This window comes from Eschscholzia californica, unplaced genomic scaffold (assembly GCF_041429995.1).
Source record: "Eschscholzia californica isolate CP2 unplaced genomic scaffold, dmEscCali1.0.p SCAF_4, whole genome shotgun sequence".
In the NCBI taxonomy this organism is placed as follows: Eukaryota; Viridiplantae; Streptophyta; class Magnoliopsida; order Ranunculales; family Papaveraceae; genus Eschscholzia; species Eschscholzia californica.
In genome coordinates, this window is record NW_028238461.1 from 18,779,026 (window position 1) to 18,834,699 (window position 55,674).

The 55,674-nt window shown below is 35.7% G+C and overlaps 2 protein-coding genes and 1 long non-coding RNA gene across 6 annotated transcripts; 2 read left to right on the top strand and 1 right to left on the bottom strand.

Moving 5' to 3' along the window:
- The first annotated feature begins 2,873 nt into the window (after positions 1–2,873).
- LOC147543410 (beta-amyrin synthase-like) lies at positions 2,874–37,067 on the top strand. 3 transcript variants are annotated; one of them, XM_086636706.1, is made up of 19 exons: positions 2,874–2,977; positions 3,353–3,564; positions 9,564–9,755; positions 10,751–10,840; positions 13,958–14,155; positions 14,471–14,555; positions 14,632–14,798; positions 14,974–15,162; positions 19,847–19,960; positions 21,466–21,585; positions 21,679–21,801; positions 22,286–22,384; positions 22,471–22,527; positions 25,290–25,336; positions 25,442–25,585; positions 26,774–26,951; positions 30,199–30,279; positions 34,424–34,507; positions 36,761–37,067. In XM_086636706.1, exons 2-19 carry the CDS (start codon positions 3,358–3,360, stop codon positions 36,887–36,889), a joined length of 2,304 nt encoding a protein of 767 aa, XP_086492832.1. In that variant the 5' UTR covers positions 2,874–2,977; positions 3,353–3,357; the 3' UTR covers positions 36,890–37,067. The 3 variants fall into 3 exon arrangements, with proteins under 3 accessions (XP_086492832.1, XP_086492833.1, XP_086492834.1); XM_086636707.1 differs by having other exon boundaries at positions 2,875–2,977; positions 3,316–3,564; XM_086636708.1 differs by having other exon boundaries at positions 2,880–2,977; positions 3,439–3,564.
- LOC147543411 (uncharacterized) lies at positions 28,077–29,455 on the bottom strand. 2 transcript variants are annotated; one of them, XR_015223792.1, is made up of 3 exons: positions 29,376–29,455; positions 29,091–29,168; positions 28,077–28,138 (listed from the first exon to the last, which is right to left on the bottom strand). It is a non-coding gene; the product is annotated as an uncharacterized LOC147543411 (long non-coding RNA). The 2 variants fall into 2 exon arrangements; XR_015223793.1 differs by lacking the exon at positions 28,077–28,138 and adding an exon at positions 28,588–28,695.
- An 8,467-nt stretch (positions 37,068–45,534) lies between the features above and the next one.
- On the top strand, positions 45,535–48,681 carry LOC147543412 (desmethyl-deoxy-podophyllotoxin synthase-like). Its single transcript, XM_086637670.1, has 2 exons — positions 45,535–46,559; positions 47,759–48,681. The coding sequence occupies exons 1-2, from the start codon at positions 45,639–45,641 to the stop codon at positions 48,380–48,382; spliced, it is 1,545 nt and encodes a 514-aa protein (XP_086493796.1). The 5' UTR covers positions 45,535–45,638; the 3' UTR covers positions 48,383–48,681.
- The last annotated feature ends 6,993 nt before the right edge of the window (positions 48,682–55,674 follow it).

Sequence of the window (55,674 nt, forward strand, 5' to 3'; positions counted from 1 at the left end):
GAAAGGGAAGTTCCCTACTTCAACCCAGACTCTTTCTTAATCAAGACAAGACAAAGATAAAGTGAACTCGGCTCATAACTAATGGGAACAACAATCTTAAGACATTTTATAACGATTTGGTTTATTGTCTGTGTTTTTCAGAAAATGGCAATTGCGAAGAAAACTTTACGAGTTTTTTCGGCTAACACCATATTTAAGGAAAAACCAGAGAAGTTCATGGAAACTGAAACCGAAGCTTCGTTACTAAATGACACCAAAAATCGGAATATTTATATTACGACTACCGAAACCGAAAAAATGTCTGAGAAACTTGAGAAGATGAACCTTTGCACAGTGATAGTGAAATAATATACAAATCAGATATTTCAACTAACTCTAGAGGTGTTAGTAGATAAAAACATACCTGGTGACAGTACATGTAGCGGAGAGTCTCCTTTATATATTCCGCTTCAAACATTGTATGAAGTGTACCAGTAATATATAGTGCAAAAACCTATTATTGGATAATACGATGAGAAAAAAGACCTATCATTTGTAAGTAGGAAAATTTGGCCAAAACTCCCTAAAAAACTTGAGTTTTGGTTAAAAAGATTTATCAACTTTTTATAGGCTTCAGTTCCCTATGGCATTTTTGTAAATAATCTAATATAGGGAAAAGACGAAACTGACCTTATTGCAAACCAGTTTGCAAACGAGAGTGCAAACTAGTTTGCAAACGAGATTGCAAACCAGTTTGCAAAGCTTTGCAAGACAAATCAAATTGCAAAGTAGTGCAAACTAGTTGTCAAAGCTCTGCAAACCAGATTGCAAAGTGTGTGCAAAGTCATTGCAAGGCAAACCAGATTGCAAAGCAATGCAAACGGGATTGCAAAGCTCTGCAAACCAGTTTGCAAAGCTCTGTAAATCAGATTGCAAACTAGTGCAAACCAGTTTGCAAAGCTCTGTAAATCAGATTGCAAACTAGTGCAAACCAGTTTGCAAAGCTCTGTAAACCAGATTGCAAAGCACTGCAAACCAGTTTGCAAAGCTTCGCAAGCTAAGATTCCAAGGGCAATTTCGGCATTAGAAATGGGAGTGCTTTTAAAATTGTCCTTCAAGCCTATTTCCAAACTATATATGGGGCCTAAAAGGACAAAAAGATTACTTGTCTTTTTGACAAAAAAAAAACATAAAATTGAGCCTCCGACCCAATTTCCCCGGGAAATTTGGCCAAAACTCCCTAAAAAATTTGAGTTTTGGTTAAAAACGATTTATCAACTTTTTATAGGCTTCAACTCCCTATGACATTTTTGTAAATAATCTAATATAGGGAAAAGACGAAACTGACCTTATTGCAAACCAGTTTGCAAACGAGAGTGCAAACTAGTTTGCAAACGAGATTGCAAACCAGTTTGCAAAGCTTTGCAAGACAAATCAAAATTGCAAAGTAGTGCAAACTAGTTTGCAAAGCTCTGCAAACCAGATTGCAAAGTGTGTGCAAAGTCATTGCAAGGCAAACCAGAATGCAAAGCAATGCAAACGGGATTGCAAAGCTCTGCAAACCAGTTTGCAAAGCTCTGTAAATCAGATTGCAAACCAGTTTGCAAAGCTCTGTAAACCAGATTGCAAAGCACTGCAAACCAGTTTGCAAAGCTTCGTAAGCTAAGATTCCAAGGGCAATTTCGGCATTAGAAATGGGAGTGCTTTTAGAATTGTCCTTCAAGCCTATTTCCAAACTATATATGAGGCCTAAAAGGACAAAAAGATAACTTGTCTTTTTGACAAAAAAAAAAACATAAAATTGGGCCTCCGACCCAATTTCCCCTTGTTAGTATTGCTAACTTTCAAGTTTAAAAATGAATTAATTACCATTTCTCTTGCAAGTTAATTATCGTTGTAAATTGAACTACAAATATAATCAAATGAGTCGACAACCGAGTAGCATTATCCTTATTATAATAGTCACATACCAAATACATCTTATTTTTTTTAATGCATAACTTATTTGAGTGTTCAACAAAAAAAAAAACTTATTTGAGTTGAAGAGCTAAGTCTAATTACGAATTAGAAAGGGCATCTGCAACTTACTTTTATGTTCAGGTTAAGCTAAGAAAGGGCAGTACGTACTCCCGTCAATCAAATTCGACCAACAAACTCTAATAGCACCTTAATACAATCTTTCTGCCGTCAGATTGTCTTGTTCAAGATCGTAAGCATGCTCCCAAACTTGTGATCAGTCCGAGCATGCTTACGTCCGAGAACTTGCTTACGATATCAAGACGTCCAGTTCGAGACTTACTCTCTCTGACTGACCCATTCTGAAGGCTGAAGTTGTTCAGAAAATTGATTGAACTCGTTTCCTGTCTAATGGTACTATTAAAAATCATCACAAACTCACTTAAAAGTAAGTGAAAACTGATGGTATATGTTCTTCCAAGGGTTTACCACTTAAAATGAATCAATCAAACACTTGGTTAATATATAAACTAATCAAATATATCAAGGCATTTAGAACCAATCTATCACAAAAAATAAAGTCTTTTGCCACCTTTCTTTGAACAACAAACTACAAATGGTAGTCATATCAATACACGTGGTTCTATATATAACGGAAATTTGAAGGTCGCCGGTCAAATTTAGCTGGCCGACGACCTTTGTCGGAGAAGATGATGAAGTGGCGAGAAGATGAGGTGGCAGAGAGAAGTTATGAGATGGAGGAGAGAGAAATGATGACTAGTTAACGGTGTTATAACGGAATCTCAAAAAGGGGGTCATCTGGGTAGTTTTGGCAAAGTAGGAGGCTAGGCAGGAAGCTGGTCACAAAGTTGGGGGTCATTTGGGAAATAACCCTTCTAGCAAACCCAATAAAAGAAACTCTTCCTTGACATTTTACTAGGGCGGAGCACTCGTGATACAAACCTGCAAGCGTTTTGTCATAATAGATTATAGTGAGCATCTGATTCTGATTCAGATATTATTCAAACTCAAAGGAAGTCTTGTTAAGTCTTTTATACTTTCTAAGTTTCTCTCTCTCTCTCTCTCTTTCTTTATGAGCTCAATAGCTAGCTTCCTCAAACTTCTTCCATTTTGAGATTTTGAGTACAAAATAATAATACTCCATAGGTTGTAAGTAGAAGTTTTCTTGGTCGTAATATTAGGTTAGCCCCGGCTCTATTGAAATTCTGGTTCCATCCTGGTTGCATGTGGATCCTGCATATGTTTAATTTATGCATCAACTAGCTAGATAGCCATACTTTATTGAGTTAACTATTGAATTAGCATGATTAGTTGCTAATCCATTTTCCGAATAACGTTAAAATTTATATTGACATTTAGGGAGATATTTAATTATGAAAAGGGGGTAATTTGCTAGTGAAAATGTGGAAGCTTAAGACGTCCGATGATGGAGGTCCCTTTAGCCAATGGCTATTCAGTACTAACAATTTCACGGGACGGCAGAGATGGGAGTTCGATCACAGTGCAGGAACTCCTGAACAACAAGCTGAAGTTGAAAAAGCAAAATATGAGTTCTATGCCAACCGATTTCACGTGAAAGTTTGTAGTGACGTTTTATTGCGCATTCAGGTAAACCACTACCGATTATTCCGCGTCGTATAGAGAAAACTATAGAGCTCTACTGTTTTTCTTCAATTGCTTTGTTAAATATCAAAATTATGCACTTGAAGTAGTGGTTGGTAACAGGTCGTGTCGATCAGAAAATGGACTGATACAGGTCATTTAGGAGATGAGTATGTCGGGGCGTCGTGGATCTCTGATTTTGAGCTCCCTAACCCATTATCCTCGACCCATTAGGACCGGAGATGTACTCCCCCACAGTTTGCTAATCCGCTAGGCCTTGCTAAGTTTGTATTTGGTTGGGGTTATACAAACTCAACCGCTATGTACATCATCCAAGGAAATTTTCTTAAGGAAAACTATATTCATTTTTAAAGTGTTTGTCAAACCTAGATGGTAAAACGCACAATATATTTTTTACTAGACAAATTGAAAAATGCTTAGTATAAACTACCATATTTGTCAAGGAAATTTTGGGTTTAAGGCCCAAAAAATGGGTTTGATAACATTATAAGCCCAATGTTAACACAAAATACATTAAAACCCCAAAATTTTAAAAATATTTGGATTTTCCAAACAAATAATCTTTGCACGACTAATTATGGGATTCACCAAACAAATCATTTTTTTTTACGTAACATTCATCATTTTTGTATGAAAAAAACATTAATAACCCCAGACTTTTTATTGTTTAATTTCATGCAACTGTAATGCGTAAAAACAAACCTGCTCATACGTACACTACACATTTTCAAAACAATTAACACATTAGCGATGTATTTGTGCATTTGCATGAGAATGCAACAGAGATTACAAGAAATGGACTTATCAACATTTTTTCGTGACAAAAAAAAACATTTTTTTCGTCAAGTTTGGGCCTTAGACGAGAGGCGGCCCCACGTTGGGGCCTGTGGGACGTTCCCCCACAAGACATAAACTAAAGATACCTATTGGATTTAATTGTAACACGATGTAAAGTGTCGTGATAAATTGTTGGCAAAACAATCTATTATATTAAAACAGCTCAGTCGGTTATCCAGGGGATAAGTCTGGCCGTTCATTTTATTACCTTTGATTAGATCGAATGACTGATATAAAATATACTTAGTGTAATTTGACTTAAACCACAAGGGTATTAGTGTAAACAATTAATTATTTTTGATTATTTGGTTACATTCTCCCACTTTTATCTCTCACGATTGCGCAATTAATTATTTTTCTCCCACTTTTGATTGTTGGGTTACAATATTCAAAAGAAAACTACCTAATACCTGCGGCCAAAACTACCCACCTTTGCACTTTTCTAATTTCAAACTAAAAAGTTCCTTAATTTTCTCATGAAATCAAAACTACTTTATTGCACTCCCTAAATAGGGTTCTTTAAGTAATTACACTTCCCCTCATCGTGGACATTCCGTTTTAATCCTATCTTTAAAACCTCCAAATTTGTTTTTAACTCTACCTAACAAATCTCCTTAATTATAGCTGGCATAATACTCTCCACCTTCTTTCACTCTTAAATCCAAAATATCAAAACTCATTTAATTATCTCAAAGAAATGTTTTTAATTATCTGAGAGAAATCGTGTCTTCTCGGTTTAACCTACAATTTATTTTTGTTCTCCTCGAAGGCGTTAGCTAAGAGTGATCTTCCCCGTCCGTAGGACGGGGAGGGAACCTAGTATTTTATAGAAACAAAACTTACATAGTTGTTTGAAGGCAAGGGTTCCAGTCCCTACCATGTCAATTCTCTTGTACTTTTTGTTTCTTTACAAATAAATTTGTTCTTACCCCTTAAGATTTAGCTATAATTTGTGTCCTAATTTTTTTAGTTTTTTTTCTTTGTAAATTTTAGTTTACCATGTTTTATCAGAATTACATCCAAATTCATATGCCCTCTTTTTCTTAACTTATTCTCACTGTTTTTTTCCAAAATTAATATGCTTTCTCTTTTCTTAAGTTCTTTAAGAACGTAATTTGTAGTGACTTTTTTTTTCAAGACGTAAATTAGCTATCAATTTTTTGACATATTCATTTTATGTAATTCATATTTGTATAAAATTAATTGTCTACATTGAAACGACAGCAACGCGATTCACAAGCGCGTCGTCTAAAAATGTCATCATAAAATGCGTAAATCACTCGGTTGAATGTGACATCAATACTTTCTAACAATGTACAATTGTATAATATAACTAAGGGTATGTTTGTTACATAGGAAAAGAAACTTGGAAAATTGTTTTCAGCTGTTTGATTGGGCCCAGAAAATGTCAAAAATGATTTCTTGTGAAAAAAGACGAGTACAAAAAGTTGGATTATTTTACTACAAAAAGGTGAAAAATCTCGTTTCTCACACGCTAAGAGCATCTCCAATGCAAGACTCGATCTTAAAATCTTAAGTGCCACCTAGGATTTTAGAGATTTTTTTTGAGAAAAAACTTCTCTAATGCAAAACTCAATTGAGATCTTAAGATGATGTGGAAGCACTAAGTTTTAAGATGTCTCAACTAGAAACTCTATTTTTGAGATCTCTTTAGAGAGTCTTAAGTGTTCCTAGTCATTAAATTTAATTTTTGGACCAATAGAAAGTCTTTATTTCTCAACACATAAGCCAATTAGAGATTTTTTTTAGTTTTGCATTGGAGATGCTCTAACTCTCTCTCTCTCTCTCTTAATCGGTTTGGGAAAGAAGAAACCAAGTGTTGTTCCCTCTCTTGATCCAATTTAGAAAGAGAGTGACTAAGATTATAGGCCCCCCAAAAGTCCAGTGCATATTGCTTTTTAAAGGCACCTCCCAACTCTCCTACAAATCTACAAAACACTTAAATGCTCAATTTCATATGTGAAAAAGTGACTTTCTTTTCCATCAAAAGTTTTTTTAATCTGTAAACATCGTATTTTTTATAGATCAAAGTTTATAAAATGAGAAGAAGAGTTACAACATCAGAGTTAAAAAAAAGTATAACTCTAAGCACAACCTCCAACTTGTAACTATCACAACTGTAATGAAAGCTGCAACGTCAATCTTCTCGAAATTGACGGTCTCCCAGCCAACCTGAGACCATTTCCACAATCGCTCGAAACGAGTACACCTGTCAATTGGTGAGCAGACACCATAACACAACCTTAACCAAGACCACCACTTTAAGACCTGCAATTGTTCAAACCACACCGGAAGCAGATGAAAAAAATAAGTACAAAGCTTCGTAAAAGTCATGTAATTTCTTGAAGACGGAACCGGAAGATTCCAGATTACCCCACCCGAATTTAGTGGTGGCCAACGGGCAACGCTGTGGCGGCACGACCCGTTTGACAGTCGTGGCGTGTTAGACACGACACGGGCACGCCAGGCACGACTTTGAGCCGTACCGTGTCGTTCCCAGACCACAAAGTCTGGGCAGAAAAATGGCCCATGGCAACGACCCAGCCGTTGCCGTGTCGTTTCTGTGGTGGTTCCGGCCGTTGCTGTGCCGAGTCGTGGCTAATGGGCCAGTTGTTTCCAAATGTAACAAAATGAACCACTAAATAATTTTCAAGTCAAACGTTGTGATCTTTGTTTAAACTTTAGAATCTATATTTATTTTATTACTTAATAATATTATTAACTATTGATTTTATTAATTAATAATTATTTTCAACAAAATAATAATAATGTTTTGTAAATTAAGTACCTGTTTCTAACGGGTTAGCGTGTCGTGGCGGGTTAGGAACGCCATGGGTCGTGGCGGGTCGTGTTTCCGTTCCTGACGTGCCGTGGTTGACGGGTCTGAGAGCTTAAAATCTCAGACCCGCCACGGCCCGCTTGACCCGTGACGGGTCGGTACGGCACGCGACGTTCCGTGCCGTGTTGCCTTATAAGAGGGTCGTGTCGTGCCGTTTCCGGGCCGACACGACCCGTTGGCCACCACTACCAGAATTCTCTCAAGAGAGAAAGTATGCCCCACCACAGTCTAAAAAGATCGTAATGAGACACCTGGGAATATGGGTTACTGACGAAGCCTAAACGAGAAAGCTCGACTAAGGTAGTTAGAAAGCACAGATAAACTGCAAATGGTGAGTGGCGAGGCAGAGAACCAGAATCGGTAGAAAGTATGATCGTGGTCGAGGCCGAAATAGTAATGCTAACCAACTTCAGAGCCCATAACATTTTCGAAAGGGTCAAAAAAGTTTTACCAAGATTAAAAGGTCGTCCCAGTAGAAATGGAATCGAGCGCCCCTGAATTCTCCTGGTCAAAGAGAGTGTCCCTAAGGTAAGAGGTCTGGGCCCAACAATATAAAATGTAATTGATGCCTGAAACAAAAGGTTGGGTCCAGAGAAGTAGATAGCCAGAATATGTGCCCACTAATTTGGCTAACTCATGAGAAGGGAGGGAGAAACTTAAAGTCAACACTTGTTAAGAAAATGAAGGCATGAAGAACAAGTGTCTCTCTTCTTAGACTTGAGTTGATCATGTAAGAGTCAAGAAGAAGATGGCCAGCGAGATGTGCGAGTTTTCCGGCAGAGAGTTCCGGTCGGAAGATATACCTAAGGAGGTGTTCCGTGTGATATGTGTAGGATGAAGAGTGGCCTCCTGGATCAAACGGCCAAGTAAAAGGTCGTATAGACCATAGCCAACCTAATAGAGGAATAACCCCATGACTAAAGGTGTTAAAGCAAGAAAGACCGTCAACAGTTGGTAGCCCAAGTGGTTCCAAGGTGTTGACATAAACTCCAGAAATCCCTGGAGGTCCCAGGTTCGAATCCCAGAGAAGGTGGAATCTTTGGTTATTTGAATTGGGGTTATTAAGGTGTAAATAATGTTGTTGGCCTTTAGGCCATGTCTTGTTGGGCTATAGGCCCCGTTCTGTTAGTGTTTGAGTGGGCGGTTATCGAGCTTATAAAAAAATAAAAAAATAAAAAAAATAAAAAATAAAAAAAAAGCAAGAAGGACCAGTATGTGACTTTTCCATGGAGGGAGATGGATTAACTTAGAACTAGAAAACTCAAAGTAAAAGAAACTAAATCAAAGCTATTGAGATCTCAAAAGAGGGGTGTTTATGATTAACCCTAAAGCACCAAACAAAAAAAAACTATTTATGGATCTGATTTGTAAAAGAAGATGTTGAAATAAGAGATAGAAAAACCCTAAAAGAACAGATTAGAGACTTACAAAGCTACAAACATTATGAACTAACTCTTGAAATGACCCTGCTATGGCTGGGGGAGCCAAGTACATTTGCCTAAATTTTCACATTTTACAATCTCTCACGGAGCAAAAAGACTTTAAATGTGCCCCCACAATAAGATTTCTAAAGGATTATGAAATATGTATGAGGAGTTCTTCTTCTCTTTTGTCTATTTATCTTCAATTGTTTGTTTCTAAATATTTTATTTGTCTATGTATTATCATCGTACTTTGTCCAACTTTCAATTAATTTCTATGTTCTCAAGTAATATGGTTTTAATGAAATTTGTAGTTCACTAGTTCACGTTGTGTTTTGTGGTCAACTACTTTCAATTAATCTCTATATATTCAGTTATAAATTTTAGCTTTCTAAACTATTTGTCGCAAGTTATGTTCTGTTTTACCTCATCAATGTCATTAATGCCTATTATAGAAACGTCCGGAAAAACTTCTTCAGGTGCAGATTGAGGGATTTTGTCTTCTTCATCCATCTAGGGTTTGATAAAAAAAATGGTAGAAACTACAGTTTAGTTTTAGTAGAAGTGAAGAAAGAAGAATAAGACTAAGAAGAGATTTTGTCTTCTTCATCCATCTAGGGTTTGATAAAAAGAAAATGGTAGAAACTATAGTTTACTTTTAGTAGAAGTGAAGAAAGAAGAATAAGACTAAGAAGAAGGAAGAAGATGAAGAAGAAGACAGTTTAAGTTTTCAATCTTAAACCTGTGTCTTTGAGCCTTCAAACACTAGAAGATATTTTCGTTTATACTTCCCGAAGTAAATGCTTGCTTAAGGTTGAAAGTGATGTATGTATTGTGTTTTTTTTACTATTCTCACAAAAAAAAAGCAATTGGAAGACAATGGGGATAAATTCAATCTAAGCCTTCCGGCAGTGAAGATAGATAGTGATGAAGAGGTGACACAGCAAGCAGTGACAACTACGTTGAGAAGAGGCATTCAATTCTTTTCGGCTTTGCAGTCAGGTGAAGGTCATTGGCCAGGCGAGTTCGGCGGACCTTTGTACTTCATGCCACCTTTGGTAAGCTTTCTCATCCTATAACTAGACTAATGTCATTTTTGTTGCACCTCAATAAAATTGGATTACAAAACACATAAACAATGACATTTTATAATTAAACAATCTACATAGAGAATAAGTCAATAACAACCATATTCCCCGCTGAACCGAATAGTATAACAACATATTACGATTGTAAGGAAAATATATGAGAGTTATTTTCGATAGTTATTATATTTGGTGCAAGTCAAACATGATCTTAAGTAATATAAACAACTAGTTCAAAATTTGGAGCAGCATAACCTAAAACTTGTCCCGAGGAAGGCTCAAAATTTAAAATTAATATACATTAATAACTTTATATTAGCCAACAAGTGATAGATCAATTGGTAGTGCATGTATTCCTAAATTTTGGAGGTCAGTGTTGTGATTCCAGCGGAGCTAAAATCCATAGTTTATTGAACTTGGATTATCAAAAGTATAAAAAGATTAGTTAGACCATTAGTGCAGTTGGGCTTTAGGCATGTTCGGTAAGATTTTAAATCCGGCGGGTGTCGTGCTTATCACATCTTATTGATGTATGCTTACGATCTTGAACAAGACAATCTGACGGCAGAAAGATTGTATTAAGGCGCTATTAGAGTTTGTTGGTCGAATTTGATTGACGGGACTACGTACTGCCCATTCTTAGCTTAACCTGAACATAAAAGTGTAGTTGCAGATGCCCTTTCTAATTCGTAATTAGACTTGGCTCTTCAACTCAAATAAGTTTTTTTTTTGTTGAACACTCAAATAAGTTATGCATTAAAAAAAAAAAGATGTATTTGGTATGTGACTAAACCATTATAATAAGGATAATGCTACTCGGTTGTTGACTCATTTGATTATATTTGTAGTTCAATTTACAACGATAATTAACTTGCAAGAGAAATGGTAATTAATTAATTTTTAAACTTGAAAGTTATCAATACTTACAAATGATAGGTCTTTTTTTTCTTCGTATTATCCAATAATAGGTTTTTGCACTATATATTACTGGAACTCTTCATACAATGTTTGGAGCGGAACATATAAAGGAGACTCTCCGCTACATGTACTGTCATCAGGTATGTTTTTATCTACTAACACCTCTAGAATTAGTTGAAATATCTGATTTGTATATTATTTCACTATTACTGTACAAAGGTTCATCTTCTCAAGTTTCTCAGACATTTTTTCGGTTTCAGTAGTCATGATACAAATATTCCGATTTTTGGTGTCATTTAGTAACGAAGCTTCGGTTTAAGTTTCCATGAACTTCTCTGGTTTTTCCTTGAATATGGTGTTAGCCGAAAAAACTCGTAAAGTTTTCTTAGCAATTGCCATTTTCTGAGAAACACAGACAATAAACCAAATCGTTATAAAATGTCTTAAGATTGTTGTTCCTTTGGTTGTGAGTCGAGTTCACTTTATCTCTGTCTTGTCTTGATTAAGACAGAGTCTAGGTTGAAGTAGGGAACTTCCCTTTCTAAGTTATAGAGAGATGGACAATAAGCGAATACTGACTTGTTAGTAATCCTCTTTCCTTAAGAAGAATAATTTATGGAGTCGAGGAGAGAATAAATTTTCTTTCCTTAAGACATTTTACACCCCCGTAACAGTACTAACAATTAGGGTGTATGCCTTCGGGATGCAACAACTATCCTTTCAGAATTTGAGATGGTACTTCTATATACTGAAAGCGGCCGAACCTTTGTAAATAATATCAACTCTTGGACTGATGTGAATGGATCTTCTACACACTTGAATCTTTTAACTTCACTCTGGTACTTTTTTTTTTTCAGAATTACACACACTAGAATATTTCTTAAATCAGATATATTCGAGACACACTTGAAAACTGATTTCAAAAGAGAAGTAAGGAATCGTCGGAATTCACTCAGAGATTTGTTTTTTCAGAATTCTAGATATACTCAAATATTTCTCAAATCTGAATTATATTTTAGACACACCAGAATACTGATTTCTGAAGAGAAGAAGAAAATGAATTAGATGGAAAAAGAAGTGGGATTGGGTTGTTTAAATAAGAATCTAATAGGCACAAGTTCCTTTTGAGGTTAATGGACATATCCTTTCAAAATGGCGGACTTAACTTGAAATACCTGCCCCATATTAGAGTTGATGGTAGTCTGGAGCGTCGGATTCGACTCAATAGCTCTGGTGGAACGCCTACCCTTACATCTATACCGAATAGAGCCCAACCGATGAAGGAACCAACTGTTAGATTGAAATCTAACGAAATCCCACTCCTATCTCGACTCGGAGGTGACGCTGATCGTTGGATCCATGCTAATCCAACGCTTCGCGTTGTCCCGATTAAATCCCGAAGCTATCATAGCGCGACCTTTAGATCTTGTCAAATCCCGCGAAATGAACGCGAGCCGTCCAAATCTGAACGTGTTCGCTTCGCTCAAATGGCCCTCAATCTTACTTGTCCTGTTTGACGCTTTAGTCCCTAACTTGACCAATCTTCCTCCAAACTTTAAACTTGAATCTCTCATTCTTCCCGAATCGAAATCAAGTGATTCTTGGCTTGAAGTTGAAGAGCTCGACAAGACGAACGCAATGACGCACTTTATTTCTGAGTTTGATGAGTCAGATCGAGCCAAATTCGTGCTTGATTCCAACAATACCATAGAAGAGTTAGGTTTTGGGCGAAAGATTACCGTACCCTATTTATATTTATATATTCAAGAATTTATGCACATTTAGGGACACTACAAGATAAACATAAAAAAATATCTTAATTTACATTATGGCAACTATCCTAAATCCATAGGATTTCCCTTGAATCTGGCCGATTCTTCTTTACCTTTTCCGATTAATTCAGGAGTCTAGGGATCGTCCAGATTTCTTACCCCATGCATTTTCTTCAAATAAGTTCTACTAGCAATGCAAAATTATCAATTTTTCATACGTTAAACTTAGCATCACTGTGCATGCACTTCTTGGGTAAGCTCGACCCAATGTGATGTCAACGGCGTGATCATAGATCCCACGATACACGCAAAGTCGGAGAATGCTCGAAAGCACTTTACTCGTAAAATGGGAACGTAATCAACCACAACGGCGTTAGCCAAAAGGGATCTACCGCGCCCGTAGGGCGCGGTGGGAACCTAGTTTTTCAAAAAGAAAAAAAACTTAGGATTATTTCCCAAATGACCCCTAACTTTGTGACCAGCTTCCTTCCTAGCCCCCTACTTTATCGATAATTCTAATATGGCCTCCTTTTTCAGTTACCGTTAACTAGTCATATTCTCTCTCTCCTCCACATCATCTCTTCTCTCTGCCACCTCATCATCTTCTCCGGCAAAAGTCACCGGCCGGTCAATCTTCTGGCCGGCGACTTCAAATTCTAGAGAGAGAGGTATCTTCAACGAACAGACCTAGGTCCTGCGAAGGGAAACCCCTTCGCCGGAGTTTTTAGAGAGAGAGAGAGGGAGGAGAGGAATAAAAAAAAAATTCTAGAGAGAGAGGAGAGAGAAAATAAAATAAATTTTTTTTTAATATTTGAAGGTCGCCGGTCGAAAAATTGAACGAGCGGCGACTTTCGCCGGAGAAGATGATGAGGTGGCAGAGAGAAGATATGATGTGGAGGAGAGAGAATATGACTAGTTAACGGTAACTGAAAAAGGGGCCATATGAGAATTATTCATAAAGTAAGGGGTTAGGCAGGAAGCTGGTCACAAAATTGGGGGCCATTTGAGAAATAACTCAAAAACTTATACGTAGACCGTCATAATTATAGGTTATTATATTGGGACAACCGTCATAATTTTACTGAAATAGGAAACTGGGATCTCAAGCTAAGGATATATAAATAAAATATATCAGTGAATAAGTATAATTTATAAATGAAAATTGGAAATGAAGTTTATGTTTTGATTTTTTGATGAACACTCTATTTCTTTTAGTTCAACAAAAAAAAAAAAAAAAAAAAAAAAAAAAAAAAAACACACTCTATTTCTTTTATATCATTAATTTTCTTTTACTGTTGCACAACAAATTCTTTTACATAATATCACTCTCCCTTCTACTATCCTAACATATGTAGCTAATTTTGTAGAACAAAGATGGAGGTTTTGGTCTTCATATTGAAGGCGAAAGCACCATGTTTTCGACATTCTTTTACGATAATATCAGTCTCCCTTCTATTATCCTAACACATGTAGCTAATTTTGTAGAACAAAGACGGAGGTTTTGGTCTTCATATTGAGAGCGAAAGCACCATGTTTTCGACAACCCTCAACTACATTTGTATGCGTATTTTAGGAGAAGGGCCTGAAGGTGGTAGAAAGAATGCTTGTTCCAGGGCACGAAGATGGATTCTTGATCACGGCGGTGTAACTTTTATACCATCTTGGGGAAAGACTTGGCTCTCGGTAACTATTCTTATGATTGGTAATTTTAAATTTCTTAGAAATTTTTTGCTTCATATGCATTGAAACAAAGACTTGGCTCTCCGTAACCAGAACTTCCATCACGAAATTCAAACAACTCTTTAAATTGCAAATTTTATCAGATTAGTTATGATTGTAATTTAAGTAGACCACATCTAAATTTTTCAAAGTTTTAGATTAAACCAAAGCAATTTTTTGAACACAAAATTGATACAATTTATTATTTTCGTTAACAATATACATTTATGCCGATTACAATTATATAAACATATATTTATTGTGTTTTGGCATATGAAGATACTAGGCATTTCTGACTGGTCTGGATGCAATCCAATGCCTCCTGAGTTTTGGCTTCTCCCCTCATTTCTACCCGTGAATCCTGGTTAGCTCTATTCCCCTGGTTTCGATTATTAATTGCCTACTTCCTAATTATATCATTCTCATGTGGAAAAATGCAGCTAAAATGTGGTGTTATTGTCGATTGGTTTATTTGCCCATGTCATATTTGTACGGAAAAAAATTTGTTGGTCCAATCACTGATCTTATTTTATCATTAAGAGAAGAACTTCATGTACAACCATACAATGAAATAAATTGGAGTAAGACTCGACATTTGTGTTGTAAGGTCTGCTTTTTATCCTTATATACTCCAATTTCTTATCTAGTTTAATTATCCAGATTTTGTGCTTAAAAAGTTGAAATATCTGATTCGTATATTATTTCATTATCACTGTTCTTATCGTAGTTTAAGAACAAAATCTAACTACTAAAATTTAGGAATGTCTTTATATTATATACAGGAGGACCTCTACTATCCCCACCCTTTAATACAAAATTTATTATGGGACTCTCTTCGTATTTTCACTGAGCCTCTTTTAAGATGGTGGCCTGCTTCGAAAGTGAGAGAAAAGGCTCTGAAAGTAGCAATGGAACACATCCATTACGAAGATGAAAATAGTCGGTACATTACTATTGGCTCTATAGAAAAGGTATCGTCTTCTTCGTTTTCCTTCCACAACAACTCATTAACTGTTTGATTAATGTTAACAGAGTAACACCTATACGTGAATGTTTTTGTTATAGAACTTCGAAATCCATCATAGATATACGAAATATTAATGGACCCAAAAAAGTCTCTAAGAGTTTTGAGTTTCTTTAAAGTGATTTGACACTCACAACTAACAAGTTTCAGAATGTTTATCTTTCCATATGTTAGAAACAAATTAATCTAATAAGAAATTATACAACTTGAAATGTTGTATTTATAGAACTAAGTGAAGGATATGTCCTTCGATCAAGATGACAATGAGATCATTTAATGACGATACATTCATTTAGTCGGAAAGGGAAAATGATGAAGATCATTGAGTCCGGTCTTGTAGGCAACGTAGTGTTTATCTAGAAACCAACTACAATTTGTTGTTCAATCGGTTGATTTGTGACTAACGACGACTGAATCCTATTGGGTTACACTCTAAGATCATTGGGAATGATCAAAAGAATCAACTAAACGGACAATAGTGCAAAACTTCAGGCCCGGCATGGTATTGGTTAAAATATTGCACGGGGTCTGGCAATGAGCCAGATCCTAGATGACTCACATGGCCCTGGACTGCCAGGGCGACGAGTCCCACGGGATGGGGCTTTAGCCGGCCATTAGTCTAATTGGATGGATCTCTGGCCGGCTTGGAGTCTCAATCAGAGATGAACTCTGATCTAGGCTTTATAAGAGGCCTAGATTAAATAAGACATAATGTGGAAAAGCTTTGAACTTTCTCCTTGGCTACTTTTGATGAAAGATAAAGAAAAAACCCAATTATCCATAACTGAAAGTTATCTAGTCAGTAAGAAGAAGTTCTGATCTCTAAGGATATAGTATCACCACCACAAGGAGATCAAGAAAGTCTTTGATCGTGGTTTTGGAAGAGATTAAGTCAGTTTGCTCGTGTGTCCCAAGTAGAGGAACTTCACTTAAGTTTCAGATCTTTGGACAAGAATCATATTGATCTGTGCAAAGGATGTGAAAGTAAGGTGTACCTACCTAACCAAAGCTAATTCATATTATGTTTGTGCATGTGATCTTGAGTGGATTGTTTTAGACATTAAATATTTGAAATTCTACTAATAGCACTAGGCTATGTTAAATCCCAACATGAAGGGTATCACAAGTAGACAATGTTCGATAAATAGTCTCACATACGTGTGAAATCGTGTGTATTGATTATCTTAGTACATCTATAGTCAAGTCATAATGTGGTCTAGTAAGAACTGAATTGACTATTGGGTATATCAAAGTGTCATGTAGTTAATGTATAGAAAGATTTCTAGTAGAAAAGCCAAGTGGAAGATCAACTCAGTCAAGTCAATCACTAGCCATGGTTAACGTATGCGTTTCAGCATCTAAATTCTTTGGTTTAAATATAGCGGAGAGCATGTATAGATTTATAAAATTAATCAAAGCATACTAAATGGTTCGATTCTTATTGGATTTTATGCTTGGATGATTAAAAGTCCCACAACATATTAATTATGTCCACCACCACTTGATGTAGTGGTTGGACACTCCCTCTGCATTCTGGAAATCTCAGGTTTTCTATGGAAGTAGAAATCCATGCTTTATTAAGTGGGGCATAAATATGAAAAATGTAGGAATAAATGGACTTATAGACCTCATAGTATAGCTTATGGGTCTTTATACGACCTTTATGACTAAATATGTGTTTTTTTTTTATAATGGCAATTTCATTGAAAAATGATGACAAGGAGTCATCAAAGAGAAATACAAGAGAAAATATCACAATAAAAAAAGTAATTACATTGAAATTAAAGTCTGGTAATTAAAAACTAAATTCGAAAACGGAGTAGTCTTCTTCCAAACCAATGGAGAACTCCAATAGAAAATAAGTCCTTTAATGAAAACAATTAGTTGTTCGGGAACTTCTCCTTGAAGATCATATCATTTCTCTCCAACCAAAGAGCCCATAAGATAGCAAATGGAGAGCAAGCAATCAAGAAAGATTTTCGGGCTTCATTTCTAACTTCTTGGCAACCACTATCACCTCTTAAATCGAGACAAGAACTAAAATTTTGTGGGAAATTACCACAAAGATTAGACCAAATTTTCTGGGCATATGAGCATTCTAGAAACAAATGGTTGCAAGATTCTTCTTCGACCATACAAAGAATACATATATTAATCAAAATCATACCTCTTTTGCGAATGTAGTAGGTATTGCTTTATGCCAAATAGCCAAAAGAAGGAATGAGATTTTAGATGGAAGAAATTTGTTCCAAATTTTACCTTTGGGAAAAACTCTAGAGGAGATAGAAGGAGGAATTTGTTTCTCTAAATGATTATATAATGACTTAGAGGAGAAGAGATCATTGTTCGATAAAGTCCATACTCTTGTGCTAGGCAAGTTGGAAAGAGGGGTGCCGAACTCACTCAAGCGATGAAGAAGATCCGAAGCTTCAATGGCTAGAGTAGCGGAAAGATTGTTGGGCAACGTAATTTGTGTTTGTTATGGTAGTTATATAGATTGTTCAATTCATGACGTATCTATGTCATATAATGATGTTGTTATGACTTTTGGGTTCACATAAAAAAAAATTAATATACCGTATCTCCAACTCCAACATAGTTTAACGTGGATATTTTATAAGTTGGATAAAATGGGTCCCACATGTTTATATTCGAAAAGGTGAAAGAAGGAATTTTTATATGAAATTTACGACTAATTACATTCAATAGAGTATGGATACACAATAAATAAATAAATGAATTGAATAAGTCTGATAACTATTATCACCAAAGACATCTTTAGGCTCAAAGACCATATAAAGACCCTCAAGGCCATCTTAGGCGCATGAGAGCTCATTCTTACCTTACTTTATTTATACCCTAGCTTTAACACTAGTGAATAAATGACGGAATTTGTGACCTACGGATTTTCGAAGTTGATGCACAACCAATTGGCGAAGAAGTTGTTCAACATAGTATCTGGAATGTGAATTCAACTGTTGGATTTTTTTCGTTCTTACAGTGTTCGTTTTTTTATCAAATGAAGTTGTTTTCTTTTGGCATTATAACATTATTAAAACATAATATTTTTTGTCTTGATCAAAAGGTACATACTTTGAACCAGGATAGTTAGTTAAGGACTTCATTGTATTCTAATGACATAATTATGGACTCGTTGGATACTCGTAGTTTATATTAGCAAGATGCAAATTGTTGTTAGAAACGATAGATATTCAAACTTTGAAGTCTACTGACCAACATTTCCATTTTAAGATTTTTATCCCCAACTTTTTAAGGAACAAAAAGTTTGGCCAGAATTTAGTATACCAACATACTTTGCTAATCATAACCAGTTGTGGCTCTATATAGGGCAGTTCTTAATGTATTGCTCCCTCAGTCCGAGAATGACCTAATTCCTTTTTCGGGTTATCCTATTTTAGTTTCTCATTTCTAAAAATAAAGAAAATAACTTTTCGCTCTTTCCTATAATACCCACTACTTTAAATTTAATGATAATTTTATATAAAAGTAAGTTCAATTTTTTCGTTTTATTGTAAAAAAGTTAATGAGGATACAATTGGAAAAAATCATATTATTTTTTAAAGTTAAACTTTAATTAATGGTGTTCCCTTAAAAATTGGGTTTTCAAAATAGGTCATTCATTTTGGGACGGAGGGAGTACTTTAGGTGGGGGTTTTGAGGCATCCACGATATTCTCTGGATGCGAGAATAACCGTTACTAGTTTTGGCTGGGAAGACTTATTTTGAGTTCTACTTCCTAATCTTCATCTCCGATCTTCGACCACCACCCACCGCCTTCGACCACCACCACCAACTCCTGCCACCACCATTTTCACCCACCACCACCATCATTTTTCTCTGCTTCTTCTCTTTTCACTTTCTTCTCTATCTATCTAACCATCTATCTATCTATCTATCTATCTGTCTGTCTATCTATCTATCTATCTATCTATCTATCTATCTCTTTTCCTTTCCTCTCTCTACATCACTCCCTCCGTCTTCCTCTCTCTCTCTTTTTTTTCTCGAAAATTGCCACAAACCAGGCAGAAACCAATTTGGTTTGGGGGGTTCCCATAAGTTGTGGTGAAGTACCTACTTCCCCGGAGCAGAGAGACAAAGACGGAACGAGAGGTAGAGGAGGGAGAAGTCATGATGGTGTTAGTGGGCGAAGGTAGTGGTGGTGCTATTGGTCAAAAGTGGTTATAGTGTTAGTTGTCAGAAGTGGTTGTATAAGTGGTGGTGCTCCGAGTTAAAGTTTTTTTTTTTTTTGAGGAAAAAACACTTAACAAACACATAAAAGTGTTACAACAGTACACCCACACCACAACACGATGAGGGATAAAAGTACATAACAACAACGTTAACCTTAGGACTAAACTCGAAGGCTTCCCAATTCAGGGGGGTGAACTGCCAGTTGCCAATCCGAGTTAAAGTTGAAATTGAAGACTAGGAGACAAAAAATAAACAAGTTGATTTATGGACTAAATAAAGGTTGCTTCGTAGGTCATAAATTGTAATTGATCAAAGTATTTATTTCCCGGTAAATTTTTTAGATGCCCTAAAACTGCGACTTTACTTTAATGTTTTCTATTTCAATTGTATATCATGAACTAAAAAACTTCTATATATAGGTTTTATGTCTGCTTGCTTGTTGGGTGGAAGATCCCAACTCAGATGCATTCAAAAAACATCTAGCCAGAGTTCCAGATTATCTTTGGGTTGCAGAGGATGGATTGAGAATGCAGGTTTGAATGAATTAATTATGAAAAGTTTCATAAATGAAACTAATTTACATCTCTGGATGAATGACTCGTGACCGCATTTTGTTTAACACGGCCTAGAACCCGGGATACAACACGCCAAATGACTTGTGACTAGGGGTGTACACGAGCCGAGCTCTTAACGAGCTGCTCGAGCTTGGCTCGACTATTGCTCGTGCTCGACTCGAATATTAACGAGCCCGAGCTTAACACGAGCTCAAAATCAAGTTCGTTTACATAAACGAGCCGAGCTTGAACATTCTTTAGTGTATCACGAGCTACTCGTGAACAGCTCGTTTAACATACTCTTATAATAGTATAGTACATAACGTATTAGTATTGAAACTTGTACATGAAATATCAACCATTAAAAAATTATCGGAATATGAATCATTAATCATTATTATTGTATGTGACAAATGATCATTGAAATATTTTGATGATTTAGAAAGTTTTAATTTGAAGTATTTTGATAAACGAGCTTAAAACAATGCGAGCTCGAGTTCGAGCTCGAGTTCTTTCAAACTTATACGTACCGAGCTTGAACAAGTGGACAATTACTCGAACGAGCTCGAGCTCGAGCTCGACAGTCAAATACACGAACCGAGCTTGAACATCTTACTACTCGGCTCGGCTCGACTCGAGTACACCCCTACCCGTGACCACACTAGGCCGGCTAGAAACGTGGGGTCTTCTAAATACGAGTAGGAAGTTAGTAGGAAGTTTTAAGTTCTTTTATGTGTTTAGTCAAAGTTGCCATTAGAGACATCACAATTCCCTTGTGTAAAAGCTCATCATCTTGAAAGGTTAAACATTCCAAACTCTTAGGTTTCATTTATAACATTATTTTTAAGAAATAATCATAATTCCCTTGTATTTCTACCTTCCTTAATTTCTTTAAGAAATAATTAAACCCATCTAGTAACCCATATAGTTATAGACGGTAAAAAAAATCTACATTTATAAAGATATTAGTGAGGTTACCCATTCAGATAATAGACCCCAAGACAAACAATAATCTCTCTGTACTAGCACATCATTTTTCACTTGCTGAAAAATATCTTTATCGGTGATAGTTTCATCATCTTTTTCTGTTACTCATACGGGCCTTTGGTCCGGTCATTTGCATTTCCCTCATAAGTCCCAGGAGAGTGCAAAGGTTTGAGCCGTACCGGGTGAAAGTGGTTTACCTGAAAATTTATCCTATGTAATAATAAACACTATATAACGGAAATGTAGTGTAAATAAGCTTAAAGATCACTCAGAATAACCCTAATATGTCTTTTTATGGCTTTAAGAGTGGAAATGTCCGAGTCATAGCGGTTAATGTACTTATTTAATTTATGTTGTATCTTCGTGATATATTAATGTCATGTAATACTTAACGTAATGAGTTTTAGAGTCCTTACATGACAAATAGATATATTTTTGTAATTATCTTGCATTTTGTTTTAATTGTTTAGCATCTTATAACCCCAATCGTACCACAGGGCATGGGAACTCAGATGTGGGATACTGGTTTTGCCGTCCGAGCCCTTCTAGCAAATAATCTTACTGCAGAGATTGGTCCTATTTTGTTGAAGGCGCATAATTTTGTTAAGCAATCACAAGTTTGAACCTAACTTTTGAATTGACTCATTCACTAATAAACAAATAATTTCTATTAATTAATCATATGTATTCGTATTTGTATTCGTATGAAGGTCAAAGATAACCCATCAGGTGACTTCAGAAGCATGCACCGTCACATTTCTAAAGGATCATGGACTTTACCTGATCAGGATCATGGATGGCAAGTTGCTGACTGCACTGCAGAAGGACTAACGGCAAGTACCAAGATAGATAGTTACATCTAATCGAAATAAATTGGTTCTAATAAATGAAATACATTAGTGAACAAATGTGGTTCTTTTTGTGAAACCTAACTACTTTTTTCAAGGTTCTAATATAGTTGTATCCAAAAAAAAAGTATGTGGTTCTTCTCATTCGCATATGTTTTACTCACCTATTAATGAGCCTGAAATATGAGAACAAAAATCGAAAAATTTCATATCTAATAGTATGCCTCCATATATTTGTATGAATGGGTTTCTAGGCCACTGTCTTAACAGATGCATATGTTAGAAAATGATTTATTCAAGCTGATAAATTCTTCGCTCATCTATAAGGCTTAAGTTTTGCTGCATGCATGTATGGTGTTTTATTAGTCTTTCACTAATTTAGTGAGTTTATTCCTTATAATAAAAATATGTTAGATAATAGATATGTTACTTGTGAAAGTTGTGTAAGTGAAATAACTTCTTTTTTCAGGCTTGTCTCTTACTATCACAAATGTCATCTGAACTTGTTGGAGAAGAAATGCCAGCGGAACGATTGCACGATTCAGTTGATGTTATTCTTTCTCTTCAAGTAATAGAAGACTCTAAATATAACTATTGATATCCTAGTAGTGTAAATTATGGAGAATATGAGTTTATCTTCTATTGTCTTTACAGGGCAAAGATGGTGGAACGACTGCATGGGAGCCGTCAACAACCGAGACATGGTTGGAGGTAAGATCACAGTTATATATATATATATATCATTTAAAATATGACATGACATATGATATAGGATATAATTACCACAAGGTTTAGGTCATAATAACATAAGATTTAGGTTTATATCCTCAAAGGCTTTGTAGTTTATGACCAATAGAGTTTTTATATTTCTAGTTTAGGGAAATGATAAAGTTACATAAAATTTCTTACTTAGAGGATGACATGTTTCCTCATTTGGATCATCGTAGTCGAACTTTGAAAAAACTTTGACTTTTAGTGAAATATGAGTTATTATGTCATCCTCTAAGTAATTGCAGCATTTTCCTTAAAAAATCACTTATGCTGGACAAATCGAGGCAATTATGGATTATCTTGAAAACAAGATTCAGAATATCAAGAGAGGTTCTTCTCTATTACTGATCACTAGATATAAATCAAGCAGCTAGCTGATTCAATTACGAATCATAAGTTTAGTGAAAAAGAACTCACTCGATTTACTTCGCAAGGTCTTAGTAAAGAATTCGAACAATTTGTTATTACAATTCAGAATAGAACTGATAACATCACCTCTCAAGAACTTAAATCTACATTATCTAACATGAACAATGGATGCAATCACAAATATATTTGTGATGAGCATGATCCAGCTTTCTTTGTGAAGAAAAACCATTCAAAGGTTATGTACTTTGCAAATTTTGATGTCCTAGCGATGTGGAATATAGTTGTTAGAAATATAGTCCAATATAGTCCCACATTGTCCAATTGCTTAAACTTTTCTCTTATACTACTCCTTATAATGATCTTATGTAATAGCTATGAATATCAATACAAATCAATACAATTTCTCTTTTCTTACATGGTATAAGAGCTTCTAGGTTTCTTTCTTGGGTTAGTCGTTTATAGTCTTCCGCTAGCCGGCGGCGGTAGTCCCATTAATGACTATCGTCCGCCGGACTTTTATCGATTTTTAGTACAAGTTTAGTGTTTTTTTTTTCTTTCAAATAAGAGTAGTTCTCTTCTAGTGTTGAGATCTAATCATTCTTCAATACTTTTCTCAATAGTATTTGAAGATGATGAAGATTAACAAGAAGATGAAAGATCCAAAGAAGAGTGATTTGTTGAAGAAATCACATGATATACTCTTCAATGATCTCAAGCATTTCAAATGTCAAGTCCTCCCCAACATCAAATCTATGTGTATCCATGGTCCATGAACTTATATTTTGAGAGAAATTGGAAAGCTATTAGAGAGGGGGAAAAGAATTCATGGATTTCTTTGTTAGAATAGTTATATACCCCATGTTTATCTTGAAACTATACTTATAGTTCTCCAAAATCTTGATTTACAATATGATGCACATGAAGTGTTTGATAGAATGTATCAAAGAAATCATGCTTATTCTCAAAGATGGTTTTCTTTTGATGTTTTTTGAAAACATGTTTGTGGGTTCCTTTATGACAAAAGAGTTAATTCTCTTAAATTGATTTGCTCATACTTCTTATATCCAAGATGAGAACTCTCAAATGTTTGTTACTTTAGTAAGCTACTTGGTTCCATTATATTTTCTATAAGATCAAAAGAAGAGGAGACATGAGAAAGAGCATAAATGAAGAATAGAAGTGGGAAGGTCAAGATTGAATGATTGCTAGTGTTTATGTTCAACAACACATAAAATCAAGTAGATCAAAAACTTGAATTGGATCGATGATGTTGGAGTAATAATCATGTGTGAGGGCTATTAAAAACCAAGGTAGGAAGATCTCCAAAACCGGACAATGGTTAGTAATTGTCAACCGGACAATGGTTAGTAATTGTCAATAACTGGCAATGGTGCCAACTTTTCTTCATATGGAGAAAAGCAAAATCAACAACATCAACATCAAAACCTGGCAATGGCGCCAACTTTTCTTCAAGTGGAGAAAAGCAAAATCAACAACAATATCAACATCAACAAAACCTGGCAATGGTGCCAACTTTTCTTCAAGTGAAGAAAAGCAAAATCAACAACAAACAACAACATAGCAACCTCACAATGATGCCTCCATCAAGTCAAAATCTACAAATTTTTTTTAGCAAACTCATGAATTTTTCACTAGCAAAAGTCATTCGTTTGAGGGGGAATGTTAGAAATATAGTCCAATATAGTCCCACATTGTCCAATTGCTTAAACTTTTCTCTTGTACTACTCCTTATAATGATCTTATGTAATAGCTATGAATATCAATACAAATCAATACAATTTCTCTTTTCTTACAATAGTAATACGGTAATAGCTCCCCTCATTCAAGACTAGGGTTACTAACTCCCAACCAGAGGCGAAGCTAAAAATTAATTAAGGGGCGGGCTGAAAATTATAAGTAATAGAAAAGTAATGTGGTTTTATTAATAGTACAAGAAAAAAAAAATCTGCTTAACTTTATTTTTGAAACGAGAGCTGGGCTGCAGCTCTAGAGCCCACTAGTGGCTCCGCCTCTAGTCCCAACCTGTCCTCCGAACACTAATTTTCATACTATTTATAGCCCATTGAGACTAACTTTCGTTGAAAACTGGCTTACAAGAAAAAGGTAGCCCTACACTAATGTACTTGGAAAATTCTTATGTTCGGGGATGTAAGATTATGCTACTAATGAATTTGATTAGTAGTTAATATTGAGATTCATTAAACACAACGAAACACCACAGTAATTTTCAAATTGTCGTAGTGGTATAGAGTAGCTTTTGCATGCTAAGTGTTTTAACTTTGTCAGATACTTTAAAATGTCTTTTGTTGTAGGTACTCAATCCAACCGAGTTCTTTCAAGACATTGTTATCGAGCATGAGTAAGACTATTATGATTCTTTAATAAGAGTCTGTTTTTAGTTTTGGCATTAAAATCTTTTAGATTATGGTGATAATTATTGTGTTTGGTCGAAATTTGTATAAAGATACGTGGAGGTGACTGCATCAACAGTTGAAGCTCTAATGTTGTTTATGAAGATTCATCCTCACCACCGAAAGGAAGAAATTGAAAAATACATTGCTAATGCTATTCGCTACATTGAGGTCCAACAAAGGCCAGATGGTTCATGGTAAGTTAAATTTAATCAATTTTAACACAAAAATAACGAGTCAAGTCAATACATGTTAGAGTGTAAATCGAAAAATAACAGTTAACTAATTTTCATTCAAAATAATAAGATGCCCTCTTACCTGTCACCTTACCTTATCAAATCACTTACGTGGACAATATAACAAGAGCAGTAAATTGAGATTACTCTTGAAATGTAACGCCCCAAGCCTTAGCAGTTGCCGATATTGTTCCCGCTTTAACCACCTCACACAGGTACGGGGTTTTGTCCTTGGCGAAGGCACCACAAGCCTACCCAAAAGGCCTCGGTATTTACTAAGCTTGAGCTTACACATATAGCCCAGTCTCTGGACACTCTTATGAGCAATGTGGGACTATTACATGAAACCTTGTTATCCCCCTTTGTCATATTGAAATGTGGAAAGTGGCTTCAGATTTCCTTTTTCAATATTTAACTCATTGTGACACTTATTTTGTTCTTCCCCTTTTGCGCTTCTTCCAATATCTTTCGTGTCAAGCGATAGATTTAGATTGATTCTCATTACACTAACATAATTATGACATCTTTATGCATGTTCTTAAGAGCTTTTAATCAGTCATCAATTTGGTCTTCTTCATCTCCGTTTAAAGCTTCCATTAGAAACTTTGCCTCCATTAAATCCTTCTCAACTGAAAACTTATAACATGCAAGGGAACTTCCATTAGAGTTGCTTCAGCTAATTTTTTAGAAGTTAAGATATGTTTGAGTAGGCACACAATGTATATGTGTTGGTTAGACCAAACTCGGTGTGGTACACTACCTTGTAAAGATGGACCGATTTTCCGTCAGTGTGTTTGTTTCTTTTTTGTGAAAGAAGATTAAATCGATTCATAAAAAAGATGTACAAACATTACAAGAAAAGATGGGTAGTTAAGAAAACTCAGTGCTTAGCAACAAGACATCAAAAAAGAAATTAAAAGAGGCTTAAAGCCTTAGCAAAGATTACTTGGTAGCCCAGTAGAAGATGGAGGCTCTAGATTAGATAAGAATTTCTTCAATTGTGTCCTCTTTCTCATTCGAATCATCTAGCATTCTCTTGTTCCTGTGCCATATTTATTACGCTTTTATAAGACAAATAACTAGATTTCTGCTATTTAGGCAGTAATTCATTAGATGATAATTTTATTAGTACTTGATTAAGTTGTATAGGTACGGCAAATGGGGGGTTTGTTTTATTTATGCTACATGGATCGCACTACGAGGTTTAACAGCTTCAGGAAAAACTTGCGAAAACAGTGATACAGTTCGTAAAGCTTGTGACTTTTTGTTGTCAATACAAAAAAATTGTGGTGGTTGGGGTGAAAGTTATCTTTCTTGCCCGAAAAAGGTACACTATTATATACTCCAATTCTTCTATCACTAATTCCTTATATTAATATGAGGGACTTCCATTGCATTTCCACTTTATTCTACTTGTACAATTTACTATGAGGAGCTGGAATATATATATTTTAATTTTACTAGTACAACTTGATTGAGTTTCCTCTTTATTTTTTTTTCCTTGTATCACTAATTCCTTATATTATTACAAGGGATTCCCATTGAGTTGCAAAAAAGTTAGGGAAATGCTAAATGTATTTAAAATTTTGACTTAATTTATGACTTTACTAGGCATAACCCGTGCCTTCGGCACTGACGACTTCATTATAATTCAAATTTTAAAACGGTAAAAAAGAAGAAAATTTGAATGTGAAAAATGATAAATTTATCTATAATTAAAAAATGATGTTTGTCACAAATCTATGAGTTTTATTATATAGATACATATGAAAGTCCTTACAAGTTACCTCCCGGCGTCAAATCGAAGTTAAGGAAACCCCTTTCTTAGAACCCGCGTTCAAAAATACAAAAAATTGAAGGAAGAAGAAACTATGACACGATAATGATCATGGGTGTCTGGTGAAGCTGACCCATTAGTCCCAAAAAAAAACCTCCACCGTTTCAGCCTCTCTCTGCAACTTCTTGGAGTATCATTCCGTCCATACACGAGGAAAAGGCAAGTTTAAGGCTTTTCAAATCTTCTTCGATCATCTCATGATCTGATAGAGTGAAGGTTTCTGATACTCCTCCCGCAAGTAGAACCATAAGGAATGAATCAAATGTGGCTTTGATGACTTATTTTAAGACTAAAGGTTAAGCTTTATCCATTAGCATTGCAGTGAGGAGAGCGAGATTTTTGTTTGAGAATTCGTAAGGCTGCAGGGCGGATACAAGCATTTGCAACATCACCTGCATAAAGACTTTCATAGAAGACAGAGTTTGAGTCAAGTGTTATGTCTGATTGAAATTGATTCAAAATTAGCCAGAGTCAGAAGTATGTGTTCGATAAAAACCTTACGGCCAAATAATCTGTCTCGAGTCAAATAAAGGGAAAAATGAAATAGTGTACAAACCTTAGCAAATCCGTTCCTCACCGATGACCTTATGTAGTTATTCACCTTATTACCCATTTCCACCATTGAGTCCCCTCTCTCTTATACCATTCCAAGGTTCGGTACATCTTTATTTAAAATCCTTGAAGCCCATAATGAAAAAGGGAATAAGTTTCCATCAAACCAGCAGTCCCTTTTTGAAAGCTATCATGATAATCAAGCAATCTCTTTTTAAACCAACCAAGCATTGAAGTAACAATGGATGACAAAATCTGAATATATTCAATATCTAAAAGATCTGCTTTCTTCACAAGATTTGCAACTTCAGTTAACCTAGTTAGAGAAGCACATAAAATTTCTTGTTTGGTTTGTGTTGTCCAAAACATATTGTTGAAAGAGGACCCACATATGTATGAACTTGTAAATTCATACAGTAGACCATGTCTTCTCACTGAGCTAAAGAAGTTCACCGACTTCATGAAGAACCGATGTCTCATCTTTAATGTCGAAAATGGATTGAAGCAAACAAATATTGGCAGTTGAAGTCGTATTGGCCAATGACACCTATTGGCAGTTGAACTATTTGTGCTTCTTAATTAATGACAATGTAACCACAGAGTTGAGTAACATTCTCATGGTTTCCGAGCTTTCAGTAGTATCGATTGGTTTCGTTTCACTCCCTCGAATTATATCTTAAAGCTGAAATAAAATTGCAAATAAAATTCCATTTGAAGGTAAAATTATAAATTAAGTTACACCTGAAATAACCATATATATTAGAACGGTAATCTAAAGGTTCTTCAATTCTCAAAATGCCTAATATTGACATCAACGCAAATCAAAGGGGAGAAAACAAAAGGTTACTATATTCTTCGAGACAATATCAATGATTTTCCATTTCTCTTGCTTATCAACATCTTCATATTTTTCCCAATTTCCATTTTGTGTATCGATAGTATAAACAAACTAAATTAGAGATTGAAGAAGGCATAAATTAAGATAATAGAGAGTACCATGTCTGCTTAGATTCATAGCTCTTGAAGAGAAATCAATGTTTAAGACGAATGATTATAGAAAGTTTAGAAAAACTATACCTGATTTCCGAAGTCTTTTTCCTTAGGGCATAAATTAGATAGTAAACCCTTAGACGATTCATATTTTGCTCTTGAAACCTATGTAGATAATAGAATCATTACAAATATGTACACCAAAACAAATTTACTATCGTAAAACCTAGAGAGAAAGATAGGGATAACAGTGAGAATTTGCAATGACATCCTCAACGTCATGAACTCGAACATATTGGTGCAATGTGTGCTTGAAAAAATAAAACCCATTAGAGAGAGAGAAACAGATAATAGGATAGATGATTTCATTACCTAAAGCCTGTCAAGTTCTTTTCTTCTTTAAGAAGAGAGAGACGGTAAAGTTGGAGTAGATTTTGTTGTTGAGAAACATACAATGGAAGAAGATGATGAGATTGAGAATCAATTGAAGGTAAATGAGGGAAAGGTGTGTAACGGTGCACGTGAAGAGAGAGGGTAGAGGAAGGGTTTCGATGCCAATTCAAGAGGGATCCAAGGGTTCAGATTCTCTTGGAACTCAAATATTGTAATTTGCATTGGGTGCACTAATTTTGTCCCAATCACCATGTATTTATTTTGTCCAAGTGATTGTCCAAATCAGCATCCAACTCACCATGAAGGAGCATTTATTTTGTCCCAGTCAGCACAACCCCACTCTGTTTTGTTATATAGATGGCTCATTCGGGTAAAAGAACGGTCTAGATCGTAGTCAAACTTTGATTTTTTTTTTTGTCTTTTAGTTAAAGTGAGTCATCAAGTCATAAATTAAGTCAATTTTTTTTGTCATTGTAGCACTCCCAAGAAAATTAAGGTTTATGAAGGCTTTTTTTTCCTGACATTACATTGACATCAAAATAAAATTTAGTGATATCTGTGGCGTAAATGGATGGGGCATTAAGTGCAAGGGAAATGCTAAGTGTACAAAGGATTTCTGACAAAATCTTTGACTCGATGAGTCAGACGGGTAAAAAAGTGGTCCTGATCAAAGTCAAACTTTGAAAAAACTGTTTTTTAGTGAAAGTGAGTCATTAAGTCAGGAATTTTGTCAAAGATTTTGTCATTCTAGAACTCCCTTGAGTGCATGCAATATCTCATTTTCCAATTCTGGTTGATACAGGAATTTATACCTCTAGAGGGCAGCAGAATACATTTGGTACAAACTTCATGGGCTTTGATGGGTCTTATTCATGGTGGTCAGGTAAGTTCCACCTATTTATTCTTAAACAGACAAACTTTCTCATATGAATATTTTTCTAAAAGTCTTTTTCCCATCTTACTAATTTCTTTTGCAATAACTGCATATCGTTCAAATTTTTTTCGGTGAAATCTTTGTTTGTGGTTATTCAACTCAAAACTAATTGACCTATAACTGGAGAGGCCTTAGACATTATATTTATTTTATTGCTACATCGTTTTTTCCAACGTGGTACTATTCTCATACGTTTCCTCACGTGTGTCGTTCTTTTAAACGTAGCACGTTTTTTTTGGTGACGTACAACATGTGTGACTTTTAAACATATTACACGTGGGTCTATCTCTAATTTTAGTTGAGTGGCCATATGAGTATCTTTCTAATGGAAAGACCAGAGCTCGAATCTTTCCGTTAAAAAAATCGTAATCCGACAATCTTATATATAAAAATAGTTCAATTAGTTAAAAGGGTATTAGTGTAAATCAACCAAATTTTATTAGATACCCTTATAATTACTACTACCCACGTATTTCTCTCCCTATTTTTTTTCTCCCACGTATTACATCTTATTTATAAGCCCGTTAATACTGTGGACGGTAGAAAATCACACAATTAACAGAAGGTCGATTGGTGGGCCACCGACAACTTGGCTGTAGACCTCGAGACGGATGTAGTTCTGGTTGGACCTATAGACCGACAAAAAGAAGTAAAAACCGTGAAGTCTTAGGAACACCGGGATGGTGTCAGCCAAGGGCACTCCGCGATCAAGTCAGCAAACTATAAATAAGGTAAATATTAAATGGTGGAATGCTGAGGGTCTTACCGTGTTGTATCGTCGGAGGGTGGCTCGACTCGTACAGTGGTCGGAGCTTCGACTCTACGGGGTTGTTTGTTATGTCCGTCTTCTGGAGGAGGTCGAGAGGTCGTCTCGATCAGAGATTCCAACAGAGTTTCAAGTGTGTTGAAGCTTGACGATAGAATATCGTCGTTTGGAAATTTTTACTAGAATATAGTAAGTGCAAAAGAGGAAATGAGTTCAGTGGACTCGATAAGAAATTCTAGCTAATGGAGAGGTGAAGTGGATTGACGATTCTGGAAGAGCTTCAGCTAGGTTTACTGGAGTTCGAAGGTAGCTTATCGTCGTCTAGAGTACTGATTAGAAGATAACAAGTGGGAGAGAGGAGATTAATATTCAGTAGGTTTCTATCTGGTATTCGATGTTCTTCGGAGTCTGAGTCTCCTTCTATTTATAGGCGAATGATGGACTCGTGGAGTCTATCAGATCCGAAATACATGGGGTTGAGGGTGACTCCGAACCCTAGGGAAACTCCTAGTCATTGATCTGTCGCCTAAAGCAATTTGACAATACGATTACGCCGCCTCGACTTTTGACTCTTCGTAGTCTGAGATCACCTAAAGGTATTTGAGGCGACGTGAGGTTTTCGAGTGACTTTATCAATGAATACATGACGAGATCTCTGGAGTTGAGGTTGACTCGGTAACTGGCAGACTCAGTTGAGGGTGACCAAAAAGTGCTTGGAGTACTATTACTTTTGATTGGTTATTGTTCGTCTAGATGGACGTTTACAAGGGCTTAGAGCCGATTGGACTTCTAGTGGGTCGAATTCCACGTTGGAGAGTGTCCAACCAGTAAGCGAGAGGGTTGGGCCCAAGTGATATTTATTCAAAGTAGGCTGGATCTAGGCGACTCTTTAGGCGAAGTAGGCCTAATACGATTTTAGACCACTACAAATGTCCATTCCTTATTTCTCTCTATTTCTGCTCTCTTATCTTCTTTATTCTTTTTTCAAAATCCGCATAATCTTTATTACTCATAGGTTATATGTTTTATCAATCTCTAGAAGTTTCTTTTTAGGAGTTTTGATTTAAATGTGAATCAGAATTGAATGTCTTCTCTGGTGGTGTTAGCCAAGAAGGATCCGTCGCCTCTGGGGACAAATTTCTAATTCATGAAACGTACACAATCATCACATATTCACATATTTTGTTATTCTTCAACAACAAAGTAAAAGACAATTAGGTACATCTACAAATAAATTTTTCATTGTTCTTCAAAAATATTCAACAAGGGACATTCTGGGTGGTCATACGTGAACCTCAAGAATGTGAACTGTTTCTTTGGTGTGACAAGAGGCAATTGTTTATTTTGTCGAGAATATGTGTGGTATGTTGGTCTTTCTAGAGTACCATCCTACCAAAAATTTTTGCGATTGACGTTAGCTACGGAAAAACAAAACATAGATCCTCTGGGTGGAGTTTGTCTTTGATAATTTGTAACACCCCAAATTCAGATTTCCATGTCGGCCGCCATGAAAATCAAAACTTAAAGCATTTCTCCGCAGAACAGTGAACATGTACGATATACTCATCAAAGAGACAAATAACATCGAACATGAAGCTCAAAAGTAATAATAAATCAACAAATGAAACTTTACAAAGCTTCTCAAAACTCGCATAATGTCTCTAAATCATACATATGTCGGGCAAGATCAAATAAAAGTAAAAATAAGTATTTAGGAGATGCAACTCCAAATAACTACCTAAAGAAAGAAAGAATACTACTAAAGAAACTCCTCCAAGGCTAACAATGACTCAAGCAGGTGGCACTTTCCGATTTCCTTGTCCTTAAAAATAATAGGTTGGGCCAGACCCCGACAAGTAGATTTCGAAACCTCTAAAGCCTTAATAGACAGCTTCAAAAACTACCAAAACAAATAGACAACTCCAAAACAATATAAAGGGGTCCGAAAATAGTATCCGAGTTGTTATCGTTAAAATAAAGTAAACCACATTTGTAACAAACAACCAAAAGTAATTTGACAAGTTGGTGTCCACATTGTATAAAAGTGTGGTCCACAAGGTTACCCTTGTGTTAGCGACGACCCTATACGCTCCATACCTAGGCCACATCCGGTAGAGAGGGTCGAATTAACCACAAAACTCCTACAACCCTCCACTAACTCCATCCCGTCACAAATACATAATAGCATCACACCATTTATAGTAAACAACCAAAAACGATACGATAAGTTGGTGTCCACGTTGTATAAGAGTATGGTCCACAAGGTAACCCTTGTGTTAGCGCCGACCCCATACGCTCCATACCTAGGCCACATTCGGTAGAGAGGGTCGAACCAACGAAAAAACTCCACAATCCTCCACCAACTATATCACATCACACACATATAATAGCATCACACCACAACATAAGTAAATCAAAATCATATTCGCCAACATATTACGACATACGAGTTTCATATCTATAACGTTTGCAAGTAATGAATCAATGTATAATAATAGCCTAAAATTCTCATATCATGTTCAGTTCTAGCAAATGTTCATGTATCTACATAAAGGATATTGTCCAATAGTGAGAGGCATCTAATTATAAGAGTTATATGCTAAAAATCATGGAAAATAAGGGGTTTAGCCCTAAATATCATTGTAGTACATGAATGTAGCATGAGAATGTTAATAGCGATTTTATGGTTCATCAAGTATGTCATTAGGGCAAATATCCTTCAAAAATTAACACATTAGGATTCAAAGTGACCTAAAAATGAGTTTGTAGAAATATAAATCTACCACTTCTAGTATATATATTTGTGTCAAGGACTCTAATCTATGTTCGAGTAATACTAAAATCTAAGATTTGTAGTGTCATTAATTTGTCTAGGTTTTTCTATAAAAAATTCAAACCCTTGAGAGATAGAAATCTACCTTAGATCCAAAGCAAACCAATGAAGAGAACTCCCACACCAAGAACAACAAAGAAAAACCACCAAATTTGATGCCTTCTTATTCTCCTTAACTTTGCCCTAGTTTCTCTCTCTAACACTAATAGCTACAACAACAAAAAAAAAAAGATGAAGAAAGTGGGAACTCAAAAAGTGGGTGTAGGGTTTAGGGGTTAAAATTGGTTGGGCCAAAATCGAAACGGAATGAAATCACCTTTCCCCAAAACGGTCTCCCTGTGGGAAAAATGGCCACGCAACTAACTCATGGACGCTACATAAGTAAAGTTGAGTCTCATGTGGTACACCTAGTGTGTATATATGTTTTTATGTACCTTAAAAAGGTATATTGGTTTTTCATTTTGATAAACAAAAGTTTCTTATCTATTAAATAGGCGAAACGAGATCGAAAACCGCTAGATCGTGCAGCAAAAATATTGATCAACAACCAAATGGAAAATGGTGATTTTCCCCAACAGGTAACCCGACCACTGGTGATGACTTCCAATCACTTTGGTGTTTCTTTTCTGTAAGAATTAGACCGCTATAAAAGTAAGGGTGCTTCTAAAGGCACCGGGCCAAAAGCTGTTAGCATCCATCTCTGTTAGCACCATGCCCAACCGCTCTTTTCTCTAATAGCACCAACCAACTATGTAGGCACCGGTCTTTTCTCTCTTAACCCTAACCCTATCTATTACCTTCTTGAGAACCAGAGGCGTAGCCAGGATTTAGAGTAAACCCGGGCTGAAAATCAGTGTTCAAGAAAAAATATCTTTTGTATTAAGAATTCAAAAAAATATGAAAATGGTGACACATATCGACGAGATTACGACATCATTCAAACTAGACAAACTACATGGAAATATTAGATAGTTATAGCTGGAACTGAAATTGTATATCCGTAACAAGAGAACTTTTTAAATTTAGTATAAGAAAACTTAAAATAAGAAAAATTGTCGGAAACCTCATTTTCGTGTGAACAAAAAAGTTCATATAATTACATTGGATATGTGTAAAAAGAAGAATTACTTTAGAAAAGATTTGTGTTAGCTTCAAATAAGATTTAATCTAATTTCTAAGAAAAAAATATATATGTACATACATAAATCATCCCAAAACAAACGCACCCTTATATTCAATAAAATAATAAGTTTCTGATTCAAAGATGAAGAATGGTGGGACCGAAACTCCTCAATGCTATTAGCAATGACAGTTGAGAGGTATTTGATCACTTCAACCAAACCAAACAAATGATATAAGGTAGGTTTTCTTTAGGATGTTAGTGGGTTGACCCGGGCTGCAGCCCGGCTCAGCCCACTAACAGCTCCGCCTCTGTTGAGAACAAACCCAATGTTATCACCATTTTCTTCAAATCTCTCACCAAAATTATCCTTTACTACCTTTTTTCTAGGGTAAGGAGATTCAACTTGATGATCCACCACAATACTCAACCATTTTTTACCCCCAATAAAACTTTTCTTAGAACCAGCTTCTTTCTCTTCCTCTATAAAACTCCCATCGGTCTTATCTCCTTCTTTCTCTCATCAACTGCTTTTGCCCTCTCCCTCCCTCACACAAAGAGAAAAATCAATCTTGGAAAAAGAAAGAATGGCATCAAGTTAGATTAATGGAATGTTTCAGTTGGATGGTGGGGTTGCTGTATTAGACTTTTTTTTTTCATCAACTTCATCAGATGATACCTAAACAGAGAAACAACTCTAGAATGTCTGACTACTGTGAAGAAGTTGCCATTTTTTATGATGTCTCTACTAATTTTCAAGATCATCAATCCCAAATTCATCATAGGCCTAGAGAGAGAAACTTCAACTCTTACCCAAGAAGGTACTTTATAATGAAGATGTTGCTATTATTGAAGGATTTAGGAATTTCCAACATCATCAACCCCAAATCCATCATCAGCAAAATCTTGAGAGAATCAATGGAAGAAGATGGGTATAAACCATCAACATTAAGAAAATTATATGGCAGGGAATGTGTTTCAAGTTTCAGGTCATATCACTTCAATTATATTGGTTGGTGATGATATCAATGTATAGTGCAAGAACTAGTTCCTATTGGTCGGTGATGATATCGATTTCAGTAGTAAAATCGATTTTGGAAGGAACGAGTAGGATATGAATCACTGAAGGAGAAGGATGTCTAGTTGTAGAAGTCAAATCTCAAGAATAGATGAGATGCGTTTTGATTTGGTACAATATCCAAATCAATATGTCTGATTTTGAAGTTGGACGAACTGGTAATGCCGGTGGTATATCCTTTGGTTTCTCATCTCTCTGTCTTAATGAATCCAACACCTCTTCCAGTGAACTAGGAGCAACAGTACTGGTAGTTATCGACGGAGCCATCGTCATAATCCAAAATCAAGCTGTTCTTTCTTTACAATCTTTCATTTTTCTCACTCTAAAATCTCAAAATCGTGAACTCAAACATCTTTTAGAGTTCTTCCTTGAATTCAGTTACTGGAACCTAAAAATCTTAATTTATGAAATCTTCAAACTAGCCGAAGGCATAAACTAGAGAGGGAAAGAGAGATGGAAGAAGGAAACGAAGGTGAACGCCACCCACATTAAAACGAGGTGCTTATAGAGACCTCGGGTCAATGGCCATTGACCCAAGTCAATAAAATTTTCGGATGCTAACAGCCTTTTGGCCCGGTGCCTTTAGAAGCAAGGTGAATTTATTGAATCAACTTATATATTAAATTATGACAGGAAATGATGGGGGTATTCCTGAGGAATTGTTTGGTGAATTACTCAGCATATAGAAGAATATTCCCAATATGGGCTCTGGGGGAATATTCTCGTACAATCTCAGTGTTGCCAACTAAGAACCACAATTAAACCAAGTTTAAATTGTTGTAAGGATCATATCATACGTGTAATTTGGATTTGACTACTACAGTTGTTGTTTGTCATGTAATAATGGTGACGATTTAGTTTCTTCATCCCATGGTTCAAAGTTCAAACTATTAAAAAGTGTAATTAATTTCCTACTATTAATTATTATTTTTGATATAAATCTTATGATCTTCTTTCTTCTTTCTTCTTCCTTCTTTTTGGCGGCAAGACCACCACACTGAATACATACCTACAAAGGGTTCCAAATATAAGGATCGTTGAAAATAGACTTTAAATCAAATTTTGGTTTGGGCCTAATAGAAAGTATAAGGTGGTTTGGGCTTGAGTAAATCAGTGGTATCAAATAGAAGTAGAAGAAGCAAAATATCCTAGAGTTAAAAAACGAAAAAAAGAAGGGTTCTTTATAGATCTAGAATATCCTAGTGAGAGAAAGAAGAAAATGTGTTCTTGAGAGAAGATTGTTAATGAAGAAAATGGAAGAAATCTATAGGTATGTATTTAATAGTGAAATCCATTCTCATTAACCGATTCAATTAGATTACATCAGTATTTAAAGAGAGAAAGAAACAAACTAATAACAGAATAACAACCAAATCATCTCTCTCTAACTCATAACAAACACAAGAGTGTATGATCATGTGTGATGCGAGTGGACAAAGAGATGAACACCATCATAACTAACTTAACAGTCAAATAATGTATGATTAGGTGAGATGCAGTGGGTGAGGAATGGTCCAGCTTATATCAATGTAAACCGAGAAGCTTAGTCTCTATTACCCTCCCTTAAGCTAAAGTTGAGGATTGAAGCTTGAGCTTAGATCGAGGAAGGCTAAATTGAGGACCAGGCAGTGCTTTAGTGAAAAGATCAGTTGTTTGATCAGTAGTCGAAATATAGGAGAGTTTAATCCTTTTCTTGCTGATCAATCTCGAATGAAGTGGAAGTCTAAGGACAAATGCTTGATCTTAGAGTGAAACACAGGGTTGGATGTCAGAGCAAGAACAGACACATTGTCACACCAAAGAGAAGGTGGATGAGAGAGAAACACTCGAAGATCCTTAAGCAAAGAACACACCCAAAGAGTTTCTGCTGCTGAGTGATCCAAAGACCTGTATTTTGCCTCGGTAGAAGACCTTGAGACAGTTGGTTGTTTTTTTGCAGACCATGAAATTGGATTTCCACCCAAATACAGTATAAAACCAGAAGTGGATCGACTGTCAGATGGACTCCGTGCCCAATCATCATCAGCAAACCCATGAATAGTCAATGAAGAGGATTTGGTAAATTGAATTCCATATTTGATTGTTCCCTTGAGATACCTGAATCCTCTTCACTACTGAGAGATGAGAAGTAGTGGGCTTGCTCGTGAATTGACACACCAAACTTACTGAGTAACTCAAGTCAGGTATTGTCCAAGTGAGATATTGAAGTGGTCCTACTAAACTTCTGTAATAAGAAGGATCCTCAAGTACTAAACCCTCATTAGGTGATAATTTGGTTCTATGAGGTAAAGGAGTAGAGCAAGATTTGGCATCAACCATCTCCGCTTTCTTCAGAAGATCCAAGGTATACTTGGTTTGGGAGAGGAACAGACTTGAACTGTCTCTATGTACTTCCATTCCTAAGAAATAGTTGAGACCTCCAAGATCCTTCATAGCAAACTAATTACTGATGGTAGTAATTTGTGAATCAATATCTGAGGAAGGATTACCAGTGACTAGGATGTTATTTAAAGTAAGACGTAACCTAAACAAGGTTGTGGCATGGAGGACTGCATGTACCCTTGCAGTAACAGGTAATTTTGTCCTCATCAACATTGGTCTCACAATCAGTTGGGTATATTTTATGAATGATTCAGCTAGACCATTATGAGTATGAACATGAGCTACAAGACGTTCAACCTTAATTCCAACTGAGAGACAATAGGAATCAAAAGTACTTGATGTAAATTTTCCTCCTCTATCTAGACGAATCGACTTAATCGGATAATCAGGAAAGCGAGCTCGTAGTCGAATTATCTGAAAACACCTGATTTTAAGTCCAGAGCAAATTAACATGAGACCATCGAGTTGACGCATCGATTAATACCATAAAATATTTATATGGTCAACATTGCGGGTGTATAAAGCCACATAGATCACCTTGAATCCTTTCCAAGAATTTGGGAGATTAAATATGTACTTTTGTCATAGATGGGCGAGTAATAAACTTTCTCAATGAACAACTAGTACAAGTAAAATCTTTCTCTATCAGAAGCTTTTGGTTCTTTAGAGGGTGTCCAAGGGAGTTTTGTATTATTCTACTTATCATGATAGAGCCAGGGTGTCCTAGTCGTCATTCCAAATCTTAAAAGTATTTGGATCGTGCAACTTCTGGTTAACAACGACATATGATTCGACTGTTTTAATCTGTGTAAGATATAACCGAGAAGAAAGAGCTTCTAGTCTTTCTACAACATGCTTCTAGCATTATATATTCGAGGTGATATATAAATATTCTTTACTATACTTAGACCCAATTTCGACTTGATACCCATTTCGGCGTATATCTTTGAAGCTCAAAAGATTCTTTAGAGATCTGGTTGAGTATATAGCGTAGTCAATGATTAGCTTGGTACCTCGAGGCAATATTATAGTAGCTCTTCCGGAGCCCTCTATTAGGCTTGATGAGCCGGCAATAGTAATCACATTTGCCTCACACAATTTTAAGGTCGAGAAATATTTTGTATTTCGAAGTATCAAATTTGTAGTCCCGCTTCTGCTAGACAACCATCTTCTTCACCTTCAGATATGTGTCTTCTAGAATCCAAACATTTCATAAAGAAAATAATTCAAGATTCAAATCATACTATTGCAAAAGAAAGTAAATAATTTACAATATCAAAACTAAATAAATAAGTCATAGTTAGATCAGTTAACATATTAGTTATTAAAATTAAACATACGATTTGATTGATTGAATCCTTCGAGGAGATAGTTTCTGATACGTAATGGTGGATCAAGCTCATGAGATTCATCTCTATAGCATCAGGCTTCAAAGATGCTTGATATAAATCCACATATTGTTTGCCATACAGCAGGTACAGGATTAAATAACTAACAATTTCACACTGTGACAAGCTTTTTGCCGAACCTTGGGAGAGTTATTAACCTTATCATTCTTAGGTTCGATACTATATAACAAGTTTTTCCCTTTTCCCACTTCCGGTGGTAAGGGATTTGTCATTTGAAAATATCGCATGTGCTTCAGGCACAGTTGCGGATCTAGTGGGTCGAGATTCATGGTTATGTAAAAAAAAAAACAACTGGTTGTTTTGTTCATTGACTAGAAGACAAGTTTGTAATTGGGAGAATTTAGAAAAATGTCGTTCTCAGTATTGTGACTACAGGACTATATTTGAGGCATGGAACGTACTCTGTGTTTTATCTATCATCTGTTCATCAGTGATAATATCTCCTCACACTTTCAATCGTGAAACAAGTTTACAAAGACTGAGATTATAAGTAGAGATAGAAGAAAAGTCTTGTAGTCGGAGATTAATGAGATCGTTTCGAGCTTTCGGAAGGATGTCCATCTTCAGGTGATCATACCTATCTTTTAGTATATTCCATAGGGCTAACAGATCTTCCACATACAACTATTCTTACTTCCAACCATCGTGTATGTGACGTCTTAAAAACTTAAAGCATGAGCCCATAACATTTCATCTTCATTATTTTCTTCAACAATAGTGTTCAGAAGATTTTATATTTTAGAGTCAGCCTATCTCCGATTGCCCACTCCATGTAATGCTTACCTGTTATATCTAGAGCCACAAATTCAAGTCTTGTGAGGTTAGACATTATCATGAAATAGGAATGAAAGTATTATACTTTTGGCCAGACAGTGTAACGACTTAGTTTGTTCGTTCTTTCACCATGTTGGTGTCGTCAAACAGACGGAGTACCAACTTCTTTCAGCTGGCTAGAGACTCGTGTTCATAGCGGGTTATAATAAAATAGAAATTGTGGAGATAAAAGATAGAAACTATAATATCATTATAGTTATTACACTCTCTGATTATTACTCACTAAGGGATCTTAAGAAAGATGACAATTACAAGGTAAAAGAAGAGAGACAGAGAGCGAGAGATTCAATTCAAATTTATGTAACCAGATTCTCCCGTTAAAAGAATGGGATGTGGGTTCTCTATATATAGTAATTAATGCAGGGGGAAAAAGACCCCATAAAGGGACAAGTGGTAATGCATGTGAGTAATGACTCCATAAAGGAACAAGTGGTAATGCATGGAATAAGAACTCCATAGTGGGACACGTTAAGGAGGTAGGAATTCCAACACTTTATCCCTAAGTTAACTTGACTTCCTAGATAAGAATTGTGTCACACTCAAGGCAACAAAAAATTTGTCTACAGGCAACCAACATCATTTATAACAAACCCTGTCCCTGCCTAATCACTTGAGATGGGAATAGTGAAAGAAATAGAGGGGGAAGGAGGGTAGAGGAATTGGTCGACTCATCAGGCCCGTGACCTGAAGACTGCAGGTTCGAATACTGTCCCCGCCTAATCACTTCAGATGCTGGGGGAGCCGACTGTTGTGCCCTATCTCACTCCTGTTAGTAATGTACTCTTATTGCAAAGAAAGTCTGGTGTTGTTTCGCGTAGCATAACGTAAGGGAGACAACCCTATCAAGTAAGACACACGACTTAAGAGAGAGAAAGAAAAGTTAGTGACGGCGAAGTCGGTCATTCAATTTCCTTGGCTTACTTAGGCAGATCAAGGGTTTCATTTATCAAATAGTGAGCGGATCGGAGCGGAGATGAGAGTTTGGAGTTTCCTAACTTCTAAGTGTGCATAATGTAAATTCTTAATCTTTTCTGTTAGGAGGGTTTCTATTTCTGCAAATTGTATCAGGAAGTGTAATCTAAAATACCTCATACCTCATTTTTATATCCAAACATACCAATATTTCCGAACCAGACCAATGTTTCCGGACTGCTTAAGAATATCTGGTCTTATCGATTTTATGAGAAGGTCTTTGGTAAAGGAACCTGTCTCTATTTTATTGGGACACGATTAGTAAAGGGACATTAGTCCTTGTGGTAAGTCGACATTTTTCTCTTAAAAACAAATAAATCATCATATATTTACTTTCAAATGACAATATTAATATTACTTTAATATTTAAAATTAATCACAAAAAGATAAAATATTTTAATAGAAAAAAAAAATTTGTATCGAAAAACACGGAACAAATGGTGAAATAAAATTTAACAGGAAAATTTGGACGAAGTAATCGAAATATGTCCAAAATTTCGACCGATATGGTCGAAATATGCGCAAACTTTCGACCTTTATTGTCGAAATATGAATATTGGTCGAAATTTTGGGCATATACCGCGATGGTCGAAATATTACACATTTCGACCACAGTGGCCGAAATTCTGGTGACAAAAAAAAAAGTGCTCACGGTAGCCGAAATGTTTACTTTTTTAGAGAAATGTTCATCAACATTATACACTAATAGGATTAAATAACAAATGTGTTACATAGGAAAGAGAGAGATGGGAACAACTTAAATGTAAATAAGAATGTAGTGTTTATAAGTGATGGTTGATTTATATAATATATTGTCTATAGTTGATCGTTGTTTCTAGGTTAAAAAAATGATTTTGTTTTAAGATATGTAGATCTAAGGAAGGACATGAAAATAAAAGAAAACTTCGATATTTGTATTAGTTTAATCTTAGTTTTTATCCAAATAAACATTAATTTATTCGATTTAAATATCTCAAAATGTCTATTTTCTAATTGGTAAAGGGACCTCGAATCTAAAAATATGATATTTTGGCCATGTCCCTATACCATATATCAGTGTCCCTATACTAAATCCCTCTGAGAAAACAAAAGGGGTATTTAGCGATACCCCCTCATACCCCCTCATCGCTAATGTCCAATTAGGGACGCCCCTTTTTTTAATTAGATATTAGGGATGCCCCCTTTTTAAAAGTACTTAATTACCCTTATCTTTCTTGTTTCTTTTTTTCTTCAATTTCTTATACCTCTTTGGTGTTATGCTTACCAACAAATTTTTGTTTCTCATAGTTATTTTTCTCTTATCCATCTTTTTCTAATTTCCCAACAACATTTATCGAAAATTTAAAATTGATAAATCACAACAATTCGAAATAAAAATCGTAAATTGTAATAAATTTTTTTTAACTTACTCATTTTTTTAATGCATGCGAGTCATAATTAATAAAAAGAACAATAGATATCAAGAGGTCTTCTTCAAATTAGTTACATATATCGGTTTTAACGTAAAATGAAAAAACAAATGTGAAGTTAAATTTTTTTCTTAAAATTTACAATTTTTATTTCGAATTGGTTTAATTTATTAATTTTAATTTTTCGATAAATGTTGTTGGTGAATTAGAAAAAGATGGATAAGAGGAAAAAAAACTATGAGAAGCGAAAATAAGTTGGTAAGCATAACATCAAAGAGGTATAAGAAATTGAAGAAAAAAAGAAAAACAATAATGATAAGGGTAATTTTGTACTTTTAAGTGCAAAAAATGGGGCATCCCTAATATCCAATTAAAAAAGGGAATGCTCCTAATTGGACATTAGGGATGAAGGGGTATCGCTAAATACCCCAAAACAAAAAGATTTGTGATTCCTCCTCTCTGCACGACGTCTACGAGGGTTGTCTAATTTTTTCCTCAAAATTTTATCAACGAACAACAGACTAGATCGAACGATAATGTCGTCGACTATTATCTCTATTCTTTTTTTCTTTTTCAGATGGCAACGTCATCATACCAAATTGGTTCGACTAAATGCTTTAAACATACTTGTGATCCAACAATCGGCCTAATCGGATTGGCTTACCTTTTTGAAGACCCTCCACCATTCATGCTAGGCACGTTTAATTAGTTTATTTTCCTCGCTGATTTGAAACTTGATTCCCATAAGAAATAAAAGGCGAAAACATTTATCTGTCTTATCTCCATTCTCAAGGACGGAGTCGAGGATTTTGACTTATGGATTGTGAAATTATACCCGAATAAATTTTTTTTCAAGCACACACTGTAAAAATATTGGAACATTAGGGGCAGACAAAAAACTGTCCCTAACAAATTAAAAAACATCCTACTAGTCATTTGGGACGGCTTTTATATGTCGCCAATAATGGAATCCCAAAAAATCACTAATGGTGTGTTTGGTTGCAGGATTCCTAAGTAGGATTCCTATCAAAAGTGGAATTTGGTAGGAATCATGAATCCTTGGTCTGTTTGGCTACCAAGAATCCTATGACTCTTGAATCCTAAGGATTCCTAATTCCAAAATTTGTATTGGACCAAAATCCAACCCTACCCCCTAGGATTTGCTAGGATTTTGGATTAATGAACCTAAATTTCAAACTTAAAATCAACAAAAAAATATTTCCTTCTACAAAATTTTTTATTTTTTTCAAAATCATTGTTTTTTTCAAAAATTATATTTTTTCTAAAGACGTTTGAAAATACTCAAATAATAATAAATCATAGGATTCTTAGTTGCCAAACAAGCCAAAAAATATTACTTGGATTCATGAATCCGTGGAATCATGAATCCGCGGATTCATGATTCCGCCATCCAAACACACCATAAACTTTTTGGGGGAGGATCCATGGGGTGCGGCTACACACCCTCGCAGCCCCTTGGATCCGTGCTTGCCCATTCTGAATGGAAACATTGGTTTAGTGACGGTGACTCTGAATCGCAATTAATGTTTTTTTAGATAATCTTTTAGTTTTTGGTTGCCAGTACATATACAAACAAATATCTTATGTTGACATAATTTTTTAAGACATAACGTTGACTTTTATTTACACATAGTCTACACCTTCACAGCTAAAACCAACAAATAAGTTATCTTTGATCCTACCAGCTAATTTATAAAAAGGGGTTAAAGTATTTGATAATGATCTCTAAAGTAAACAATGAAGATGATCAGATTGAAGTTCAGCTTCAAAGGTCCATTTGGAAGTAAAAAAGAAAAGAAAAGAATGATACACATATAAACTGGACGTATGATGAGACCAAAAGAGAGTAAGAGAAGAGGGTTTGATGTCTCCTTAGAAATAACTTCAACCTTATCCATAACAGCCAATTTTATCATATATGAATATTAAGAAATACGGTTTAATACCGGCTCCTCTTGACTTCTAGTCTTGGTTTCGACCCTGATTCACGTTATAGTAGAACGTGCTAGTACATGTCTATAATTGCTTTCCCAACGTATTACTCGACAAGAGAATCATTTCCTGTTCATCTTCGAAACTTCAACAGAATATTAAAAAAGATATGAATTGTTTAATTTAATAGGAGAATCGTATATTATATTAAGTATGAGACATTTCCTTATAACCTGTACAACAATAATGGCATGCTTCCATTGTTAATTATCTTCAAAGCAATCACCATTTAATATTTGCCTCAAGAGTCAAGATCTACATGCACACATTATAAAAGTATAAAACCGTTGGTAGTCAATCAATTAGAGATTACTACCCATTAACAAATTATATTTTACCTAGGGTTTCAACTCTACTAATGGTGTCACTATTCATATATAATGTCCCTAAGGTTCACTAATGGTATTAGAACAATTGGAATGATTCTTTATATAAACTAACCCATTCCGTGACCAAGTGCCAGAGAAAGTTACTACTTCCTAAAGTTTTTCAATGGATCTAATTAGTTTCCCTTCCCTAGGTGGGATCTTAGTTTCTCTCCTGTCCTTCTTCTTCTTGTTTATGCTGATTAACATTTTAGGGAAGCAATTCAAAATCCAAAACCGTAACTCAAGATTGCCTCCTGGACCGTGGAAGCTCCCTCTTATTGGGAATTTGCACAATTTTCTGTCTAGTTTCCTACCACATCACACTCTCAGAGATCTGGCCAAGAAATATGGACCCTTAATGCACCTACAACTTGGTGAGGTTTCAGCTGTTGTAGTCTCTTCATCTAAGGTCGCAGAACAGATTATGAAGAAAAATGACCTCAGCTTTGCGGCTAGACCACAGAATCAAACTACAGAGATTATGTCCTATGGAAACAGCGGCTTAATCTTTTGCCCTTACGGGAATTATTGGAGGCAGTTGCGCAAGATTGTTACTTTGGAACTCTTAAGCACCAAGCGGGTAAATTCGTTCCGGCATATAAGGGAGGACGAAGTATCGAAACTCATTCAGAAAATTTCGTCAATGGCTGCTCCTGGATTACCAATTAATCTCTCGCAACAGATATTGTCGTTGACGACTGACATAACTTGCAGGGCCGCATTCGGTAATCAGTGCAAGGATAAAGAAGTATTTACATCATTAATGCAGGAAGTTATTGAGTTGTCAGGAGGTTTTGATTTAGGAGATTTATTTCCTTCCCTAAAATTCATTCATTCCAGCAAAGCAAAACTCAAAAGTATACATCAAAAGGTTGATAAGATACTCGGGGACGTCATAGGAGATCACAGGTCAAGAATGATCACCACCAGTCCCATGGAGAATGATGAACGGGAGGAAGACCTAGTAGATGTGCTTATTCGACTTCAGGAGCATGGGGCACTTGAGTTTCCGATCACAACAGACAACATTAAATGTGTGATATCGGTACGTGTGTATATATATATTTACATATACATATATTTAAAAAGATTATTTCCAAAGAGCCCTGACACTATGCCCGGCCACTCTCCGGGTGAGGTGGCCGGGCATAACAACATTTTCCTTTTCCAAAAGGGTATTTTTATTTGAAATAAAATAATTACATTACATTCATGATTTCGATACATAAAATGATCGAATAGATTTATAATTGTCATTATTAATTTAATACGACTCCTAAAGGCCATACAACTACCATATAGACTATCATTTATATCTTTAATAGCTCAAGTTAAATAAACAGTGGGTTCCACCTCCGCTAGAGTCTAGACATTAAACTTCCAATCTCTACAATTTCTTAGTACATGCACTAAAATGTTGATTCCCTCAAGGTTTGATGAGTAAGGATGGTTTTGAGATTCTCTTTCATTAAGTTTGTTGTTCTAATTTACTTAAGAAGGTGTATCACCCTCTCCTTCGTATAATGTATAGGTTTTGATAGGTAATCTTCAAAACCAATTCGCAATGAGTACGGAGAATCTATACATTATATTTTTTTGTTAGAAGATTAATCTTTTCTCACGAAGGAATGCTCTCACACTCTCCCACATATGTGGGATTCATTAAGCCTAACACATGTTTGTTTTTCTTTTGATGTGACGTTCAGCACATGTGGGTTTTTACCCTATAAGAGGTGGGCTTAGCTCTGTAACCATGTTATGTTTGGGTAACATGAAATATAATATCTAAGTCCTCCCCTCATTATTTCATCAAAAAAAAAGTCCTCCCTTCATTGCTATAAGTTTGATGACCACAAGCATAATATGATACCACAACTTGGCCTACAAGTAATAGAATGAAAAAGTCACATGTGTTTCACGTCGCCCCCAAAGAAAAAAAACGTGTTAAACTTAAAGAACGCCACACGAGAAGAAGAGTATTATAATAGTCTTACATATGAGAAGGGTGATCTTGTAACCAATAATATAATGTGTTGGTCCTCTCCATTCATTGTCAATTGATTTTGAATTACATGACCACAAATTTAACATGGTATCAGAGCTTGGAAGCCACATGTGAGGGGTCGTGTGAGGATAGTCCACATGGGATCAAGGTGTGATCTAGTAACCAAGAATATACAATCTAGGTCCTTCACACTCATTGCCAGTTGGATGACTACAAACTTAACATTTTTTTATTTGCAGGACATTTTTACAGCAGGAACAGAGACTTCAGCAACTACATTAGGATGGGCGATGTCAGAAATAATAAGAAACCCAAGAATAATGAAGAAAGCGCAGGCTGAAGTCAGAGAGGTGTTGAACGGAAAGAGAAAGATCGACGAAACAGACATTCATAAAATGGAATACCTAAATTTAATTGTGAAAGAGACTCTACGACTGCACCCTCCTGCACCACTGCTTCCAAGAGAATGCAGAGAAACATGTAAGATTGATGAATTTGAGATACCAATAAAAACAAAAATAATAATCAACGCTTGGGCGATAGGAAGAGATAAGAAGTATTGGAGAGATGCTGCGATCTTTGAACCCGAAAGGTTTAGTACTGCGCCAGTTGATTATAAGGGTACCAACTTTGAATTTATACCATTTGGAGCTGGTAGGAGGATATGTCCAGGGATCTCCTTCGGGGTAGCCAATATTGAGCTACCACTAGCTCAACTACTATACAACTTTGATTGGGAACTCCTCGACGGGGCCAAGCCAGAAGATCTGGACATGTCCGAGTTGTTTGGAGCCACCGTCAAGAGAAAAACAGATTTACACCTAATTCCCACTCCTTACCACTTTTCAAGTCTAACCCATTAAGTCGATCGGAGAAGTACAAGTATTTGTTTTTAAAAGAATGAGTCCTGAAATGTTCTTTACCCAAGCTATGAGGCTTTTACAGCTATATATGAGTTTATATTCAGTAATTGCTATTTAGGTTTTTAGATCTTATTAAGCCTTAGATTGGTCAATGGTAAGTGATGGGTTCGTGCTCGTAGTTATCATTCAAAAGAACATGTGTCAACTGTTGCGTGCTCGATGTTTTTACATTATTTGAATAATTTAAAGTACTATAAATGCTATTCTATTCACTAGATACATAAGTACAATTTTATTCATTGACTAATTACACCAAAAGGAATAGTATCATTTTATTTTGTCATATTGATAAAAAAAAGTGATTGAATATTTCTTTATTGGAAGTTTTGGACTTTTAGAAAGCATTTACTACATTTTCTAGACTTATCTCTAAGAACATTCAAACCCAAAATACAAAGAGGCACAATCTATATATTTCGTAGAAATAAATTAGTATTACACTTGTACCAAATTATAAATTAGATATTTTCAACACTCCTCAATTTGTAATTTCCTGGTTCTTGAATTGTTGAAAATTTTCTAAAGTAACAGCTTTTGTCAATACATCTGTCAATAGCTCGTTGTCGTTGACAAATTGAAGCTGATTTTCTTCTTCTGAATGAATTGCTGACGTAGATCAATCAGCTTTGTACGGTTAAGAAACACCAATTTTTTTGTCATGGCTATTGCGCACTATTTGTCACAATAAATAGTTGTAGGATCATTTTCTTTTTCCAAGTTCCTCTTTAACCTTAGTGCTTCACGTCCCGCATAAGTTGTCGTAACCGCTTCTATTGATGATTATACAAAAATAACTACAAGAATGAAGACTTTTCAGGACGATATTATTCCGTCCAGAAAACCATCAGAAATAATATTGACAATTTGGTTCCGTCGGAAGTGACCTATTTCTGACGGAATGTTTAATATGCTGTCCGAAATAGTTTAGTTTTTTTTAATAAAAAAACCCAGTTGGAAACCGAAATTAAAGAAAAAATTGTAATTTAAATCCTAAACTAGCACAAAACTGTGCACAAAATTAAGTCTAAACCAGCAAAACTCAAACGAAAAATAAAAACATATCTATAGGTACCTTTTCTATAAGAGGTAATGACATTTGTATCCTAGTCTTATTCCTATCTACTCCATATTAAATGGTTGATCCCAAGGATTTTGTGAGAAAGTTTGTTTGGTCCTCTCAATTTCTTTTGTTACGGAGTATTTTCTTTTTCAATTTGTTGACGGATGTTTGATCCCCTATTTAATGAACTTGGAATTGTTTCTTTATCCACTCCCTAGTCATTGTCATTAAATTAACAACAATGACTTATAAAGACTAGCACGAGAGATCGACAAGAGAGCACCGTTTCACGGGCTAGAGAGGCAAGAGTATTCAAAGTCGACTAAGTGGATGTATAATTGAGAATATACACTGGATAACCCACCATGAGAGTGCATCAAATTGACGAACGTGGAAACTCTCATCGACAAGATTGGAGAGATTCCTCAAAATATGAGTGCTCCCAAGGACGGAACCAGAATTTTTGTTGGGAGGGGCCGAACTATTCTAGTCATAAACAAATTTGAAAAATTTATACACAAATAAGTCATAGAGATTAAACACAAATATTGACTCTATTCCATTCAAAACTAGCACTTAAAAAATATCAACTCTATTCAAAATTACCACTTTAAAATACCAATTAAGTCATAAAGATTAACCAAAAATAAATACAATAATATAATACTACTACAACTGATACTTTTTTTTCTCTTTAATGTATTAAAATAGAACATGTCGCTATTTCAAATTTGTAAAATTGTTTATAATGAATTATGTGTTAAACTTCTGAACGATTTCTTTTTCATTGAACAAAGTCAAAGAATCTTAGAAAAAATACGATTTATTTAGTAAATGTACCTCCTTTTGAATTACGATTTGAGAGTTGAGAGACCACCAATTTTGGTAATGAGAGAAAAATTTTGGATGACTTAAATTGATTTCTCTTTACAATTGGAATCAATATAAATTAACAACTAGAAAAGCAATTGGAACTTAAAATAATTACAACTTGAAATAATATAGAAATAATAAAAACTTAAAATATAGAAAATTAATTATTTGGGTGGTGGACCTTGGAAGTTATGAAGTAAAAATAGGTCACGAAAAATGTTATATACACTCACCATTTCTACTTGTGGCATTCTCATCTCGTTTTACTTCAAAAAAGATTACCTTGGCTGTATTTATATATAACAAAAGGCCGCGGCTTTTGGGAATAAAGAAAATTCTTTTGGGAAATAACAAAAGATTACCTTGGTTGTATTTATATATAACAAAAAGATTACCTTGGTGCCTATATTCAAAAAAAAAAATGTATTTTGTATTCCCCATACACATTTATTTCCCGGAGAATTTTAAAAAAAATCTGGATTCCCTCGAGAATTTATTCCCCGGAGAATTTTCTTTATTCCCCAAAGTCGCGGCCTAACAAAAATGGTGAGTGTGTTTAAAAATTCCCTTAGGTAATTGTTTATTTGAAGTTGGGCCTCACTTTTGGATTGGGATTGGAATGAGAGCATTGGGTTTAAGTTTAAGGGGAGGGGCCAATAGAATTGAAAGGGTAATTGAGACAAGGATGTTAGGTGACATTTGTTTAGAATGGTTAAGAGCCAAGAGAGGCCATGGCCCCTCCAGGTCTATACCTACATACGTCCCTGAGTGCTCCATTCATTTTATTTAAGGTGGCTACGTGGAATGTTGTGTTGTAAAAGCAGATACTGGGTAAGGCATGATAGACATGAAGCTGGATGAGAGTGCAAGAATGGCTTATGTCCTCCTAATCAAATTAGGATCAGTATCCACTTGTTGAGTAGCAACTGGAAAATGCATGCCCATACTCAATTGGATTAGCTAGATAATTATTTGGTTTGAAAGTTGTACTCGGGATGAAGAAAGTCTGAAATAGATGGCGTGCATTGCACTTGTTCTAAGTAACAGTGGGAGACTGAAGGAGGTGTCCTTCGACCAAGATGGCGACGCGATTAATTTGTCGAAGAGGAAAAATGGTGAAGGTGATCATCAAGTCCACTCGACTTAGGGGTCGTAGTATTTAGCTAGAAATCAACTACGATCATCAAATCCCTCAGATAGTTCGTGGCTAACTTAAACCGGGTCCTACAACGGGTTACACCAAAGAGTCTCGATTTGATATGACTAGAGGGATTATACATAAAAGTATAGATTTGATCCATAAATATATCCAAAAGGTCCGGCCAAATGAGCGGGACAAACATAGCATGGATGGGCATAAAGGCGACCCAAGGATGGGCCGACCATGGAAAGGGAGGCGATATAAGGAGTTGGCCGGCCAGGCAAAGCCCATTAAGGGGTTGATCCGGTCAACCACATTAATGGGAAATCGTAGATGGTATAAACTTCCCACCTGGGAATCTCAATCAGAGTGACTTTGAATCTTTTTCATTTTTGTAGTCAATATTGAATACAAATGTGAATGAAATTCTGACCTTATAAATTTTATGTAAAAACCTCATTAGAACATAAATATGTGTGGAATTTTCTCAAAAGGATCGCTATTTCGGCCACATAAAGTAAACAGACAGAGAGTAAAAGTTCCCTGTTATCTATCTAGTGTAAAGAAGAAGGTGTTCTTCGTCAAATTGTTGAAGATAGTTCTAGCAAACGGGAAAGGCGGGAAGATCAAGTTTATTGCTCGGGTGTCTCAAGTAGATGAGCTACAATTGGAGTTCTCGGTCTTTCAGAGAAGGCGATTACTTTAGTCCGTAGGAAAAACGATTCAGGTATATCTCTAACCCCTAAGTTCATCACTAGTTCATGTATGAGATCCTGGGGCTACTAGTATCAGACGTCTGAGATTCCACTTAGAACAATCTCTCATATTATGGATCAAGTGGCAAATGACTTTTTGTTAAGTCCACCTCTATGATGGCGTCGACGAGGGTCTGCTTACTTGTACCCTCGGTCAATCTGTTAACTTCATGACTTGAACAAGGCTAACCAATATTTGCCTGAGCAAAGATAATAGTCACCAAACTGAGGATTGTAGACATCTGAAAGAGGTCATATAAACTTTAAATCGGGATTGAATGTCGACTGGTGAAGGAACTACAATCGGTTTCAGGTAAGCAAAGGGAAAGTTGGATCAGGCATTGATACAAAGACTCATTGAACCTCTGCTTGCACTTTGGACAATTCAAAGAACCATAACTCAAGCACCAACAACAGCAACCCTGACAAGAATCTGTTGACTAGTGAAGAAACTATCCTCACCACAGTAGGAGGATCATCTGTGGGGGGGACTTCTCTCAATCATGATAGGGGAATGGGTAGGAATTTATTAAAGATCATCGTGTTGGATGTTCCTCTAGCCTACAACAACATCTTGGGACAACTTTTTCTACATTCGAAAGAAGCGATAATCTCCATACCCCACTTAATGTGGATATACCCATACCGTTCACATGCCTGGTAGGAATGGTTAGAGTAGATCACCGAATACCTTAATAATGTTATATGATTTCGGCGAACAAATGCATGATGGTAACCATTAATGAGTTTGATGAAGAAATTTGTTCTCTTAAGATCGGTCAGAATGCAATCAAAGAAGTTCAAACAGTCAAGACAGGTCAGAGTTGGAAGAAGAAAACCTAGAAAGAAAAGAAAGAAGAAGACCAAGAAATGTAAGACATAGTTGCAGCAGAGCTTGGCCCTAAGTCGATTGAGGCCAAAAAAGAAAAAGTAATCATACAAACCGCCTCGAAAGATATGACAATATAAGTCCACATTGGTAATTCGGAAGCAGAGTTCACTTCTGTAGGCAATGACAATCTCACTTTTACTGACGAGATTCATTGTGTGGCAAAAAAATATTTTATGGGACAAACTATATCTTGTCGCGAAAATATATTTTATATGACAAAAATAACTTGTCTTCGAAAATCTTATTAGGTACAAAATGGCAACCACCAGTAAATCATTACATTAAAATTAACGTTGATGCATCTTTTACGAATGGAATATGCAGTACGGGAATTAACTTAATTGCTCATAATGCGGAGTTTAAATTCATAGAAGCTCAAGCGAAATCCTCGAGAGCAAGAAATAACGAAGAAAGCGAAGCTATGGCTATCTTATATAGCATGGAATGGGCGAAAGAACAGAATCACAAGTCGATTATAATAGAAAACGACAACATAAATCTCATCAAGCATATACATAATAAATATCACTCGGTGCACTGGCAATCTTTAATCCATATCAGGAGAATACGAGAAATCAGGAAAGAATTCGATGCGGTTCAATTCAAATACACCAGAAGGGAACTTAACTCGCAAGCAGACAAGCTAGCAAAATGGGCAAGAAAGAGGAATAAAACTCAACTGGCAATCTTTAATCCCTTGTATTTTAGTTGATAAATATTGTAATAACGTTTAAATTAATTAATGCAAAGTAAGTTAAAAAAAAAAGGTACAAATAAGATGTGCTGCTATTTTTTTTTTAGCAATAATTCTTTAAAGTTGGGAAAAACATTTAGTAACAAACTTTATGATGGTATTTAAAGAAATACCCAACCAAATGATATCATCACAATGATATTTTTTTGGGACAAAAATACATTTTGACAAAATAAGTAATTAACATCAACTATTTATTTCGATACTAAAAATATTTTTCTGCAACGAGCCATTTAGTCCCAAACACAGATTATAGCAACGAAATCTAGTTTTCTCCTTAAAATATGTTGTCAATTTTTTTCTAATAAATGGAGGGAAATACAAAATTTCTTCCTTATTTTAGTGACAATTCTAGCAACGAAATTGTGAATTGGTCGCTGATAATATTTTTTTCGCGATAATTTGTTAAGTCATTGTTGAAATCGCTTTTAGTGACAAATTTTATTTCATCGCGGAAAAATGGTCGCTAGACCTGTTTTTTCTTGTAGTGACAAGTAGAGCAACAATAACTCACCAAGTTCTTAAGGAATTACATGCACATCTTCGCTTGCAACACTGATGAAGTGTCAGGCATACATGCCTCTATAATCTCTTACAGATTGAATGTGAGATCAGAGCATTAGGTTGTTAAGCAGAAACAAGAGATATTTCGCCCTTGAAAATCTTGCTGACATAGTCAGACAAGTGGGAAAACTCTAAGCTAGGGAAGCGCACTACCTCGAATGGCTGGAAAATTGTGTCCTGCAGGTTTCTAAAGAAAATCAATACTTAGAGAATGTGGTCACCTACACTGGCTTGAATAAAGCTTGTCCGAATGACAACTTCCCTCTGCCATTTTTAGACCATTCGATGGACTAAATAGCTTGGCATGCTCTTCTAAGCTTCAAGGACGCTTTTGCAGGTTATCATCCGATAACAATACCTTACAGATAAAAAATACACTGCCTTGAGAACCGACAAAGGGTTGTACTACTATCAGAAAAATGTCTTTTGGCTTAAAGAATGCAAGGAGACCTACTAGAGGGTGGTCAACGAGATCCTCCCTGAAAAAATGGGAAAGTCCATGGAGTCCTACTTGGACATTATGATTGGAAAAAAATAGAGTAATGGCAGAGCTCATCCCTAATCTCATAATAGCTTTCGACATACTCGAATCATACAACATAAAATTGAATCCAGAAAATGTGCTTTCGAAGTAACATCTGGCAAGCTCTTGGGCTTCATGGTAAGTCGAAGAGGAATTGAAGCCAACCACTACAAAAACACGGCTTATTGGTGACGGCCTGTGCCGACGGCATATAAAAATACCGACGGCCATAAGTCCATAGCCGACGGATGGACCGAAAAATCGTCGGCATAGGTGATCATTGCCGAGGGTTGTCTAATAAAACCGTCGCACATAACACCACGGTGGCACAAAAGAAAGAACTTATGAATATGATGCGATCATAGGGTGCTGGTTCCTCATCACATGGTGATGGTTCTTCATCACAGGCTGCTGGTTCTTCGTCACATGGAGTTGGTTCTTCATCACAGGTATATCTAACTTATTCTTCTCAAATAAGTAATGAAATGTCGTCGATTTAACATATTTTGATGATTTATTTGTATTTGAGTTTTAACATGGGCAGTAGGTTGTTAGCAGGGAATACATCGTCGACCTTCACAAACGCCTTCATGGATGGTATGTTATTACTTAATCTTCACATTTTCTTAACTATGTTTTCAAGGATAGTTGGATCCCGTAGTCTCTAACA

Bases quoted from the DNA above. Each gene is read 5' to 3' on its own strand.
- LOC147543412 (XM_086637670.1), top strand. From the start codon at position 45,639: ATGGATCTAATTAGTTTCCCTTCCCTAGGTGGGATCTTAGTTTCTCTC. The intron at 46,560-47,758 runs GTACGTGTGTAT...TTTTATTTGCAG, and splicing joins ACATTAAATGTGTGATATCG to GACATTTTTACAGCAGGAAC.
- LOC147543410 (XM_086636706.1), top strand. From the start codon at position 3,358: ATGTGGAAGCTTAAGACGTCCGATGATGGAGGTCCCTTTAGCCAATGG. The intron at 21,802-22,285 runs GCAAGTACCAAG...TTCTTTTTTCAG, and splicing joins GCACTGCAGAAGGACTAACG to GCTTGTCTCTTACTATCACA. The intron at 22,528-25,289 runs GTAAGATCACAG...CTTTTGTTGTAG, and splicing joins CAACCGAGACATGGTTGGAG to GTACTCAATCCAACCGAGTT.